At 44.1% G+C, this 72,089-nt stretch overlaps 1 pseudogene; it reads right to left on the reverse strand.

Annotated features, from left to right (window-relative positions):
• Nucleotides 1–20,573: 20,573 nt before the first annotated feature.
• Nucleotides 20,574–20,691, reverse strand: LOC126163226 (5S ribosomal RNA; annotated as a pseudogene).
• Between the last annotated feature and the right edge of the window lie 51,398 nt (nucleotides 20,692–72,089).

Raw genomic sequence — 72,089 nt, forward strand, 5'->3', positions numbered from 1 at the left:
CTCTGGGCGACAATGACCGCCGCATTTAACAAAATAAAAACAACGTGATAACCTAAATTTAAGGAGAGTCAGTATTCTAACACTCTCCCCTTTTCTTTCCCTTCACGATCACCATCCCTTCACGCTGTAGCTACATCGCTATCCATTGTTGTTCTGCTAACGAACCTGAAACGTGTGCAGTGTAGCCAGTGATTTTTCCCCAGTTTTCCTTATGGAGATAAGGACACACACACTTGATTTGCAGTCTCGTGGTGATATGAGTGAACCTTTGTGGTGTAAATAAGAAATTATTTTATGTCATTTATTTGTCCTAAATCGCCTAGCTCAAACTGACTGCTCTCAGTATTTCACTGAAGAACGTAAATGTGATTATATTTCCACACTTCTCTCTCCACACTTCTCAGTGAGACTTTTATGGGAAGGGGGGGTAGGCGGAGAGCTATGGCGTACCCGAAAGATGTCAGTTGTTTCCGATACAGTGGAAATGCATTTGAGTTAAAGGGGGCACCATGTGTCAATGCAAAAGTGACAAAACAGAGCCTGGATCTACACTGGAATACTCCGAACTTGCTAGACTATGCGTATCGGTGGCAAACAGCTCAGCTCCAAGGATTCAAGCACATCGTATCGAGAACTAAGATGGAATACTTCTTGTAAGTTGGAATAAAACTAGCAGTTGGACAAATGCGTCTGAGCTAGGTGTAGTGTTGCAAGAAAATTCCTCCCTAACCCACTGCAACTTGTCCAAAGACTAGGCATCATGGCAGTCGACTCAGATCATCCTTTTATAACACAGGAAGTTTTAGCCCACTGCTATTGCAGGATCAGAAACATGAGACTATGCTCCGAAACTTTACTATGTTATGAAGTTCATAATTCGTGACACGCAATACATTCACATTTCAGCATGAACATTTTAATTAATTTGACTAGTTACAAATATCCGTCATTATGTCACATAGGAATACGTAATACATTCATGAATGACACACGCTGCTTTGTTTAGGGTCCACATTTCTCATTGTCAACCCTGCGATAATAGTTAGGCAACGCACTCAATCGGTCGTGGAAATTATTGTTTATATAATGTCTTTCATGCTAAAAGCAGCCCTCAGTTTACTAAGGCATTATAGATCATTTGATCCTGAAGTGTAGTGCGCACTGATTTATTATCCAGACTCATTATCGCAATTCGTTATCCCTGGCTCAGTGACGCGGTATTATTGTAGCGGACTGTATGTGGAAAACTCTTTCTCGTTCTGCAACACAAAGGAACCGAAACGGAAACCGAATTTTCAGTCGTATGAATCATTGTTTTATACAAATGCGGCAAAGCTACATCCTTTTCTGAAATTAGTTTGCTCGGAAAACTTTTACTATTTGCGCAGAAAAATTAAAAAATATACTGTTTTTGGATTTGCGTGCGGCTTTTCTTTTCGCTAGGTAACGTTTCTCACGTGATTTCATAAAAAATATATATATTGCAGCTTGGCAGTGAAGTGGCTACCTTTTCGTTGTTAGTCATGGTTTTTACGATGTTTGTAAATGAAATACCATAACTCATTGAACGTAATTAGAAGAATATGCAGTGAAGAATGACCTCACTGGCTGTTTCACACTTTGTGCACTGTAGGTCATACACTACAGCGGACCTACTGAAGCTAGAGTACAGAAGTAATTTTTTTGTCGTGGTAGGAAGGCTGTATTTTTCCAGTGACGAGTAAATAAATAATATGTGTTGGTGATACGCCGCACATGGTAAGTTTCTGCACCTCACTGCACAGGAACAGTCGAAGATACTGAAACAAGGTTTTCAGCAAATAACAGTAAGCAAAAAAATGAGTAGTTCTCTGTACAATAAATACTGAGATGTTGTTATCTATCATGATGTGGAAATATTTTAATGCCATTTATTAGTTTATGAAAGGAAAAGTATGGTGCTACAATGCAAGTCAATGTTTACTATAAAACTTGTCGCAGAAACAGCAGTAAGTAAAAATACACAGTCGCTTCTGGCAAGAAGTTTCAATATACTGCGAGTACTACTTCATGCGTGCCTATTATACAGCCACTGGTACTCCACAACGTCACAAAAATCTATCAAGCAATTTTTTTGGAGGTAGTAGTAGCACTAAAAAATCTCAGCTCGTTTCTATTAGCGTTACCCATGACAGTGACCAGTCTCAGTCGGGTAGCAGTAATACTAGTCGAAGATATTTACAAGGAAGCACAAGCATTGATAGTTGTAAGCTAAATGTTTTACGGTCAATCATGACTGTTTCTTCCCTATGCTGGTGCTACTATACTATATGCTCACCATTAACATACTTTGCTCGTTGAAAGCTTTTGTTATGTTAGTGTGACGTCTGCGAGATGTTCCACGTTTTTATCCTTAACGATATCGGGTAGAGGCGATGGACATAAAAGTTGTGTCATAGGACTGTCGAAGAATGCAGTCACCCCATTCTCACATGAAAACACAATGGCCCTACTTCAGATACATCTGTTTTTGAAGCAAAATTTCACCCATCAGAAAAGCATAAATTTCCACGAAGGAATGGAAGATCTTGTAAATCGGAAAGGTTTTGTGGCTTATCCGTGGCTACATTACGAAGAAAGGAATAGAAGTGTTTTCTGCTATTACTGCATTCGGTCCATCCACTTAGTGAGCAACAGAAGACCACAGAAAGAGACGGCTTTTCTTACAGAAGGTTTCTGTAACTGGAAAAGAGCTATACGAAAAAGTTCAAGATACACGAGAAGAGGCTTTCTCATCGAGAGTCTCTCTCAATTATTCAGCAACTTGAAAATAGCACACCTGTGACTCCCCAAGTTGCGCGACATCTGCTGGGAGAAAGCTATAACCGCTTTACTAGTAATTATCAGTTCACTCAGGTTCCTGCGTCGAACAAGAAACGCACTGAGAGGCCATGAAACGGTCTCTGGGAACCTTATGACACTTCTTGGTTAGAGGAAGGATGAAGTGCCAGAGCTGAAGATATGGCTGAAACGCCGTGACACTGGTTGGCGCCAGCAATACATAACGAACTACTGGAAATTATGGCTCAGACGATCTAACCGAGCGAGGTGGCGCAGTGGTTAGCACACTGGACTCGCATTCGGGAGGACGACGGTTCAATCCCGTCTCCGGCCATCCTGATTTAGGTTTTCCGTGATTTCCCTAAATCGCTTCAGGCAAATGCCGGGATGGTTCCTTTGAAAGGGCACGGCCGATTTCCTTCCCCATCCTTCCCTCACCCGAGCTTGCGCTCCGTCTCTAATGACCTCGTTGTCGACGGGACGTTAAACACTAATCTCCTCCTCCTCCTCCTCAGATGATCTAGCGAGAAATTTTGCAGCAAATAAAAAATTTTCCATTTCACAGAATTATGGCCGATTCATAGATGCAAGTGGCTTGCCAGGAGTGTTACCAGCCAAACCCTAGGATAAACTAGTTTCGCCTAGATCAAACTCTTTCATCCTGTTACCGATAGGATAAAACAGTTTAGCCTAGGTAGAATCGGTTTATCCTAGTTAGAATTTACATACTTTAGGATAAACTGGTACATCCTAGTCTGAACTGATTTTGCATAGTCGGAACGCATGTCGCTGCTTGTACGAACGGGGAATCCCCGAATCATCTCCGGCTCGTCCCTCGCGCTTCTCAACCGCTCTTCGCTCGCACTGTTCTTTTGTTTTGAACGGTATTTTGCATCGATGAGTGCGCGTTTTAAGTTGCTCGTTGAGTTTAAAAGATTTTATTATAATTTGGAGATGACACTACAGGAAGTTTCAAGAAGCTGTGGTACATTGTGAAATGTACTGGTAACTGTTAAGGACGTCTCAAATATCGTTCTAGAATCCGTAAAATGGAAAAATGTGTATGCAGAGGATGTACTACCATCTGGTGTCGGTGAGACGATTCCAAACCCAGAAGCTCAACAATTGATTCCATTGTGTCCCACTCGATAGGCTGTGAGAGTAAAATCTTTGACCCGTTTCAGGGAGAACTTTGAGCGGTGACCGAAATATTGTGTTGTGTCTAGACAAGACAGCCTAGACACAATGAGAGGAAGCCGAAAGGCACGCGCTTAAACTCACGCAGGCTGGCGTGAGGTCTGAAACAGGATACGTAATGAATGCTACAAAGAAAAGTACGTAGCTTCTGGAATACTTGACTTTAATCCACATTTGTAGAACATCGCTCTTGATGATACATTAATAGAATCTCAATATCAATTGAATACGACGCCTTGCTAGGTCGTAGCAAATGTAGCTGAAGGCTATGCTAACTATCGTATCGGCAAATGAGAGCGTAATTCTCAGTGAACCATGGCTAGCAACGTCGGCTGTACAACTGGGGTGGATGCTAGGATCTGTCTCTAGACCTGCCGTGTGGCGGCGCTCGGTCTGCAATTACTGACAGTGGCGACACGCGGGTCCGACGTATACTAGCGGACCGCGGCCGATTTAAAAGCTACCACCTAGCAAGTGTGGTGTCTGGCGGTGACACCACATATTGAATGTACCGAGATCAGTTAGAGACGGAAGACAGTCCTGCGGGGCTATGCGAAGCGGCTCGAAAAGTTTGAAACTATTTTTTATATAACAGTAGCAACAGAAGTGTTTGAACTGTATGAGGAACCGGGTAGATCCCCACAGAATCCAAATTTTAATGCAGCCAGAGTGAAACATTCTGTAGAAGTTCTAAAAGCAGCTCTTGCAAATCTTAAGCCTACGGAAGCATTTGACACGCTGTTAGCTAAATCCAAAGATTATTCTAAAAACCTAAATATGAAAGACCCTAATATCTCACGGTCAAGAAAAATTCGAGCAACATTGCAAAACACAGAAATACTGTCTATTCCTAAAGAATTGTCTCATGAACGAAAATTTAGGAAAGATTTGTTTCAAATTCTTGATCTACTTCTGAATGAGATTGATCGAAGGTTCAACCAAGACTAAATCAACTACTCCATCTTGAAGAGATACTTATTACGTCCTCCTAAACACATCCTCCATCTACACGACGTTTGGAGTAATTGCTTGGAGTACATACAACAGACTAAACTGGACAGGCTTCATGCACAGCTCGAAATGCTGCAAACCATTACGACTGGTATACAACCATGTAATGCATCCTCCCTTGGAAGAAAACTTATTGCTGAACCTGGTAAGGTTAAAGAACTCTTTCAGGAGGTTATTCGTTTCATCATTCTGATTCTGGCAGTTCCAGCATCGTCAGCATCCTCTAAGAGTTCATTCAGCTTCTTTAGACGACTTGAAACTTGCCTCAGATCAACAATCACTCAGTCGAGACTCATCCATCGACTCCTCCTCCGTGTTCATCAAGACAGGGCTGGAAAAATTAATCTTGTGGCTGTCTGAAAGAATTTGTTTCCCGAACTCTCGAAAGGAAAACTACGTTTGGAAACACTGGTAATTTTTTTTAGTTTAAATAAAAACAAAATAAAAGCCTTCCCTGTTTTTGAAACAAAGTACGTTTTTCTTTTTTCCATTAAGACGTGATGCACAGTGTTTGTAAAATAGTAATAATAACAAAAGATTTCTCTCTGGCCGATTGATACTGCAGTAAATGGTCTCAAAACAAAGTAGGATCAATGCGATCCCAGATAAAAGATGTCTTTTTAAAAAGTAAAGCAACGAAACTGTTATCAAGAGCACGACCTATAAGATTATTAATGAGCAGTTTCTCTCTGTAGAACAACATAGCTCTGATTACGTAACACACGTTCCTACACTATCGGTATGCATATATTCTTAACTATTTTGCTGAAAGACGAAATCACGAGTAGGATTGCCAACCGCTCCGTGTGAGGCAGTACGTCCCGTTTGCACAGCTCAAATAATGCCTCCTGCGATGTGTGTCTGTGGGACGCTAATTGTCTCGCTTTACGGTAAACTTGGCCTAGATTAGAAAGAAACCCAATTCAAATGGAGAAAGGGGGGCGCATTGCGTACATGCAACGATGTTGAGAGCGGTGACAATGACAGCGGCTGCTAGCGCATGCGCCGCCCCTGGAAAGAGACGAATGAGTGTCGCACATGTTAGGTCGCTTGCTCACTCGATCCCCTCCCCCGCTGAGTACCGTACTCACTACTTGTTACAGTTTCGGTGCCTTTTATGCGATTCATTTTGCTATTGTTATTTTGAACAGTTTGCTTGGCTATGGGTCAAAGCGATAGCCGCGGAGTTGATAAAAGTTTACAATGGCGTAAACCATAACATGTACTAATTCTGCTGATTGCGATTCAAAGATGCCACCTGATATTGAATGGTTCCCAAATCGCATCAAAAATATCGCTCGGTAGATCTAAGTCGACCTCTTTAATTTACAGTATTCTGGCTCCAGCATCAATCCGCGTGGAGAAACTAAAAGGTCAGGAGTGTTTTACAGCACAGCCACAGATGTGTCAAATCAGGGACATTTAAAATTATTTCCAATAATCGTCAGATTTTACTCTCCAGAGAATGGAATCGGCACCTGTCTGCTCGATTTTTGTGAGGACCCGGATGAAAAAGATGGTTCAAAATGGTTCAAATGGCTCTGAGCACTATGGGACTTAACTTCTGAGGTCATCAGTTCCCTGGAACTTAGAACTACTTAAACCTAACTAACCTAAGGACATCACACACATCCATGCCCAATGGAGGATTCGAACCTACGACCATAGCGGTCGTGCAGTTCCAGACTGAGGCGCCTAGAACCGCTCGGCTATCTGCGGCCGGCTGATGAAAATAAGATCGATATTTATAATAATATAAAAAGACTCAAACCGCTGTATTTTGATTTCACAAATGTATTTGATTATTCAGCCGAAAACGCTATTTTAATTTTGGCGAAAATAATTCGGTTTACGAAGTACTTTCTCATGTTAATGCGAACATCTTGCCTGCGTGGAATTTAGCGCACATGGTACACAATGTCGTCCTTAATGCTATGGAGAAGTGCGAGTTTATCGTGGAGAATTTGGTACTTACAGTATATGTACACTTACCCTATTAAGCCCAGAGTGTCCAAATCTTAAAAGAACACTTTGCGAATGCTGGAATAGAATATCAAAATATTATAAGACACGTCAAAACAATGTGGCTGTCATGGCATCCTGTTATTTGGATAAATGTGCACGTGTTTCTAGCGGTGGAGTCATATTTAATAATTCTTTGAATAGCCGTCCAGTTGTACTAGGAAAATATTTTGATGAAGACCATGCTTTCTTGGATCTCCAAATGTTTCAAAAATATTTCCGAACGTCATCATGTTTTTGGATAAAGATAATGCTTTATCTTGTGAAACCTACAACATCCTCACAGATTTGCGCCTAGAAATAGAGGAAAGAATTAACGACAAATTCCTTGGATTTATTGCTCAAATGCCCTCACCAGTTTCACAATTGATGAAGAAGGGTCTGTCGAAATTGTGTTATTATATGGTTCAAAAATGCCTTGAAATACCTGGACGATCACTTCGATTTTTCGGAAGATAATAGTTTGGCAATAATGAGAATATTTACTTTGGAATTTACATTTGTTTACAAGGATCTGTCTATGTGGTGCGAAGAATTGTCACTCACAGATATGGGCAAACTTTGTAATGAGTTACGCTGTGTGAAGGAAATTGTAAATAAAATTACTGAGAAACGTAAGCAAACACCACTGTAAAATGAAAAAAAAAATCGATCTATGAAACTTGGCACGAACTATTTTAGCATTTGAACATTGAACATTCTACAGTGCATTGTGTCTGTTCCCTGTTCTAACACCGCTGTTGAGAGGTCATTTTCTGTTTCTGGAAACGCCTGGACTGATTCTAGAAACAGAATCAGTGCTGAACACGTAAAGGCGGAACTGCAAGTAAAAATTAACTTTCAGAATAATTGCAAAGGTTTTTATAATTACGTTTTGAAGGGCAAGAAAAGGCTCAAATGTGGCAAATAACAAGACACTTGCTTGATTGAGCAAAGAGGTTATTTACCTGGCCGGCAGCTGTGGCCGAGTGGTTCTAGGCGCTTCACTTCGGAACCACGCCGCTGCTACGGTCGCAGGTTCGAATCCTTCCTCGGGCATGGATGTGTGTGATGTCCTTAGGTTAGTTAGGTTTAAGTAGTTCTAAGTCTAGGGGACTGATGACCTCAGATTGTTAAGTCCCATAGTACTTAGAGCCATTTGAACCATCTGTATTTACTGATTTGTGTTCAAATTGTTTGTGATTAATATTTTGTAGTAGCGAACAGTTTATTTTGTTTCAAATTTTAAATACAACTGATAAAAAATAATTACAGTTGTTTTTCTCACGTTTCTGTACATTTGTAGGCAGGTTCCGCTTTTTTTTTGTCACGTCCCGCATATAAATTTCTGGTTCCCCGCATATCCATGTTGGCAACCCTAGCCACGATGCTTGTAATTCTTACGCACGTGTTTGTCGCTCTAAAGAGAGAGTGCCGGTGTTTACGATATCCGGGAATGCAAGTAAACAAGCGGAGAAGCCACTAGAAACAAGCTGTCTCCCTGTGAGAACTCGAATGTACAACTGGAGAATTCCCGTGCGAGAATTTACAACAGACGTGCGAGTGCACTTTCCGTACGTCACGGGGTGTGTTATTGGCGCGTATTCTAAGCAAGCATTACACCCTGCCCAAAGGTCAGCAGAAACGACCACTTTCCGTGCCACGACTCACACGACAAAAAGGTTAATTTGAGAAGCGGCGACCTGTACCGTTAGAAAACGTGTTTTGGCCTCTGCCATATCTGAAGGGAACAATGGCGTCTGCCGGCATTCGTAGTTAACCTTTGCATTAAACGACCTATTCTTAGCATTTTTGTCAGATGGACTCATCTCGTATATTATATTTCCTGAAACACGGCCACCGAAGGAATTTTGTTTTGATTTCGATGGTAGGCGAAGCGTGATATTCAGTGAAAGCGTTCCGTAAAAGTTGAGGATGGACTCACACCTACGATGCTCCCACGCATTGTAAACATTTCACAGCTGGAATTTAAGGTGAATCTGCATGCTATGGAATAACATGAGGAGTACTGAGCCTGACCGTGGTCGTCTGCGGAAATTTAACCAATGGGGTGGGGGAGGCGGAAGACTAAAAATTATCATTTTTTTCATAAAAATGAGTTTGGATATGTGTCATACCAAAGGGACTAAAAAAAGTTTATTATTTGGTAATGGACATGTTATTGTACACCATCATCCGTATTTCAGAAGTATTTATTTGACAGTATTTTACACGGGTGTGTATCACATCGTCAGTGCATCAGATACACAGGATAAAAAAAGGAATGTATTTATGTGGTTCTGTGCTTTTTACATCCACACCTTTTTTCCCATCATAAAGATTTTATACATGACAGTCACGTCGTTTGATGTTGACGAGCACAGTACATAGATAATCTTATGTTTCTACTTCAGTGTATACAGAATGTTCTTGTCTTATTGACGTGGCTACATTCGTTTGTTTTTCCTCTGTATAAAATGTCACTGGTGCTGGGCTTATGCCCGAATACCGGTCTGACAAATAAATACTTTTGAAGTGCAGCTCAAGGTGTCCACAGAGCAGTACCGAGAGCGTGCCGCGATAGAGCCCCGCCAAGGGTCCCGGCACAGATGGGCGCAAAAATAATCGTAAATAATAACAAAAGAAAGGTGGTTGAGGAATCAACCAGGAGATGTATATTGGCTCTCGTCCCCCTCGTATTCGTGTCTTCTGCCCTGGCCCACGGCTGTAAACGTACGCTGTTGTCACGGTGTCATTTCCAGAGTGTCACTTCGTCCAAGCAACGTCGTAAACGAACGAGTACTACCCAAAAGAACAACTACATGTAATAACAGTGCCCTCGCTTGAAAGAGCTGCCGCCTACATCGGCCGCTCATGTTCAACAGTGGACTTAACTGCTGCTACTTCGCTAAGCTGTCATACGATCTCAGCGGGTGCCGAAGTAAATACGCTGGTTGACCAAAGGCTTCCGAATTTCCTTGATTTCTGCCGACTGATGACAGCAGCGTCACACGACGGTAGGAGAACCAAGTAGAATTTGTGGTTGGTATAATTTCTGTAGTTTACTAGCACCTACAGCAAGCATGTTTGCTATGGGACTGGAGCTTCGCCCGGCGTATTGGCTGTTCATACAACTGAGGGAGCGCAATCGCATATCGCCCTCGCGAACCGCCGATATTTCGACAGGTGAACACGTCGTCATTATCGAGGCACAAATGAGACGAGAGGTCGCTGTACATGGCAACTGGTGCCAGTAGTATGTTTAAATAACTTTTCATTTTTATTAAACGTATTTACGAACTTATAAAATTTGCTAATCTGTAGGAAAAATAAATGTTCTATGAGTTAAATTGAGTGGAATGAATGAAGACATGAAATTTGTTATTTTTAGGGTTCCGTGCCTCAATCGATAAAAACGGGACCCTTATAGATCACTTTGTTGTCTTTCTGCCTGTCTGTCTGTCCGGCCAACTGTTCAGAACCCTTTCTTCTCATGAACTGGTATACGAGGCCAGATGAAATTTATGGCGCATACTAATGCCCTTGCTCCCTTTGTGTTATAATAAATGTTTGCTTCTAATAATGCAGTCAAAAGATACGCCCATTTATGTCACACGTTTTGATACTCGCAAACTCAGTCATCAAAATCTACAGTGTTATTCCCTTTGACCTAGAATCATGAAACTTGGTAAGAAGCAAGGTTTCACAGTATGACCAAAGGAAAAAAATCGGAAAACTGTTAATTTGTAATTGTATCACACGAAAAAAAAATTGTAATTTGTTATCCGACTGGTTGCCTGTCCGTCAATCTGTTAAAACCCCTTTTTCTCAGGAGCGCATAGATATATCACGTTGAACGCTATGTCACATAATGAGGTCTGTAGTCCTTTGGTGGTGTAAAAATATTAAGCTTATAAGTCAATGCAATCAAAAAATACGGCCATTTATGTCACATATTTTGATGTTCACAAACTCAATCATTAAAACCTATAGGGTACTTCCCATTGACGTAGCATCATGAGATTTGCGATAAGTAAGGTTCCACAGTACAAGTAAAGGAAAAGAATCAGAAAAATTTAATTTACAATAATATCTTAAAATAAAGTATTTCTTTTGTCATTTGTTATCTGACATCTAACTTGAAATTAAAACATTCACGAAAGTCTTGGAATCCTTTGGACCCATAACTTGCCAGTATCAATGTCGATATCAGACAAAAATCGTCGAGATACTCGATTCCCGGAATGAATGAACTGTGTACTACATACACAATTACGTTTTTATGGAACGTTCAGTGCGCGAGACCTACTGGCGCCCAGCCAATTTTTTTATTTTAATAATTCAAATTTTTAATTTAGTAAATTACATGTTGCTGTACTTCACTTTGTATCGGAAAAATGGGAGACAGAAATATAAAAAGAATCATCTGGTTTTATACTGACATGTTAAACGTAATACACTGTTTAACTGCGCAAGAAGAAATTCACCAGTAAGTAATCACATTTTAGAAAATTGCTCATGAAATTAGTCGATATTCGATTAACACTATGAAAATTTTTGCGCATGCAACTCAGACGAAAAACTCAAATTTATGTGTGATACGAAAGGAAATATTCTATTAATAAAGTCACATGTGGACCACCGTGGAATACTTCCTTTAACAGGTACGAGAGCACAGTAAATTGTAACTTGTATCGTGTTGAAGTAGTTTTGTATTTCTTATTGAGGTAGATCTTGACTGAAATTTGAGCCCTATTAGATGGGGACTACCTGGAAGCTTGCATTTCAAATGCATTGATGGTAGCTAGGACATTGCTTCACTCTGAAGTCAGTGGCAAGTCGTAACCACATATCCGGGTTTATTTAGCAAACGGCTCGTTTGCATATCCATATTTACTGGAACGTTTTTACTTCTATTATCGTTTTCGGTACTATCAACACCGTGTACACAAATTTTGCTCTTGGACACCTTGGCGACCCTTTCAGCTTGGCGCCTCAGTGACCGCTTGTGTTGTTTGCGCTTCAAAACAGCCCTGGAGAAAAGGGAGTGCACCTTTCGTAGTTCTGACAAGGGCGATGTATCACCTAGGTCCCGACCTGATAACAAGGATTCCTTTATCAAACATAGACAAGCTACGGATCACCCAACTGTAAAATCTTATTATATCCCAGAAAAAGGTACATAGGCGAGCACAAAAGATTCTTACTTCAGAACAATTACAAAATTTCGTTTTTGAAAACAATATTATCAAATTAAAGTTAGTTTGGTGACACAGAATATGTAAGTTTGGTGACACAGAATATGTAAGAAAGTGTTTATTACGATATTGTGACCTCAATTTTAATACAGGATCAGTCAGGAAGAAATGTGCATGCTTTGAGGGGTGATAGTATTGGTGATTCTGAATTAAAAACTTCAAATGAAACAGACATATGCCTTTTTTATCATATCCGGCTTACACCTGTTTGAAAATCGCGGGCGTCAGTTACATGTCATTCGCCGGCGCCGGCCAGTGTGGCCGAGTGGTTCTACGCGCTTCAGTCCGGAACCGCGCTGGTGCTACGGTCACAGGTTCCAATCCTGCCTCGGGCATGGATGTGTGTGATGTCCTTAGGTTAGTTAGGTTTAAGTAGTTAGATGTTAAGTCTCATAGTGCTCAGAGCCATTGAAGCATCTTCGCCGGCGCTCACATATGAATACAAGGAAGGCGACAGTAGGCTACGTAGTGTTGCCCTTATGGACCATTCCAATGTGCTTTTATTATTGATGAACAACTTATCGGTGAGTTGTTTCAGATAACTAACATAAGGGAGTACGGTATTTTTAAATTCTTCAGAATGTGTTAACAGAATACTTGCAGGCTATTCCTTTGGCAACACGATGTCGTATGTACATTCAGCATGACGAAGCCCCACACATTTCTTATGGCCAGTGACCACCGGTGTAGGACCGATGATTGAGGGGTCATTTCTTGGCCACCGAGGTCACCCCATCTTACTCCACTAATTTACTGTTAGCTTAAGAGCGAAGTCTACAAGCGTAGAGTGTACACAAAGTAGGAAGTTCGCGCTCGTATTTTACTCACATGTGCCCAAGTAAAGCACCACAGCCACAATGTATATCTACAAGAGCAGCAAAACACATTGCAGTTGACGGTGGCCTTTTTGAAAGTCTTTTGTGAGGAGACGCACAAAACTAAACACAATCTCAATCACAATGACTACATCACCTGGATTTGCCCTGTTTCCCGCTGTTTTCATTATTTTCCTTGGAAACTGTTAAGCACAGGACATACGATCATACTATGTTTTTTGGTCAGAATCACTAATACTACTAACCCTCAAGAGTATGTACCTTTCCTCCTGACTCACCGTGTATATGAAACACAGTGTCACAAATAAAGTTGTAATTTTCTTGAGTTTAAACAACGAACTTCAGTTTTAATGGACTTACAACATCGGTTCAGCTCAGTAATAGAAACACTGTGACACGTAATTACAGTACGTTCTTTGCATTTGTTGGCTGCCCGAGCATTTTATCTGTTTATGCATGTGAGCACGTGAAGAATTTTGGTTTTGGTTATCTTTCAGTTTCCGCAATCTTCGCCTGCTGGTTGTTACCTCCACAGCGTTCCATAGCTTGTAGAACATTATTTGGGAGGCGTATGTTATTGACCTGCTTCTCCTCATGAAGGCATCATTTCTTGCCCTTATTCCACGACGAGAATTCTTCTTTTATCAGATCGGGCTTTCTGTTAGTCGAGACGTTGCTGTGAAAATAAAGATAGGGCATTTGTGGCTGCTGCATCTAATTATTTATTCATTCTAAGACAAAATGTCTTCTTCTTGACTGTCTTTTCTATGTGTTTCTACGTGCCTTCTGGTTAACAGAATCAGCATCTGCTTTAACTTTATTAGAAAGTAAAACTATCTCTGGCTTCTTTTTCTGTCCATCTACTTAGGTGGTGGAGAGAGAAGAATGACACATTTGTTGTTTTGATCAGTTGTGGTCTACAGTCCTGAGACTGGTTTGATGCAGCTCTCCATGCTACTCTATCCTGCGCAAGCTTCTTCATCTTCCAGTAACTACTGCAACCTACATCCTTCTGAGTCTGCTTAGTGTATTCATCTCTTGGTCTCCCTCTACAATTTTTACCCTCCACGCTGCCCTCCAATACTAAATTGGTGATCCTCTGATACCTCAGAACACGTCCTACCAACCGGTCCCTTCTTCTTGTCAAGTTGTGCCACAAACTCCTCTTCCCCCCAATTCTATTCAATACCTCCTCCTTAGTTATGTGATCTACCCATCTAATCTTCAGCAGTCTTCTGTAGCAGCATATTTCAAAAGCTTCTATTCTCTTCTTGTCCAAACTATTTATAGTCTATGTTTCACTTCCATACATGGCTACACTCCATACAAATACTTTCAGAAACGACTTCCTGACACTTAAATCTATACTCGATTTTAACAAATTTCTCTTCTTCAGAAACGCTTTCCTTGCCATTGCCAGTCTACATTTTATATCCTCTCTACTTCGACCATCATCAGTTATCTTGCTCCACAAATAGCAAAACTCCTTTACTACATTAAGTGTCTCATTTCCTAATCTGATTCCCTCAGCATCCCCTGACTTAATTCGACTACATTCCATTATCCCCGTTTTGTTTTTGTTGGTCAGATAATTTATAATTGTCATAATATATAACAGTCTTTGAAAACAAATCACTACGGTAATATTTCTCTGGACTTGGATGCCTTCTTTTCTGGTGGAATTTCCTTTTTTTTGTCTCGAAGTTTCCACTGCTGTAATGTTTTATTGTAAAATATTTATCATTTGTTTTGTTTACTCTTTCAGTGGCCGAGTTTGCTGATAAAATAACTGGAAAAAAGGGAGATCCGCCTACTATGCAGATCACTGTTTTTTCATATAAACTCAAACATATTTCAACATCTGCCATCGTCAGTGGGTATTCTTTATTCAAGTGTGCGAAATGTGAACATGTTTTAAGGTTAATTATTCTACGAAAACCACGCCTAAAACAGTTTTTGCCTTTCTTGTCGTTACCTTAATCTTTATACATTAGTGAGGGCTATTCATTCGACTTTGACGGTGAAAAACAAATATTATATTTATTGGGTTGGGTTGAAGCTTCTGTACATTATCGGATGCAAGTAGCTTCTCATCTGCAATTAAATGCTTCTAGTGAAAGTTCTTCAAATAACGGGGCACTCAAGAAAAAAGTGTCCTTCGTAATAATTGTTTAGCCTTCTCTCAATGTCTGTACTTGCGTCTTCAGTGTAGTTTAAGCAACATTGGTTTCTTTTGTCTGATCAGAGACTTTGCCAGTCTACACTAAGTCATCTATGGCGTATGGCATTAAAGAAAATCAAAGAGCCAAAATACTTTGATTCTGTATTTCCCTAGTTTGTTGGCAATATACTAAATAAACTTGCAAACGGTCTCTGAATGGATAAGTTGTTCATCAGCTGTTAAACTTTCATCGGGAAGCATCTTTTGTCTGCTGGCTTGTATGAAAAGTTCGCATATGTAGCGAATTGGTACCATTTTGTCACTCTTGATCCTGGCCTTCATGATCCGGCTTTCATCGGGTCTCAAGGCCCTTCGTACATCTTAAAATCCGTTAACTGAAAATCTTGCCAAGCAAATAAGATTGGCGAAGTTATCGTGAAATACCTATCTGGTAGGCACACCCTAATTTCTACCTACACCTGCAATAATCAGGTGTCCAAAAGATGAATTCATTTCCTCAGGCGTAACGTTCTGCCAAATTTTCCTTGAATCTACCAAAGTACTACCTTCTAAATTCGTACAGTATATAGTAATATTCTTTGTGAGATAAAATAGTCACACGCGTTTTGGAATGACAGTTACGGTATCTCTTAGCGGACCAAGTGAAATTTTCACTTCTTTGATGTGTCTACTATGATTGTTTTCTGCTTTCTTCACTTGAGACTCCAGGAGATGTGGATTCATCCTGGGGACATCAGTTGGAAATTGTTGAATAAAAATTTTGCTCACCTGTGCTGACTCCAATGAGCTCTTTTGCTTCTGACTGGTAATACGGAATACATGCTGCAAGTAAAGTATAAAGGTATCCTGCATAATTATTCTGTTTATGAAACTGAACTTGAGCTCACCTGAAACAGTTGTCGTGTAAAGAATTCACTTATCTTTCAAAAGAATACCCGGTTGTAGCTTCCATGTTGCTTCAGATTTTTCAACAATAAGTGCAACTGTGCCGAACTGCTAATTGTTGTCAGTAATCTTGACAACGCAACTTGTCATTCAGACCAAAGATAAATGAACTGTTCGAAAGATGACTTGCTCGCTAAGAGACCTACAAAACTCGTATCATTGTAGGATTATAAAATTAATGAAAAAAATGAATTTGAGCTGCATCAAATAACGGAACTGTCAACTGTATTTCCAACGATTACACAGAATATAACCTAAAATAAATCATTTTTACGATATTTTATTGACAAAATGAAAGGCTGCCGGGTCTTAAAAAGTCCCTTTTAAGCATTCCAAGGGTTAAATATTTTTTGTAGATACATTAAAACGAATCTCATATCTAAAGAATGCATACGCAAGACCGACGAGAGGGGAAGAGTGGGGTGGGTGGACTGCAGAGGGACGTGACGTTCTACTCCGTAAGTTCGAAGTGCTCGAAAGGCCACGGACATCATACATTTATTAGACATTTTCTAATGTGTGAACAGAAGAGAGGCGAGTTTAATTCATAAAAGTTTCAATTTTTGGTGTGAAGAATAATTGTATTTTTCTGTCTTAGACTCGGTTATGGTGCGTACGTTTCGTTATGTAAGTGTTTTTGAGCTCACTGATGTATTGTACAACAAAGGAAGGCAGGAGAAAGCCGTTATTTTGTGGCACGCTGTCTTCCATTATTGTGTTCTTGGGCATACGATTCTGAAGTTGAGTGCGAGCGTAGCCCAACTTTTGGCGTAATAACAATTCCCGTACGGACGTTCATATATCATAGTGTGGATTGTAATATAGCCCTTACATGCTTTTATAAGGTGTGGATTGTTTGTTTGGTGTGCACGTGTTATAAGCTCACGCTAAGAAGATTCTCGGGGAGATGGCTGTTGGGAATACCTCAGTCGATAAAAGTCAAATGACATCGAGCAGTATTAACCGTTTTCTGGCCGCTGCTAACGTGAACTAGCAAACAAAACTGTTTTTGCGCTCTACATCTACAATAGCAGAAGTTGTGCATTGTGGTGACGATCACTGAAATGTTGTTGTGACTGATTTCTAGAATCACCAAAGATATGTTAAGTCCATTACACACAGTGCCTGCTGTTTAAAGTTGGTAGCGGTCGCAGAGGGGTCAGTACCGATCAGCGGGCTTCTATAACAATCTACACAGCTACTCCCATGTCACCTCGCTGAAAGTTTTCTTTTGTCGCACAAGCCATGGACAATGAGTCTTATACAAAAACCGTGTGTAGCAATGTCTCATGAATTATATCTCACATGCCAGGCGACTGATAATTTTGCACGTGGGAACGAAGGAGAAACAGACGAATAGTACTATATAACGTCCTGTCGACAGTGAAGTCATTAGAGACGAAGCATAAACTCGGAGCTTGGAAGGATATGGAAGGAAATCTGTCGTGCCCTTTCCGAAAAACCATCCCGGCATTTGCCTTACGCGATTTAGGGAAATCAAGGAAAACCTATATCGGGATGGCCCTAGGGGAATTTGAACCATAGTCCTCCCGAATGTGAGCCCAGTGCTAACCACTGCACCATCTCGGCCGGTGGGCCATTTGTGGTACAGTGAAACTGAATCAAATCGCTTGGGAATGAAATACTTTTACAAACTGGACAAGTTTCCGGATTACACAAAACTCACTGTGCTACGTAAAATTCGTGAGGTATCATGCACAAAAGTACAGTAAAAATTTCAATTATGCGTGTACTGAATTTCGTACCTTCACTTCTGTACAGCAGATGTTCACATACTGTATATTGGGCAATAGAATACTGCAATATTACATTAACTGATGACTAACACGGAATTTCTGTATTTTTACTCGTACTTTAAATTCGTTTATTGTTGTATGTATATACATATTATTGCCATCTTTATTTATTTCACATTTCACTTTTTTCGCCACATATCAAGGACAGAACGTTTTAATTTCCTGTTCGAAATTGGTTTCTCTAGGCAATTTTTTGCTCCAAACAATAGTTCCAACAAGTTGGGAGAATTTGTGTGTGCTACAAATTGCGTAACATCGTTTATGCATGCAATAGCTTCTTCAGGCGTATTTATTTTTCTAGGGACATCATTTTGCTCCACTTCTTCCTCCTTTGTTTCTTCTTCATCGTCGTCTGTGTTGCGAATTTCTATTAAATCTGTTGCTGAAGTGAAAGTGGGGTGATTTGACAGAAAGTCATCACTTCCACCGTAATCATCTGCTCTACATGAAATGTTTCGCACTTCCATTAATTCGGCAATTACTGCTGCATTTTCTTGCACTTCGATGACCACAGAAGCGTCATGTTCTTGACCCGCAAAACCCCGCTTTGTTGAAGCACTTGGTGACAGTTTCTGGTTTTATTTCCTTTACTGCCAAGCCAATCCAATTTACTGCATCCAGGACAGAAACTGACCGTGCAAGAGAAAACGCACATTCAGCTTCTTCAACACTAAGAATAAGAGATTGCATCAGTAATCGCCCTTAATGCGTAAATAACCCCCTGGTCCATGGGTTGTGTGAGGCTGGTTGAACCTGGAGGGAACCAAGCCAATTTCACGTTGGATAACGTTCCTTTCGGATGGCAGGTGGCATTGTCTAGGAAAAGGAGAACTTGGCCATTTCCTTTTTTCATTTTGGCATTGAAAGAGCCCAACCATTCGACCATAAGATCACTCACCATTCACGCCTTTTTATTGCTTCGTCATGTGACTGGAAGCTTACTGATGTATATGTTGTGAAACAATGTGGTTTCGCCGCCTTTCCGATCACCAGTGGTTTCTCCATTTCACCTAACATGTTTCCACATGGCAGTATAGTGAGTATTTCCTTGGACATGTTTCCACTGGTGCAGTTTCCACCTCGAATTGCTAGCGATTTTGAAGGCAGGATGCGTTAAAACAGTCCCGTTTCATCGGTATTGATCACATCTTTCGGGTCATGACTGACAATTAAATTGGACAGTATTTTCTTCCATTCTGTTGCTACACTTTTCCCATAATTAAGAATTAAGTTGGACAGTATTGTCTTCCATTCTGTTGCTACACTTTCCCGCACATCCTCAGCTTCCCCACACACTTCATTCCACACGATGTTGTGCCTAGCTTTGAAACCGCCCATCCATCCTGTAGATACCTTAAACTTTCACTCTACAACATGGGTCCATATGAAAGTAAGTTTTCCTCCCGCGCACTTACGAACCATTCCCACACTATTTCGTTAATTTCTTCATTTCCGGTCTTCGCCTTTCTTTTCATCTGCCTGTTTCCCTTCATCCAGTCGTCCCAAATCTTATCCTTGTTTCTTAAAGTCTCGTAAATTTATGTTTTACCGCAGTTGAAACGCAACGTACTTTCGCGCACAGAGAGTTTGTCTTTGTCACTCGCCTCTATTACATTAATGTTTTCATTAAGTGTTAACGACACATACCGTTTGTTCTACGTCATGTTCCTTCATCTTCTGAAGTGCTACTAGTCAACTGAAACTGGCTGAAAATAATGACCTTTCCGGCTAAATGCCGGCCGGTGTGGCCGTGCGGTTAAAGGCGCTTCAGTCTGGAACCGCGTGACCGCTACGGTCGCAGATTCGAATCCTGCCTCGGGCATGGATGTGTGTGATGTCCTTATGTTAGTTAGGTTTAATTAGTTCTAAGTTCTAGGCGACTGATGACCTCAGACGTTGAGTCGCATAGTGCTCAGAGCCATTTTCCGGTTAAATCCATTGTTTAACGGAACAATACCCACCTCTTTTCAATGCGCACATTGCAGCAGATTGTTGATAGATGCGCAGCAATGTTCCTGCATGCACCGGCGTGCGTCAGTAATGAGGAAAATGAGAAATCCGACAAATAGAGCACTGACGAACGAACCGTTTCCTTTGATATACTGTACCGACACTGAGCGTTAACTTCTTCGTTGTCGCACAGAGCGGCGCGGTTTTAGGTCCACCCAAGCAGCGCCGCGCTGCGAAGGACCTCTTTCCTTGGTTTTCCGCCCCTTAACAGAGGTGTTAAAAGTAACGTCCTCGTAGAGTCATGAATAACTAATGAACAGTACTGTATACACTCCTTGTAAACTAAACTCCGACCGAGCAGGCCTTGGAAGGCCCAGCGACACCGACCGACCGCCGTGTCATCCTCAGACCACAGGCTTCACTGTATGCGGGTAAGGAGGGGCATGTGGTCAGCACACCACTCTCCCGGCCGTATGTCAGTTTACGAGACCGGAGCCGCTACTTCTCAATCAAGTAGCTCCTCAGTTTGCCTCACAAGGGCTGAGTGCACCCCGCTTGCCAACAGCCCTCGGCAGACCCGATGGTCACCCATCCAAGTGCTATCTCAGCCCGACAGCGCTTAACTTCGGGGATCTGACGGGAACCGGTGTTACCGCTGCGGCAAGGCCGTTGGCTTTTCCGCGTTATACAATGCATTATTAAGTATGTTCTAAGTTTTGTTTTCAGTTTCTCCGTTACGCACGTTCCATTTTATACAAAAAATCAGCGTATAAAAGTGAACTGAATGAGTAGGGACTGAAATACTTGTACGGTTTGGGCAGATTTCCGAATTCTACACGTGCCGATTTGAGCAAGTTTTATTGTATTAACCTAAAGTACAGTATGTTTAAAAAAGAATCACTCGATTTACTGTACACGATTTAATAGAAACTGTGAATTGAATTTGAACTTAACACTCTGTTTTTGCTCAAAGACTGTACTGCGATTGAAACAAGCATACCTACTGTGTAACATGACCACGTTTTTTGGGGGCCAGTCCAATGATCCTCTGTGTAAAATCGAACAGTCTCCCCACCCCGGGTCTATCTATACCCCTATAGTAGCGGGTACGGGGAGTCGACAGAAAAAAAAAAGACGGTCAACTCGGTTTCAGCACCGCTGTGCAAACATTCGCATGCCTTTAGCTTAGATTGTGGCAACAACGCAGCTGTATATAAGTAAACTACTTAGTTTACCATTGAAACGTCCCCTTAGAAAAATTTATACAAGACTGTGCTTAAACTGACACACAATATTTTTAGCGCAACGCAATCTGACTTTCAATAATCCCTACAAAACGATGGCCCTGACTAACATTAACCTGTACCTTTCACAAATCACTTACCTCACAAAAATCTTCGTTACTCAAGATACTGCAATACAGCGAGCGCCACTACTGCCAGCTAAATAAAAGATTCAAACTACTGAAGGCACTAACTACTAATAGGCATAGTTTGCAAATGAAAGATTTTGATAGAGAACAAACAATGTATTTACCTTAATAGTCATAATATATATATCAGTTCATGACATCCATTCTGTACTCAAAAATCCGCCATCTCATTTCCCACATCCACCACTGCTGGCGGCTCACCTGCAACGCTATGCGCTGTTCACATCCAGCTGCCGCTGCCAAACACTACAATGGCAGACAACAATGCAAACTAGCCACAGACTGCACACAGCACAGCCAGTGATTTTCATACAGAGCGCTACGTAACGCTGCCAATAAGAAAACTAAACAGCCTACTTACACCATGAACATTGTGACAGCCAAACAAACATCGTTACATAGCGATTGCTAAAGAAATGATAATTTTCACTGTCATCGTCCACATTACAATAGAATTTTCTAAGCCTTCGGTTCAGTGGAATCATTTCCAAACGTCAATCATTTCTAATTATGCAAGTATCACACAAAACTGAGCTTAGAACAAGTTTGAAATGTGTAAACAGATATAGCGCAAGTAGCACCTGTGCAGTATAAGATTCCCCCGCGTAGAAATGAAGCATTATGGTTCATTAAGATGTCTAGGAAATGAATGCTATTCATCTTGCATAGATGGTCTCAGGGTTGCAAGGATTCGAAGAGGAGCACTGCAAGGTATCACATATATCCCTAACATGCCCTTGGAATTCAGGTTGCGGGTAAAGATGGCCGCTCCGAGCACTGAATTGCTCGTCACTGAAGACGTGCGCCCACGAGATGAGTACTTAGTTGTTGTTGACTTGCAGGATGGAATAATCATCTACTGCATCGGCGTAACGTCGTACATATGTGCTGAGAATCTACAGACTCATACAACCACGTGGAAAGATAGGTGTATCTGCATCAACTTAAATATTATTTATTTATTTTTCCTGAAAATCTGGCCTCTTGTGTTTCTAAAACAAACCGTAGAATATTTTCAGTATATCGAATATTCTCTGAATTTTGAATTTTTTAAAAAAATCTTAGCCCTTGTAATGGCTGGTTGGTTGAGGGAGGGGGAGGGGGTGGAGGGGACCTAACACCGGGGTCATCGATCTCATCGGATTAGGGAAGGTTGGGGAAGAAAGTCGGCCGTGTCATTTCAAAGGAACCATTCCGGAATTTGCCTGAAGCGATTTAGGGAAATGGCGGAAAACCTAAATCTGGATGGTCGGACGTGGGTTTTAACCGTCGTCCTCTTGAATGCCCTGAATGCGAGTCCAGTGTGCTAATCACTGCGCCACCTCGCTCGGTAGATGTTGTAATATAATACGTACAAAAGATATTAGTTTGCACAATTCAGTTTCAAAGTAAGTGCATAAAAAAGCAATTACACGTGAAATTGTGTTGTTGCCGTTTGTGACTTTTTGTATGAACAGCTACCTGGTTAGTGCGTAGCTCAATGAGACTTGATCCAACAGAATTCCTTACGGGTTTTACGCATTATGCTGTTTGCATTCTACTTATCTTTGTTATTATTCACATTAGGGTCTACTTCTAACTCTCTGGTTATTGTGCGACTAGGAAAAAACCAAATATCATAAAGCCTTGCAGAATAAACACACTGTACTATTACTGCCTATTAACGTATGTGTACTAAATTCCATGCTACTGTTGTGGAGGTGGTTTATGGAACACTTACTGATATAGTATTTCTTTGTTATTTGTTACACTTACCTTGTATATTCATGCACATATTTGTGGTTACCGTCACTAGCGTGTCGTATCACCCATACTCCCTCACGATGAACACTACTGCGGCTTACTCATACCTCCTGTGTCATTCACATCTACACTAACACACCTTCTCACTTCTAATAACATCTCTCAGATCCGTCTCTCTGGCACTGATGTTAATATCTCTTCTAAACTTACTTGATTTATTTTTAGACCAGTTGAGTACCCGGTATTGCTTGGTGTATATTTATCTCAATTCTATCAGCATCTCTTCCTTCCCCTCCCTCTGTCAGTCTTCGGTGCCCCCCTCTCTGTTCTTCTCTCACTTCCGTCTGTCCACCTCCCCCATCCCCCTCTCCAGTTTCTGTTCATCTCCTCCGGCTTTTCTCTCCGTCCATCTGCTACTTCCCCCCACCCCCCCTCTCTCTCTCTCTCTCTCATCTCCTCCTCGCACCCTCTCTGTCCATCTCCTCTTCTTCGAGGCACACCGTGGTAGCCACAAACGGCAACAACACAATTTCACATGTAATCTTCTCTTGCACCTCTCCCTATCCATTACCTCCTCTTCTTTTTCTCTCTCTGTCTCCTCCTCACCCCCTCTATATCCATCTCCTTCTTCTCACGTATCTCCTGAACAATGTGTCGTATGATGATATTATTTTGCAGGTGAATGTGAACAATGCAAAACGTGTCGCGGATACAATTATTAGTTAAAACAAGTAATAAATTAGACCGTCATACCTGATGCGAAAATGAACAGCGAACATGTAGTAAGCGATTAACTTTTTTCCTTTCATGATTATGTGGAGAGTGTCAGCGAGAAAAAGTTTCGTAATGGTTTGAAATTTTGTGTGAAGTTTTTTGCAAGCCACTAAGTGCTTTCGTTCTCGAATACTGGAGGAATAAAATCTGAGTATTCACGCGTCGTGGTATACGCTTCTTTTCCACTCTCAGCTCTACCCCTTCGATAGGTAGATGGTTCTTACCCTACAGCGATTCTTTCCAGACGTAAGTGATATGTGTACCAAGTTCGGTTGAAATCGGTCCAGTGGTTTCGGAGGAGATATGGAACATATAAGCAAAAATCTTTATAATATGTATGAATACCTTTCTTTCGTGATCCGATTTTAATGAAATATAGCCTATACGGTGCCCCTAGGTACTCTGAGGGTACCAGTGAAAATCCCGTAAAAATCCATCTAGTATTTTTGGAGATCAGCGTATTAAGACACACAGACGGAGAGAGAGAGACAAAAAAGTTTTAGTAAAACTTTAATTCACGATATATAGATCTAAAGTCTATACGGTGCCCCAAACTATGCTTAAGTTACCTCCGGAAACCCCATGAAAGTCCTTCCAGTAGGTTTGCAGATCAGCATGCTCAAAGCCTGACATGACTTTTACAGATTTGTTATTAATATAGATAATGGTGTTTGTTGTGAATGTTTCATTAACGTGAAAACCTCTACCCTTAATTAATAGCTGTAGGAATAGCCTGAAGGGATTCGTGCCCCCTAGCTTCCTCTACACATTCTGGTGTAAACATACATCAATAGCATTCAGCCAAGATAGCTACCCCAGCTATCTTTCTTCACTCTCACAGGAGCATCTACTGTCCCGTTTAGAAATACGAGGGTCGCTCAATAAATATTGCGCAGAAGTTTTTGTGAGATGGAATGTATTCTTTTAAAAGTCAGAAATTGGTGACTACATCAGTCAACATTCGTTTCCCGTGTAATATTTTTTTACAGTCTTCATTACATTCTACGATCTTATGTCAGCGTTGTGTAAGAGAAGGTATTACCTGTTGGTGAAAGCTCTTTTCCTGTTCTCGTAGTCATGTTTTAATGCGTCAGTTACGCTACATCATCTACAATGCGTGTCACACGTAGAGAATCCTTAAAGCGGCCCAAGCAAGTGCAAGTCCGAGGGAGCCAGCTCTGGTCTGTAGAGTGAATCAGGCAAAGATGTCCATCCAATTTCGGCGATTCTTGGGTTCTGAGCCTTGTGTCTGGGTATGAATTGCCGAACTGGAGCAATATTTCTTTTGGATTCTGGTCAGACCGGACACTTCGGACACGGTTCATGAATTTGGTCACAGACTTCTCGCAAGCCTCTGAATTAATGGTTGACCTTTTTGGAAACACGAGACTGACACCATCACTATCCTAAAGGACTGTCACTATGACTTTGCTAACTCAAGGAACTGCCCAGCTTTTTTTTTCTTTTCTGATGATTGTAGGTGGTATCACTCACGTGACTGCCTTTTTGTTTCCGGTTCATAGTGATACACACAGTTTTCGTCACCTGCAATGATCCTTGACGGAAGTCCACTCCATTGAGCTCAAACTGCTCCAACATTCAGACAGTGGATTTCCTTTTAATCTTTTAGCCTGTTGTGAGCATTCGTGGAACCATTCTTGGACATACCTCAGTCTTTGCGTGCGTAGTCCCAGCGTTCACGGGTAGCGTGATTCACCAAGTGTGGAGCAGTGACTGCGGAGCACATGCCGAACCAGGGACAGAGACTCTTGTGACATTATCCTGACTGCCTTGTCCGAGAATTACTTCGAGCAGATAGTTAGAGAACCAACTCGTGAAGCTAACGTTTTAGACCTCATAGCAACAAATAGACCGGAACTTTTCGACTCCGTGAATGTAGAAGAGGGTATCAGTGATCATAAGTCAGTGGTTGCATCAATGACTACAAGTGTAATAAGAAATGCCAAGAAAGGAAGGAAAATATATTTGCTTAACAAGAGTGATAGGGCACAAATCGCAGAATATCTGAGTGACCACCATCAAACGTTCATTTCTGAGGAAGAGGATGTGGAACAAAAATGGAAAAAATTCAGAAACATCGTCCAGTACGCCTTAGATAAGTTCGTACCGACTAAGGTCCAAAGCGAGGGGAAAGATCCACCGTGGTATAACAATCATGTACGAAAGGTACTACGGAAACAAAGAAAGCTTCATCATAGGTTTAAGAGTAGTCGAATCATAGCTGATAAGGAAAAGCTGAACGAAGCGAAAAAGAGCGTAAAGAGAGCAATGAGAGAAGCATTCAACGAATTCGAACATAAAACATTGGCAAACAATCTAAACAAGAACCCTAAAAAGTTTTGGTCATATGTAAAATCGGTAAGCGGATCTAAATCCCCTATTCAGTCACTCGTTGACCACGATGGCACCGAAACAGAGGACGACCGAAGAAAGGCAGAAATACTGAATTCAGTGTTCCGAAACTGTTTCACTGCGGAAAATCGTAACACGGTCCCTGACTTCAGCCGTCGCACGGACGCCAAAATGGAAAATATTGAAATAAACGATATCGGAACTGAAAAACAACTGCTATCACTTAGTAGCGGAAAAGCATCCGGACCAGACGAGATACCCTTAAGATTCTACAGTGATTATGCTAAAGAACTTGCCCCCTTTCTATCAGCAATTTATTGTAGATCGCTGGAAGAACGTAAAGTACCTAGCGACTGGAAGAAAGCGCAGGTCGTTCCCATTTTCAAGAAGGGTCATAAATCAGATGCGAATAATTATAGGCCTATTTCGCTTACGTCAATCTGTTGTAGAATAATGGAACATGTTTTGTGTTCTCGTATTATGACGTTCTTAGATAATACAAATCTCCTTCATCATAACCAACATGGATTCCGCAAACAGAGATCATGTGAAACTCAGCTCGCCCTATTTGCCCAAGAAATTCACAGTGCCGTAGACACTGGCGAGCAGATTGATGCCGTATTCCTGGACTTCAGGAAGGCATTTGATACGGTTCCGCACTTACGTTTAATGAAAAAAATACGAGCTTACGGAATATCGGACCAGGTTTGTGATTGGATTCAGGATTTCCTAGAAGAAAGAACTCAACATGTCATTCTTAACGGTTCAAAATCTGCAGATGTAGAGGTAATTTCGGGAGTACCGCAAGGAAGCGTGATAGGGCCTTTATTGTTTACAATATACATAAATGACTTAGTTGACAACATCGGTAGCTCCGTGAGGCTATTTGCAGATGACACGGTTGTCTACAAGAAAGTAGCAACATCAGAAGACTCGTACGTACTCCAGGAAGACCTGCAGAGGATTAATGCATGGTGCGACAGCTGGCAGCTTTCCCTAAACGTAGATAAATGTAATATAATGCGCATACATAGGGGCAGAAATCCATTCCAGTACGATTATGCCATAGGTGGTAAATCATTGGAAGCGGTAACGACCGTAAAATACTTAGGAGTTACTATCCGGAGCGATCTGAAGTGGAATGATCACATAAAACAAATAGTGGGAAAAGCAGGCGCCAGGTTGAGATTCATAGGAAGAATTCTAAGAAAATGTGACTCATCGACGAAAGAAGTAGCTTACAAAACGCTTGTTCGTCCGATTCTTGAGTATTGCTCATCAGTATGGGACCCTTACCAGGTTGGATTAATAGAAGAGATAGACATGATCCAGCGAAAAGCAGCGCGATTCGTCATGGGGACATTTAGTCAGCGCGAGAGCGTTACGGAGATGCTGAAAAAGCTCCAGTGGCGGACACTTCAAGAAAGGCGTTACGCAATACGGAGAGGTTTATTATCGAAATTACGAGAGAGCACATTCCGGGAAGAGATGGGCAACATATTACTACCGCCCACATATATCTCGCGTAATGATCACAACGAAAAGATCCGAGAAATTAGAGCAAATACGGAGACTTACAAGCAGTCGTTCTTCCCACGCACAATTCGTGAATGGAACAGGGAAGGGGGGATCAGATAGTGGTACAATAAGTACCCTCCGCCACACACCGTAAGGTGGCTCGCGGAGTATAGATGTAGATGTAGATGTAGATCATGGAGCTAAGTGCCCGCATTTCCTGACGCTTTAATTCTACTTACCATCCCAACAGCACTCCTACCAGCTAAATCATTACCATACAGTGCACCAAACTTTTATGGATATTCGCCACGATTTCCTTTTCGGCAACCAAGAATTGAATTACAACGCGTGTCTAGTAACCGGTTGTATTACGTAGACGCGATTTTGATAATTCACCTAAGTTCTGCCATCTATCAGAATTGTTCGATACTTCGCACCAGTACGATACTGGAGAAGCATCTTGACGGCTGTAAAAAAAAATTGGGACATTATTTATTGAACGACCCTTGTATGTAACGTAATATCACGAATATAAGTCGTACTGTTTCGCCAATCCGGCCACGAAAAACTAAGTTCGGCTTATCTGCGCAACCCAACTAATGGCGGTACATTTTCGCTTCGTAGAAACTAAAACTGTAGTGTTCCTTAGTTCGAAATAGAGCAACAATACCTCAGTACTTAGAAATTATTTATTGTATTTTCGATTGTTTACGTTTCATTTAGACAGTGTAAGCTATCGAGAACAGTTGCGTTATTTGAAATGACAACGACAGGTTTAGTTTTTCTCTAACTAAAAAGTAAAATTTACTTTTCACCGTGAGTGGTCCTGTCGGAATAAATCATCAACGAACCTCGAAATTCGGCGGAGTTACGGTACAAATTTCAAACTCACAATTGATGGTAATGCGAAGGCCACACCTGATAAAGAAGCTAGTATCAAATATGGTTTGTGCGAATCTAATGTGTGACGCGCGATAGCATTGTAGCATAAGCTGCAAGCTACCATTTGGTCAAGGAAATCCTAAAGAGGGAAAAAATCTTGATTTTAAAGCCAGGGTCATTTATATTGTACAAGATAAAATGAAAGATGAGATACTTATCTCTCTATAAATAATCCAGTTGAAGACTGCGAAACACTTAAAACATACCACAGACAAAATTCTATCAGAGTAATAGTAGGTGACGAAGACTTAGACGTAGAAGTGCCCTCTCTATCCGACAGTTTACTACACTAGTACAGATACTGCCTGAAGATGTCACCGAAAAACACATCAGCCTCCAGAGGCAGAATAAAAATGCGGTAGCGGCACTCTTACATTCGACATTAGGAGTGTACACACTTGCTAGTATAGCGGGCCGCATAGCCATCAAAGTGATTAGGTAAAGGCGAAGAAAAGAAAGAAACGTTCTAATGGGAAGGCTGATGAGGCTCACTCACGCAGGTTGATCAAAAGTACGGAAACACGATAAACACAACACATTACCGCGCCTAATACGGTGTGGGAAAAGAGTAGGCATTCAAAACAGCTTCCAGTCGTCTCTGAATGGATAAATACTGGTCAGTATGTATTGTATTGTATTGTATGTTAACCGGGGGCCTAGAAACGACGGAGAGGCTCCGTCCCCGCCGCAGCCGCAGTGGTCCACAACCCCACGACGACCACCGCAGTCCACTTCACCCCTCCGCCGCCCCACACTGAACCCAGGGTTGTTGCGCGGTTCGGCCCCCGGTAGACCCCCCAGGGAACGTCTCACACCAGACGAGTGTAACCCCATTCGCCGAGGCAGATGGAAAACCGCCTAATAATCATCCACAGACTGGCCGGTACATCGGACCTCGACGCAAATCCGCCGGACGGATTCGTGCCGGGGACCAGGCGCTCCTTCCCTCCCGGAAAGGCGTGTGTTAGACCGCACGGCCAACCGGGCGGGCGGTTCAGTATGGCTTTCTGGGGAATCTTATACCATTATTTCTGCAAAATAGTGTCAAGTAACGGCAAGGATGATCGAGGTTGAGGTTGATAGCGACCACGCTACATTCTCTTCAAAGCAAACCACAAAGGATCAATAATACAAAGAGGTGTGAATGTGATGTACAGGAGAGATGCGACAATTCATCCTCGTGCTCGCAAAACCAGTCATGGTCAATACGAGCCATGTGACTAGAGACGCCCTGTCGTCTTGGACCAACGTCACCATTATGGAACAAATATTTACCGCGGCATGGATCTGACCAGCCAACATGGTCACATTATCCTTGGCAGTAATGCGACCTTGCACAGTAACCATGGGGCCCATGGAATAGCACGATAAGGCTACCCAGATTAACACTGAACCCTCGCCATGTTTCTATCTTGGGACGTAAACTCGGCCAGAAGCTGGAAACAGTGTGAAACAAGACTCATCCGACCAATATCATTGTTCCATTGCTCTATAGTCCAGGGCTTATGGTTTCGTCACCATATTTTCCTGTTACGAGCAGTTGCATCACTGATGAGTAGTGTTATAAATCCAGCTCGCTCTGCAGTTCCCATCTTACAGACCTGCCTTCTGCTGTTTTGGTGCTGGAAGGCTGCGCAGATACTAAATTCAGTTCCGCAGTCACGACCACTCAACACACACTTTCGTCCGCGATGTGACTCAGCGGATGAAATTTTTCCGCTTTGCCTATGTACAGTATGAATCTTCAGTACGGCGCGTCTTGGAACACCAAGCATTTCTGCCAGCTTTGTTAGCAGCACCCGCAATACGAACACCAAGAATTTTCCCATGTTCTAATTCATTTCGCCGCTACGTAAGACACTCACAACTACGCAGAATACTCTTCTGACCACTACTGACACTTGCAACGTATTGAGGACACTGCACAGGTGCCGTTCATTGTGAAATACTGCAGGCTTGGCTAGTGTCTCCATTTATGTTCAAGGACGCATTCGCAGTTTTTCCATATTTTCGTCCACCCTCTGTACCTACTGCAGAATACACGAAACACTGACGACCATACAACGTCATTCCCTGCAGGCCCACGTACAGCTCTTGTTGTTGCTATTTCTTTTGAACTTTCACAGGAATGCAGTGTGTTGTGAGACAAGTAATTACTCCGATTTGAGATCCCCCTCGCCAAAGCCAGGCAGAGTGACAGACAAGTAATTATTCCGATTTGAGATCTCCTTCCCCAATGCCAGGCTGAGTGGCGTGGCTCAGAAGAACTAAATTCTACAAGACTCCACCGTCTCTTTTTTTGGTGGAAAAGAAAGATGAGTAAAAAATGGTACGAGAACGAACGTTGATGGTCGGACCGCCATCATATCAGTGGCGATCCGCGTGCGACCCGCAAGTCGGGATCTGGGCATTCCTGTCCTACAGGATTGGCTTATGTTCACTGTGGGCTGTTTTCGGACAAATACGACAGTTTTGCGCTAAGGTAAATTTGACGCAAACGGTTATAGCTCTGAATGGGATGGTTTTCTGCAGCTCACCGGTGGTGACAAAGTGTTCTACCTTCTATGGATTCCTTTATATTTTTTTGCGATTTCTTATTGCTTAGATTATTTTTTATATATATAATTCGTGGAGTACGTAAGTGATGACCTAACGAAAACGGTACTTTTTAAGTTATACAAAAGTCATGAATCATTTCATAGCCAGAGGTAAAGTGAGTTGCTACATATTTCGCACTACAGCTGGGAGCAGTGTGTGCTTTCTTCTATGGAATGTGTTGAGGTGGTAACAGGCTTAAGCGATTTCATCGCATCGCGCCAACACAATGCACACCCGTCCGCAGGTGACCTGTATAGGAAATCTTTGTATGCACTTCGTCTACGATTACACGTAGATTCTGTGCTAATGTTGCTAACAACCCTACATAACATCGCCGGTTAGTATGTGTTGCAACTATTGTCCGCACGCAGATTTATTGTCGACTTAATCCTACCTATTAACGTTCTTTATTTTCTGCTTATCTGTCATGTTACAATTCAGAGAACGTCTTATGCGCAGTTCTGATTTCGATCTTATATCGTTTCACACTTTGAGCCATATGCAAATTGCACAGCATTCAATTATCGCCCTCTTTGTGCGGTATGATTTGCCTAATTTGATACCCCCACTTGCAGTATGGACCAAACAGATGTTTGTCAGTTAATTGCTAGAACGTTTAATGATCTGATTTTATTTAGATTGTTATTACGCAATTGGCCCCTAAGTTTATTTTCTATTCACGTGATCACAATAATGTCACATACTCTATGTCGCAACAGAAAGGCAGCACACCGAGACCTTTTTTTCTAAATCCTCCATACATTTCTTTATTTTTACACGCAAACGTTGTAAAGACAGAAAAATGCGTGCGAATATATTGTACAAAGCATGCTGGTGTATTTGAAACAGAACCAGGAATTTAAAAAAGTATAGAGTGCTACCAAAAACGTGAACATATCTTCTAGCGTTATTGCGTGTATTTTGCTTCGATAATTTACTAGCGATATAGAGCGTAACAACATACTTCCGTCTGGTTTTCTTCTTTGGAGGAAAACACAAGTGAAACTGGTTCAAATTCTTTTCTTCGGTTACCTTCTTTTGTGTATAACAGAGGCTGCCAAAATGATGGCAACGGGCATTTGCATTTTCAGTTTCTAAAAATGCTTGATGTTTTACTAGAGAATGTCGAAGATTTACCTTTAATTTTATTTTAGAGCCGACGCCGTTTTCTAATTTTCTGATGTCACATCACAAAATACCAGTCCAATTATGCGATGCACTGACTGTTAGTAAATGATAAGAAAGAACCGACACATTTCATCCAGTTTCTATCTGACTATGAAAAGATTTTCCGTAAATGTTCTCCGGCAGCTGGAAACATTCATTCATTGTTTTCATGCAACCAAGCACTCACCTGAAAGAAATGTATATTGAACAAAATCAGAGCTATAGTTAGCATGCTCGATAACTTCTGCTTGGATGTCAGAATACTGCAGTACACTAGCATTAGACTTCTGGTCCAGCAGACAGTTTCAAGTTACTTCCTGTGTTCATCGCAGGACATACTCAGCCAAAGAGGCGTAAAATGTCATCTTGGGGATGCAATATTCATGAAAAATGATTTACGTATCTTCTTACTTTTAAATATCATGATCCATTAAAACGTTTTGTTGAAGATAATTGATACTATTAAAAATAAACGCACTTAGCAATTATATTTAGTCAGGACAGTCTTAAACCATGCAGGCTACACGCAGCATTGTTTGTGAAAATTGCAACATGTAAAGTAATCATTGTAAGTGAAGGAAATTTAGTCAGAATGGTATCTCTTGAATTAAAAGAACGGGGACAGGTGCCCCAGAATTTAGCACATTGGATTCGATAGAATGTTAGAATGATTTTTTGTAAAAGGACACGTCCGATTTTCTTCCCCATCCTTGCTGTACGAGGAGGTTGTGCTCCTTCTCTAATGACATCGTCGTCAACGGTTCACTGAAATCTAATCTTGTTTACTTTCTTCTAGTAATAGAAAACAACTACGGTGGAAACTGACTTTCAGAATATTCTTGGAGAGTTTCATTTTAGACTGCATCTGTCTAGTCTCAAACTTCAGCTATGTTAGCTACTGGACTGGATTTACAGGCAAGTCATAAGGTGTTGCCACAGGTTATTGTGGGATGTGTGGGCAGTCATTACATGCAGAAAGAACTGTCTAACTTTGTATACGAAGTTCATCTTGTTAGAGTTCAGCTCCAGGAGAGCACTGAAGGAAGAGTACGAATTTGGTTTCCGAAATATCCCAGTTGTATCAGCTGCTGTCTAGATTACCTGAGATTGTTCATGATGCCAAAAGGCGCCCTACACAATATAGTGGGCGTGCATTTGGAGTGAAATTGCATATTAGGGGATGGCGTTCTACCTCATAGCACCCAATGCTGATTCGACCAATACTATTTCCCACACAGAAGCAAGAAACAGAGAAGTGTCTTCAACGTTATTACAATGTGATATTTGATTTGTCTGCTTGTCGTCATTCAAGATGAGGTACACGTTTCTAATAAGGGGGATCTTCGAGCTCATTATTTCGAATGCTTGGTCATAGACTTCAAAAATGGTTCAAATGGCTCTGAGCACTATGGGACTCAACTTCTGAGGTCATTAGTCCCCTAGAACTTAGAACTAGTTACACCTAACTAACCTAAGGACATCACACACATCCATGCCCGAGGCAAGATTCGAACCTGCGACCGTAGCGGTCTCGCAGTTCCAGACTGCAGCGCCTAGAACCGCACGGCCACTTCGGCCGGCTATCATAGACTAATGCGAATATTATGCACTGCTCTGAGTTGGGCAAGATGACTTAATTCCTCGCACAATACTTCATTTCATTTTTTCCTTTTTTTTCCCCACTGATATTGCCCGTAAGGCACAGTGATATCAGTCAGCATCTACGCGAGTCTACCTTTTAGTAACAAACAACGTATTGAAGGATTCATGAACGGAAATTAATTGTGGTCTGGCGAATCCCCGAGAAACGTATGTTCCACACGTGAAGATATACTAAAGACCTTGTGGAACGTTTGACTTGTGGTACATATTTTCGGAACAGAGTTTTTTGGCTTGTGTCATTTATGTGCTTATCTGTCAGTGTAAAAATTGTAACGTATATTTCCTTTCGGTCAGGGATGAGTTTTCGGACATCGTGGGAGTCATTCTTAGAATCGGTGTTCTCCTGAGATAGTAATTTTATCTCCATTAATGACGGAGCGAGAAACAGACGTAGTCAACGAAACGAACACAAGAATCAACGAGACTTGGGAAGGTGGAAGAAATGTATTCACAGATGCGAATCTGATTAGAATTCTGGCGGACTATTAATTGGTGGACTCGAACCTGCGTTTCCAATTTTACGTGAGCCTCCCGGAGCAACCCAAATCCCCTGTGTCACCGTATGCCCACATGCAGCACTAGCACAGTTGTTGTTGTGATTTCCGTTTATTAATTATTGTCACGGGTTGTCTAGGTATGTAACGCTAGGTATTTTGCAGTGTCTGTATTTTACGGCGTGCTATGCAATGTTCCTTAAACTTGCCTGCGCATATGAAGGAACAGACACTGTTTCGATCTACAGCTGTATGAATAGTAGAAATATATTCACATATGAAAAAGAAGAACTGTATTCGCAACTGCGAATATTTTGGACTTAAATTGCACAATTTTTTGCTGACGTATGAGAATTTGGGCGGGACCAGTAAACTGTGCAGTTGAAGTCTAATCATATTCGCTATTGCGAATACATTTCTTTTGTTTTATGCAGCTGCATGTCTGAAGGACATTGCACAGTGTACCGTAAACACAGACAGTGCGAGTAGTATTTCGGAAGAAGTTGAACTGAGAGATAGTTGGTTTACTCCCTCTGTCGCTTTGTTGATAATATTAGGGGAATGAGATTAATATTCCCCAAAACCAAACTGCTCTGTAGTACTCACAAATATGTTCGAATCACAATGAATACTTTGCTGGAGTTTTGAGGCTGGCCCTAATATACTTGATATGACGTATAGTCTTGAGGACTACTCAATAGTTTGTAAAATCAGGTTACGAGTGGGTTCTACCAAAGTGTAAGCACCTAATGGAAGGTTGTTATTAGCCGTAGGGCCTGAGATTGTTCGCGGGCGAGAGCCAGTCGTTCTGTAGTCACAGCATTGATTGGCTAAAAGACGCAAATGTCCATCACAATCGCAGAAGGCGCAGCCTATTACAGCTGTATGTTGCAAGTCCGGTGGGCGTATTTTGGAATTTCTCTGGGAATAATCGGATCGCTACAAGCCACTTTTCAGCAGTGGTGACTATATAAAACATTGTCTCGCGGGGAAAAACGAGTGACGAGAGCCTCATAAAACTGTTTCACTTATGTATTAGTGCAGAGAATTGATCTGGATCCTATGATTAACAGTTTCTTCGTCTGCAGTGGAGCAGTCAGATCGCTTAGCGGATTGTGTGCGTCATAATGACCTGCGGCACGTGGTTTGCGACTCGGACGTGCTTTCCCAAATTCTAGCAGCTGAGAAAAAGAGAAGTGGTTTCTTAGGAGAGCATTTGTAGATACTTGGTACTATCAATGAACTTTTCCGGCTTTTTGTTTGATACCGTGATGGTTTCTCTGAAAAGACCAACGGCGATTTGCACACCCATCCTTGTTAAGTTCGACCTTTTCCTCCGTCTCTAGTGATTTCGTAGCCGATGTGATGTCAAACTACAGTCTTCCTTCCTTCTTTTCCTTTTTGAATAATATGACATTATTGACTTGCGAAAAACACGGTTTCCTCCCTTTTACTACTCCCAGGCTTGTTGCAGCTCTGTTATGCAATCACCTCTCAGTGGATCCTTCCTCCTTTTCCATTTTCCTAATCGTCATCATGCATGTACGCACGCAGTATATCCATGTCCACGACCCCGAACGCTTGTGGTGTAATCATACTATAGTACAGTACTGCATCATTGTTAAACCTCTATGTTTGAAGACATTAGGGAACAGATATTAACATCCTGGTAGTATGTATCTCTGCGTCCGCCTGTCAGTTTATAAGGCTCACTTAAAGATACACAGCAGCCCGTAATGTTTTGTATAGGGTTATTTATGTCAAGACGCCATACTGACCGATAGTGCAACCACATCGGCAGCATATTGGCGAGGCATTCGTCTTCATGGACGACAATTCACGCACCCATCGTGCACATCTTGTGAATGACTTCCTGCAGAATAACGACATCGCTCGACTAGAGTGGCCAGCATGTTCTCCAGACATGAACCCTATCGATGATGCCTGGGATAGATTGAAAAGGGCTGTTTATGGACGACGTGACCCACCAACCACTCTGAGGGATCTACGCCGAATCGCCGTTGAGAAGTGAGATAATCTGGACCAACAGTGTCTTGATGAACTTGTGCATAGTACGCCACGACAAATGCAGGCATGCATCAATGCAAGAGGACGTGCTACTGGGTGTTACAGATACCGGCGTGCACAGCAATCTGGACCACCACCTCTGAAGGTATCGCTGTATGGTGGTACAACATGCAATGTGTGGTTTTCATTAGCAATAAAAATGGCGGAAATGATGTTTATGTTGATCTCTATTCCAGCTTTCTGTAGAGGTTCTGGAACTCTCGGGACCGAGGTGATGCAAAACTTTTTTTGATGTGTGTGTATACTTGGTGAGGGCAAAGCGGTATCTTTTTGCCTTGGTCGAACCTCTTGTGTAAGCTGGCACAATGCGATAGCCCTGCTCTCTGGTCACTACCGTTGGAATGAAAAATCTAGTCGATAGTTTAGTTAATGTTTGAATTTGTGTAAGTTTTCAGTCTAACTGAAGCCCTAAAGCCTTTCGCCTTTCTCTCATAGCTTTATAGTTTATTGGTTTGCGTGATGAGTTTCATTTTAATATCGCGAGTCTTGAACACTTTAAAATTATGGTTATTTCGTAGGTTATTGTTTGATTCAACTATCTTGAATACGTCAAGGCGTGTTGAATGGGTAACGATTTAGTTCAGTCAGCTCCTCGTTTTTTAACAGCATGCGCGTGTGCATTATATGTTACCTCTGTGTTTGTCCACGTTCATAATTGCACGGCGTTAACTACAAAACCAGGGCTAAGAGTATTCAGGCCGCAGCCGCAACCTTACTTAACATTGCAACATCGTGTAACAAACGTAGCAACCTTTTACGAGGTTTCTCCCATCTTCAGTTGAGGTAATACATTTCTGCCTTCGTCAGTATGGCGATTTTGCAGACTGCATTTTGAACTCTATAATTGCCTATTGTCGTGAATTATGCAAAGCACGAATACTTTTCGGTTCACTGAACACTTATGCGACATGAAGATGAGTGAAAGCTGCCGATATGGTTGCACTATCGGTCAGAGGATGACATTCACATATCGTAGAATCGTTAGGCGTCTTACATGACCACCAGCGGCGTACGTAGGCCCCACCCCAAAACATCAGGGGACCTCCACCTTGCTGCACTCGCTGGACAGTGTGTCTAAGGTCTCCAAACCGGGTTGCCTCCAAACACGTCTCCGACGATTGTCTGGTTGAAGGCATATGCGACCTCATCGGTGAAGAGAATGTGAAGCCATTCCTGAGGGTTCGATTCGGCATGTTATTGGGCCTATCTGTACCGTTCTGCATGGTGTCGTGGTTGCAAAGATGGACCTTGCCCTGGACGTCGGAAGTGAAGTTGCTCATCATGCAGCCTATTGCGCACAGCTTCAGTCGTAACACGGCGTTCTGTGGCTGCACGAAAAGTATTATTCAACACCGTGGCGTTGCTGTCAGGGTTCTTCCTGTAGCGGTCATCCACTGCAGTAGTAGCCCTTGGGTGGCCTGAGCGAGGCATGTCTTCGATAGTTCCTGTCTCTCTGTATCTCCTCCATGTCCGAACAACGTCGCTTTGGTTCACTCCGAGACGCCTGGACACTTCCCTTGTTGAGACCCCTTCCTGACACAAAGTAGCAATGCGGACACGATCGCGGTATTGACCGTCTAGGCATGGTTGAACTACAGACAACACGAACCGTGTACCTCCTTCCTGGTGGAATGACTGGAACTGATCGGCTGTCGGACCCCCTCCGTCTAATAGGCGCTGTTCATCCATGGTTGTTTACATTTTTGGCGGGTTTAGTGACATCTCTTAACAGTCAAAGGGACTGTGATACAATATCCACAGTCAACGTCTATCTTCAGGAGTTCTGGGAACCGGAGTGAAGCAAAACTTTTTTGATGTGTGTATTAAAGTTGGCCATGCTGTCTCAGTAGTAGATTATGTTAACCCCCGCGGTTATGCACATAGAATCCATAACTGCACAGACACATTCATTCGTTTTTGTTATTCGATAAAGGAAAAGAAAGGACAACTTCAGTGGAATATGGTACTGAGGCATTGTCAACATAAGCAAGGGACTCAGAGGAGTTCAAAACTTAATGGAATTTCCACGAGCGCACCTGACTTATACAATTAGCAGACCAGTTTATAATAAAATATGAAAAATATGTGAACTGTGGCTGATATGAATGCATTCAGCTGCTTACTCTTTCCTATTGGAGGAAATTTACTGATTGTACTGTAAATTGTTGTGTTACAGATATTGTGATGGGGCTACTATGAATAAAATCTTATGAAAAGGCTCTTATAGACACTCTTCTTCCGAAATACATTTTGGCAAATAAAGCTATGAGAAAGTGACTGGTTGCTGTGTTTCATCACATAATTCCATTCGCACCATGGAATTCAGCCTACATCTACATCTCCATGAGATGATGATGTTTGGTTTGTGGGGCGCTCAACAGCGTTGTTATCAGCGCCCGTACAATTACCCAATCTTTGCTCAGTCCAAGTGCGCCACTTTCCTGGATGATGATGAAATGATGAGGACAACACAAACACCCAGTCATCTCGAGGCAGGTGAAAATCCCTGACCCCGCCGGGAATCGAACCCGGGACCCCGTGCTCGGGAAGCGAGAACGCTACCGCGAGACCACGAGCGGCGGACGTCTACATCTCCATGGCTACTCTGTAAATCACATTTAAGTGCCTGGTAGAGGGCTCATCGAACCACCTTCACAATTCTCTATTATTCCAATCTCTTATAGCGCGCGGAAAGAACGAACACCTAGAACTTCTGTACGAGCTCTGATTTCCCTTATTTTATCATGGTAATCGTTTCTCCCTATGTAGCTCGGTGTCATCAAAATATTTTCGCATTCGGAGGAGAAAGTTGGTGGTCGGAATTTCGTGAGAAGATTCCGCCGCAACGAAAAACGCCTTTGTTTTAGTGATGTCCACCCCAAATCCTGTATCATTTCAGTGACACCCTCTCTCCTATTTCGCGATAATACAAAACGTGCTGCTCTTTCTTTCAACTTTTACTCCCACGACAGCGTCATCTGCAATCAACCTAAGACGGCTACTCAGATTGTCTCCATAATCCTTTTATAGATAATGAACAGCAATGGTCTTATAACAGTACTTTGGGGAACAGAGTAGCCATGGAGATGTAGACGTCCGCCGCTCGTGGTCTCGCGGTAGCGTTCTCGCTTCCCGAGCACGGGGTCCCGGGTTCGATTCCCGGCGGAAACCCAGAAATAGGGAATCAATCTGAAATGCGAGTAAAGAGCTATGTGTGTTCCGCAAGACTGATGCTTTCTAAATCCATTTTGACCGTTTTCTTCGAGGTAATTCATAATGTTCGAAAACAATATATTTTCCAAAATCCTGCAGCATATCGACGTTAATGATATCGATCCAAGAGTCCTTCAAGTCTCACCCATTAAAATACCTGCACTCGATAGGACAAGGTCTTTTCTGAGTATGTTGTTCATTTCTGACAATAATACAGTAGTTTTTTTCTAGAGCTGAAGACGACTAAAAACCGGTAACCTCAATGATTAATTTGCAGTCTTGGCAAAATGTATGTTAACTTTCCATAAATTTGATTTCTATGACAATAGTATCCAAAATATTTCCCACTTGCAAATTAAAGTACGCACAAACTGTGTACTGCGCTATGCGTATGTGTACTAAACACTAGCAGCACATTCCGTTCAACGGTGAACGGTCTTCGTGTGTGATCTGTGATTATACTTTCGCTAACAGTTTTAAAATATGTTTGGGGTAGCTGGACGGGACTGAAGGGTCGCGCCGGAGAAAGTGTAAGCGCATCTCATCTGGCCACGGGCGCTGGCGCCGCGCCGGAGCGGACACTGACATAACGGCCCGCTGAAATGGAAAGTCCGCGCCGGCGGCGGTGTCGGCTTACCGCCAGGAGGATGCGTTTCCTGCTCCAGGAAGACCGCGTCCTGACCTTGGGCGGGAGAAAGTGATGACCTCGCCGCCGACGAACGCTGCCGGCGATCAGATGAGACCGATGGCTCGAGCGCGATACCGGGCCGGGGAAAACATTTACGTGAGCTTCCGCCCGGCTATCTTTGACCACAGCTTTCTTAGTTAGGGTATTCGACGTTCACTGGCCACACGGCGAGGACGCGGCTACTGGAAAAGCATCATTTCAACAAATTCAAATTAGCTAACAGACAGAGTGGGGCGTAAGTAGGGTGGGTTGCTACGATGGAAGCAAGATCAGTATTTTAACCAATAACCACATTCTTTGGGTAATGTATTATCCCACGCGTCATACTTTGTTTACAGTCCTGTTCCTGCTGCAACAATGCCACTCCGCTTCTATGTGATCTTAGAACCGGCTGTGCTTTTACATTGTGCGTGCGCGTGCTAACCGCGACCATTATTTCCGTAGTTGGAGTCGAAATCTACCCGATAAAGTTATAAAAATTACACTACTGGCCATTAAAATTGCTACACCAAGAAGAAATGCAGATGATAAACGGGTATTCATTGGACAAATATATTATAATAGAACAGACATGTGATTACATTTTCACGCAATTTGGGTGCATAGATCCTGAGAGATCAGTACCCAAAACAACCACCTCTGACCGTAATAACGGCCTTGATACACTTGGGCATTGAGTCAAACAGTGCTTGGATGGCGTGTACAGGTACAGCTGCCCATGCAGCTTCAACAGATACCACAGTTCCTCAATAGTGACTGGCGTATTGTGACGAACCAGTTGCTCGGCCACCATTGACCAGACGTTTTCAATTGGTGAGAGATCTGTAGAATGTTCTGGTCTGGGCAGCAGTCGAACATTTTCTGTATCCAGAAAGGCCCGTACAGGACCTGCAACATGCGATCGTGCATTATGCTGCTGAAATGTAAGGTTTCGCAGGGATCGAATGAAGTGTAGAGCCACGGGTCGTAACACATCTGAAATGTAACGTCCACTGTTCGAAGTGCCGTCAATGCGAACAAGAGGTGACCGTGACGTGTAAACAGTGGCACCCCATACCATCACGGCGGGTGATACGCGAGTATGGCGATGACGAATACACGCTTCCAATGTGCGTTCACTGCGATGTCGCCAAACACGGATGCGACCATCATGATGCTGTAAACAGAACCTGGGTTCATCCGAAAAAATGACGTTTTGCCATTCGTACACCTAGTTTCGTCGTTGAGTACACCATCGCAGGCGCTCCTGTCTGTGATGCAGCGTCAAGGGTAACTGCAGCCATGGTCTCCGAGCTGATAGTCCATGCTACTGCAAACGTCGTCGAACTGTTCGTGCTGATGGTTGTTGTCTTGCAAACGTACCCATCTGTCGACTCAGGGATCGAGACGTGGCTGCACGATCCGTTACAGCCATGTGGATAAGTTGCCTGTCATCTTGACTGCTAGTGATACGAGGCAGCAGGGCGTTCCGTATTACCCTCCTGAACCCACCGATTCCATACTCTGCTAACAGTCATTGGATCTCGACCAACGCGAGCAGCAATGTCGCGATACGATAAACCGCAATCGCGATAGGCTACAATCCGACCTTTATCAAAGTCGGAAAAGTGAAGGTACGCATTTCTCCTCCTTACTCGAGGCATCACAACAATGTTTCACCAGGCAACGCCGGTCAACTGCTGTTTGTGTGTGAGAAATCGGTTGGAAACTTTCCTCATCTCAGCACGTTGTAGGTGTCGCCACCGGCGCCAACCTTGTGTGAGTACTCTGAAAAGCTAATCATTTGCATATCACAGCATCTTCTTCCTGTCGATTAAATTTCGTGTCTGTAGCACGTCACCTTCGTGGTGTAGCAAATTTAATGGCCTTGATGTGCTATCGTTGCAACATTCCACCTCTTGCGCCACTCTTCTTTTATGTTTAACTTCTTACCGTCCCTTCCATTATGCCACTATAGATTTTAGGTGGTGTGGGGGAGGGTTGTTTAAGACTGTATGAATTGGGAGGTCTTGTGGGTAGTCGGGATGGTGTAGTTTCCTCCATTCTCTATTGTTTGCTTCTTGGCTTCGTAAATCAGGTGGTGGGAGTTGCTGAAAGTGTGCAGCCAGGGGATTGGGGTGGATTTTAATGTGTCCTTAATAATCCTCATTGACTCGTTCAGGTGTACGTCCAGCTATGTTGCCACACTGGAGCACAGTATTCGGTAACTGGGTACACCAGTGTAAGTACTGTAGTACGTAGAGTCGATACGTCGGGACCCCATGTTGTACCAGCTAGTTTCTTTACGATGTTATTTTGGGTCTTTAGTTTTTGGCTTGTTCTTTCTAAGTGTTTTTTATACGTCAGAGACCGATCTAGTGTGACACCAAGGTATTTAGGCTGGAAATTATGTGTAACCGTTTGTTGGCGAAAGCTCACATTCAGTTGCTGGTTTGCGGTTCTATTGTTTAGATGGAATGCGCATGGCATTTCATTTGTAGCAGGTTTTATTTGGTTGTCATCCGCGGAACCTTGGCAGCACAGCTCTACGTCGACGATATTCTACGCCCCGTTTTGTTGTCCTTCATGGCAAACTATCCTGGGCTTACATTTCAACAAGATAGCGCCCGCCTGCACAGGGCGAGGGTTTCTACTGCTTGTCTTCGTGTTTGCCAAACCCTGCCTCGGCCAGCATTGTCGCTGGATCTCTCCCAAATTGAGAACGTTTGGAGCATTAAGGGAAGGGCCTTCCAATCATCTCGAGATTTTGAAGATCTAAGCGCCAATTGGACAGAATTGGGCACGATATTCCTCAGGAGGACCTGCAACATCTCTGTCAATCAATGCCAAGCCGAATAACTACTTGCATGAGGGTCAGAGATGGACCAACGCATTACTGACGTACTCCATTTCTGAAGCTCTTTCTCTTGAATAAATCATCCAAATTTTTTGAAATTGTAATCATTTGTCTCTACATGTATATCTACGTATTCCCGTCCCAACCTTTATAATTCCTTCCTGGTGCATCTTCTTTTTTGTGTGTCTTACAGTGTATATATCATTACGAAATAGGATGGTTTTTTGAAAAGAAAATCGTATAGTCCTACGCGTAAACAAGAATTTATCCTAAGTTCCTATATTCATGCATTTAGGGGACAGTTTTTCGAAATCGGATGAGCGATTTGGAAACAGCCCGTGTTGCTGCAACACTGATGGTATTGAAATAAGTTCGATACGTGATAATGCTCATTGTACAGTCAGAGCTCGTAATTTTTTTCTCCTGCAACATTTTCGAGCAACTACACACTATTTTATTTTATTTTCTAGAGGATTAAAGGTATAAGACGCTTGTTATGGTTTAAACTGAAATTTTCACGAATCTGGCGAAATACTACAAGATATGAAGACCAAGACTGCTGGCGCAGTACAGACTCACCTGCTTTTTCGCTCAAATACCACGTGAAGAGCAGGAATGTGCGCTTTTTTATTTCAGTAGTCTTGGCTGTTTACTACATTTGCCTTATTTTTTCTTGCGAAACGTTGCACTGTAGACGATAAAAAACTGTTACTGTACCCTTCAATTAGAGGGCTTTCAAATTTCATTAAAATTACATTGCTTCCCTGAAAGAACAAAATTTTGATGGTCTCAGGGTATAAAATGTGAAGATTTATTATAGAGTAAAATATTTATCCGTTCGGTAATACAAGCATTGCCGATTGTCAATTAACATCCTATATGACTCACCCTTTTATTACTAGTAAAACCGAATAGTTAATCGGACCTACTACACCTACAACTGATTCACTATGGAGCATCTAAATCAAAGTAGACTCTTGAAAATGAAACTTTTTAACCGAACGCACAAAGGTTCCAATTAATTGACCTTACAGATGCTAGACACCATTGTACCATGGGAGTTATTGGCGTGTTAGAAGTATAATATCATCTTACCAAGATTCAATAACAAAGACCGAAATTTACTACTTCTCCAACAAACGCATTTAGTTAAACAAGAATGGAACCTGCGTGGATGTAATAATGTCAAACGCGAAACTAAAAATACAACTGAAGCGGCTCGGTGGAGAAGAGGTCACTGTATCTAATGAAAGGTGGAACAGATGTCCGTTGTTATAGCAACCGTTTGTTGTAGATCCTCGGAACGGTGGAGCTTCTTAAGTGATGGAATAGTATGGTCTTGTAAAAAGGGTTTGAGCGCAGCCACGGACAACCTGTTTTTGTTCATCTCCATGCATAAGGCTTTGTCTGTTATGCCAACTAATACGAATCATTTTAAATTATTCCATTTGGTTTTGGTTCTTCAAACGCTTCTTCGCCGTGACAACAACTAGTTGTAGGAGTGAATGAACAATATTCCTTCATAGACAAATTCCGGAAGCACCGATCGTGAAAAATCCTGATTGCTGTGTTCGTTTACGAGATCCAGAGAGTTGTACATAAGTATCTGATTTTGCATTTATTGACTTACAGAAATCCTTAGACAAAATTCCTTACCGTCAAGTAAACAAAATATATACGTAAAATATAATTTTCATAGGATGTAATTGTACATTATTCATAGCATTACACGCAGATAGATGTGTGGACTCACACACAATCAGCCAATAACCCATAACCATGCTCAAGACGGGGCTCTAACTGGCAACGTCCGATTTTCGAAGAAGCAATCTTAAGACGACGGAGGCCGACATTCGAACATGTATGTGATTTTTGTCAAACAAAACACAACGCATTTCAAATGGAACTGATCTTCAAGTGAGAAAATAGCACTCGGCATCCCTCAGGATAGAATGACGGGGAAGATAGTGTGCGAAAACTCTCTTAGGCTGTTCTCAAACGAGACAGTTCTTGGCAGGGAGGTTACTTCGTTAGGAAGTAGTTACGAAATGCTTTAACTCCTGCTGATGATCAACTTTTGGTGGAAAGACTGGTAGCTGAAGCTGAAGATAAATCTCTGTAGTGGAATACGCGTACATAGAAGAAACAACCCGATTTATTGTCAATATACGATCAGGCACTGGAAATACAGTATTCTCAGCCAACAAGTATTTAGATGTATTTACTCGGAGTGATGTAGCCGTTGGGAAGATGAATTACAGATTGATATTCGTCGAGAGAATCCTAAGAAGGTGTAACTGGCCCATTAAAGATGTAGGTTACAAAATCCACATTCAACCAGTACAAATATACACTCCTGGAAATGGAAAAAAGAACACATTGACACCGGTGTGTCAGACCCACCATACTTGCTCCGGACACTGCGAGAGGGCTGTACAAGCAATGATCACACGCACGGCACAGCGGACACACCAGGAACCGCGGTGTTGGCCGTCGAATGGCGCTAGCTGCGCAGCATTTGTGCACCACCGCCGTCAGTGTCAGCCAGTTTGCGGTGGCATACGGAGCTCCATCGCAGTCTTTAACACTGGTAGCATGCCACGACAGCGTGGACGTGAACCGTATGTGCAGTTGACGGACTTTGAGCGAGGGCGTATAGTGGGCATGCGGGAGGCCGCGTGGACGTACCGCCGAATTGCTCAACACGTGGGGCGTGAGGTCCCCACAGTACATCGATGTTGTCGCCAGTGGTCGGCGGAAGGTGCACGTGCCCGTCGACCTGGGACCGGACCGCAGCGACGCACGGATGCACGCCAAGACCGTAGGATCCTACACAGTGCCGTAGGGGACCACACCGCCACTTCCCAGCAAATTAGGGACACTGTTGCTCCTGGGGTATCGGCGAGGACCATTCGCAACCGTCTCCATGAAGCTGGGCTACGGTCCCGCACACCGTTAGGCCGTCTTCCGCTCACGCCCCAACATCGTGCAGCCCGCCTCCAGTGGTGTCGCGACAGGCGTGAATGGAGGGACGAATGGAGACGTGTCGTCTTCAGCGATGAGAGTCGCTTCTGCCTTGGTGCCAATGATGGTCGTATGCGTGTTTGGCGCCGTGCAGGTGAGCGCCACAATCAGGACTGCATACGACCGAGGCACACAGGGCCAACACCCGGCATCATGGTGTGGGGAGCGATCTCCTACACTGGCCGTACACCACTGGTGATCGTCGAGGGGACACTGAATAGTGCACGGTACATCCAAACCGTCATCGAACCCATCGTTCTACCATTCCTTGGCCCTCAAGGGAATTTGCTGTTCCAACAGGACAATGCACGTCCGCATGTATCCCGTGCCACCCAACGTGCTCTAGAAGGTGTAAGTCAACTACCCTGGGCAGCAAGATCTCCGGATCTGTCCCCCATTGAGCATGTTTGGGACTGGCTGAAGCGTCGTCTCACGCGGTCTGCACGTCCAGCACGAACGCTGGTCCAACTGAGGCGCCAGGTGGAAATGGCATGGCAAGCCGTTCCACAGGACTACATCCAGCATCTCTACGATCGTCTCCATGGGAGAATAGCAGCCTGCATTGCTGCGAAAGGTGGATATACACTGTACTAGTGCCGACATTGTGCATGCTCTGTTGCCTGTGTCTATGTGCCTGTGGTTCTGTCAGTGTGATCATGTGATGTATCTGACCCCAGGAATGTGTCAATAAAGTTTCCCCTTCCTGGGACAATGAATTCACGGTGTTCTTATTTCAATTTCCAGGAGTGTATATGCATATGTCGTCGGTCTGGGACCATTTTCCAATTGAATTAACAACCGCGAATGGTGTAGCTACTTACTCTCGGCTACACACCATTCGAACACATGTGAAATATAAATACAAAAGTAGGTGGAAACGTTCAGACTGTTGATGGATTTCTAATAACAGCGTATCGTAAAATTGCAACTGTGGCATCGTGAAAGTTCTCTCGAATTCAAGAAAAACTACCAGTCTTCATGAATTCATAGAGGAGAAGACGCTTTCCACTCAGTTCAAACATTTATATTCGGTGTGTTTCAAAAATTACTTAGTTTTTATCTTTATTAGACCTGACAATACTGGCAGTACCACATTTTCATCCTGTTAGACGACGTTTGTACCTCAGTGACATTATCCGTGGATGGACTGTGGCACTTTTAGTTAACTGGAGCGAGAAGTACAGGTAATGTCTTCTTTGGAGCTGAGTGTCAATAAAAGCAGATGTAGCGCAACTCGAATAAACAGATAAAAAATTATTGTATTGTTGCACTAGACCTTTAACGATGTCACTAGTCACTCAAATATTTTGTAAATCCTGATTGTGAAGGCCACCTCGGCTGCAATGTTCACCTTTGTTGTTCTTTGTTCGTGGGCTAAAATAACTTGTTTTGAGCAGCATACCTGTTATCAAGTGTCTTTGCCGGAATGTAAGCAATGTATGTACGTATGATTCAATTTCAGTAGGACATGACTGTGTGGACCGACCGCATTTTATAGGATCGTAGGCTAAAGGCACATTTCATAACGTCAGTTACAAGAACTAAATAGAAGGATTACGGTTCAGAAATGGAAAGACTGCGTGAGTCTAGTTTTCGCAGATACAAGGCAAATATGTATTAGACAAAATATCATAAATATCACTCATGCATGAAGAAGTCCCGTCGTGAAACATTCTTCAGAACTGTAGAAATGCTAGAAAAGAGAGAGGAGGCGCAAATAAGATCGGCGTGATTCGTTCGAGACCGCTTAGTGACACCGAGAGTGCTAAATAAATCTCAGTGGAAAACTCTAAAAGAGACTTGTAAATAGATCCCAGTGCAAGGCACTTGAACAGAGTGCTAAACAAATTCCAATGAGAGGCGTTAAAACAACATGGAGGAGAAATCATGGCACTCGTACTCCTCATCCGCCACTTTGCGTACAGTGGCTCGCGGAATACCAATGTAGTGGTCCTTAGATGTAGAGGGCACCGCTGGGAATGTGCATTACGTCGCTTAGGAACATTCCTGTGACCGTACTTCCTTGCAAGAACGTGAACCGGATTTCCGTAGCGAGTAAAGGAACATATTGAAGGTTGCTCTGGTGGATGAATTTACAAATACTTAACTTATCGATCAAGCATTCTATCACCGTCAAGTTCTCCCAGATGGTAATGTAAAACTAAGATGATTACCTCCCACGCCCCACTGAAAATGCTGCAGTTATATAACAAATTCATTGTCAAATATCACAGGTATGTTGTTATAGACCGAGTGAAAACTCATAATTTTTCTTTCATTCGATTTATGTGTCAAATTGAGAAATTGTTGACTCTATAAAGCCTGTAAGAATAACCCCTGCATTTACCACCTATGATTTGGAAAAACAAAAGTCACTATAACTGGATCACTCATTACACTAAATTTTATCTCCGCTTTTCGAATATCCTCTAATTCAAATTACCATCTGTAAGAACTGCATTTATTTAATCTTGAAGCAAAACTACTTTCTCCTACAGCTGGAAAGTATTAAGAAGACCAGTGCATATACAGAAAAGAAGTTTCTTTAGTTGCAGTACTAACATCAGACGCTAAATCTTTTCCTGTTACGCTCTGGTGTAAAACAGTCTTCTGCGCCCTGTTGGCCACATAAAACTGATTCCACAATGCCGTGGTAAATTAGAAACAATCCGTAGTCTACACTCCAAGAGTCTCCATTAAGTCACATAAGATGTCTATGAGTGTTCCTTTTATTAATACCTCCCACTGAATCTAGCAAGGAAGAACTGTGGTTTTTCAGTGAAATGTGGTTCAGAGAAAGAGGTAAAGGCTACTCTGTACATGTGTACATGGCCTTTTTCCAAATTTTCCGTACACTCACGCAGCAGCTACAGTCAGTAATTATCAGCATCACTTTTTTCTACGTCAACACCGAATATTGGTTCAAATGGCTCTGAGCACTGTGGGACTTAACATCAGTGGTCATCAGTCCCCTAGAACTCAGAACTACTTAAACCTAACTAACCTAAGGACATCACAAACATCCATGCGCGAGGCAGGATTCGAACCTGCGACCGTAGCAGTCGCGCCGAATATTGAAGTCTCTCTGGGGAGATACTATCTGAAATGTTATGCTACTTAAACAGCTAAGTATACTGTTAAGTTTGGTGCACAGACCTTCACTACCTATTTGATATCTGATTCTAATCACGTGAATCCATACATTTCGGTCTGCTAACAATTACCTTAGTTTCGTAGCTGTTTGCCTTTAGTATCTCCATTAACCTTCTAAGTGCACCACAATTTGGGTTTTTAAGTAGTGGAAGTACAGATTCAGCTATAATACCATTTAAAAAAGTGGTACTTAGAAGCTCTTGATAAAGATGAGTGGTTCACAGGCACATCATTAGCTCTATCTACGGCTTGCGGCACTGTTCACCGTTATGAGCCCACAGAATTAGCAAGAATCATTACATTTAAGAGGGGTACCCAGCAACTGTTTCCGACAATTCCTAGCAGACAGGATACCCGCAACAGACGTAACAGGCTAAACGTTTTGTGAAACGCTTATCAGAACCAAAATATATTTATATCCTCAGGGCGGTTTACAATCAATATCATTCATGATACTTTTCTTACAGCATTACTCATGGGGGAAAAATTCTCTTTATTGAAGATAAAAATATTGTACTTACTGAGAAAAAGAAGGAAAAAAGCAGGAGAACTAGTTGCAGAGAAACAAATCTAACTTCAAAGAGGTTTACAAATGGTCGGTATGCAACAAAGTTTCATCAAACATAGCTAAAACTAATTCCGTGAATTTGAGACTGAAAAGGGAAAATGACATTTTTGCATTATGTGTAGAAGGTACCTGTATGTAGTGTTGTCTTTTGTAAACAAACCAAACAGGATAAGATACGTAGTGAACTCTGAGTAGTTACGTCTTGAAGTCACAGTTTACGATCAAATGTCTGTATTAGTGATAGAAGACTGATAGTGCACAACAAGGGCAGACAACATTAAAAGTGGGAAGAGGAATGTACGATACATAAAAACATGCTTATGTTTCGTAAATGGAGCAGTAGTGCAACCTCCAGCATGTGACCAAATGAGAGGAAAAGCATATACCAACTAAAAACACAAAGGACTATCCCACTGACGATGCATTAAAGTGAGAAAAGGCGAAACGCGTCTGGGAGCATAAGTACACTGCAACAAGTGAAGTTGTTTTTTATTTACAAAACAAATATCTACAGGATGGCCAAGCAAACAAACTCGTTATTTACCACTCAGGTTACGTACGTAAAAAAAACTTTGATAAATACTGTACAAACAGCTCTTTCTGTGACCATAGAACATGATGTAGACTGAATATACTTATATCTACAAGGGATAAGCATAAAACTCAGAACGTTACATTCTACAAATGCACAAAATTGTACAGTAAACTCTATGAAGGGTTACTTGGGTTTTACAAAGCAGGGGTTTGACAAAAAACTGTAACGTAAGTAAATAGTAATGGAACGTCTCTGTCAGTTGACTGCACATTTTCCAGCTATAACGCTTTTCGTTCTCTTCTGGAAAACCTTACTCCAATCCTCTGCAACGGATAACCCTAAAACCTGGTTCTCTTTCTTAGCTCGGCATCTCACTCATTAAGGAGGGAAGCTGACTCAGATTTTCAGGCAAGCAAGTGGGAAGTTGCGGTGCACAAAATGGCTTCCAAACATCATTGTCAAGGTCCTGATGACGAGACAAATTTTGTAATGTGCACTGATCAGCCAGGAATTATGATCACCTACATAATAGCCGGTAGGTCCACCATTGGCGAGGATAACAGCGGCGACGCGTCGTGGCATGGAAGCAATGAGGCGTGGTAGGTCGCTGGAGAGAATGGCCACCACGTCTGCACACACAAGTCACCTAATCCCCGTAAATTCCGGGGAGGGGGGCGATGAACTCTGACGCAACGTTCAATCACCTCCCAGATGTGTTCGATCGGGTTCACTCCTGGCTATTTGGGGTACCAGCACACAAATTGAAACCCGCCACTGTTTTCCTCGAACCACTCCATTACACTCCTCGCCTTGAGACATGGCGCGTTATCTTGTTGAAAACTGCCACTGCTATGGGGAAATATGATCGTCATGTTGTGTACGTGGTATCAACCAGTGTACGATACTCCTTGGCCGTCATGGTGCCTTGCACGAGAACCACTGGACCCATGGATACTCATGTGTATGTTCCCTAGAGCATAATGGAGCGGCCGCACGCTTGTCTCCATCCCGCAGTACAGGTGCCAAGAAGCTGTTCCCCAGGAAGACGTCGTATTCGCACCCTCTCATCGGTGTGATGAAGAAGGTACCGGTTTTCATCAGACCATGCAGTGCTCTGCCACTGCGCTAACGTCCAGTGCTGATAATCACGTGCCCATTTCAGTCGCAGTTGCCGATGTCGTGGTTTTAACATTGGCACATGCACGATCGTCAGCTGCGGAGGCCCATCCTTAGGAGTGTTTGGTGCACCGTGTTTTCAGACGCACTTGTACACTGACCAGCGCTGATGTACACTCCTGGAAATTGAAATAAGAACACCGTGAATTCATTGTCCCAGGAAGGGGAAACTTTATTGACACATTCCTGGGGTCAGATACATCACATGATCACATTGACAGAACCACAGGCACATAGACACAGGCAACAGAGCATGCACAATGTCGGCACTAGTACAGTGTATATCCACCTTTCGCAGCAATGCAGGCTGCTATTCTCCCATGGAGACGATCGTAGAGATGCTGGATGTAGTCCTGTGGAACGGCTTGCCATGCCGTTTCCACCTAGCGCCTCAGTTGGACCAGCGTTCGTGCTGGACGTGCAGACCGCGTGAGACGACGCTCCATCCAGTCCCAAACATGCTCAATGGGGGACAGATCCGGAGATCTTGCTGGCCAGGGTAGTTGACTTACACCTTCTAGAGCACGTTGGGTGGCACGGGATACATGCGGACGTGCATTGTCCTGTTGGAACAGCAAGTTCCCTTGCCGGTCTAGGAATGGTAGAACGATGGGTTCAATGACGGTTTGGATGTACCGTGCACTATTCAGTGTCCCCTCGACGATCACCAGTGGTGTACGGCCAGTGTAGGAGATCGCTGCCCACACCATGATGTCGGTTGTTGGTCCTGTGTGCCTCGGTCGTATGCAGTCCTGATTGTGGCGCTCACCTGCACGGCGCCAAACACGCATACGACCATCATTGGCACCAAGGCAGAAGCGACTCTCATCGCTGAAGACGACACGTCTCCATTCGTCCCTCCATTCACGCCTGTCGCGACACCACTGGAGGCGGGCTGCACGATGTTGGGGCGTGAGCGGAAGACGGCCTAACGGTGTGCGGGACCGTAGCCCAGCTTCATGGAGACGGTTGCGAATGGTCCTCGCCGATACCCCAGGAGCAACAGTGTCCCTAATTTGCTGGGAAGTGGCGGTGCGGTCCCCTACGGCACTGCGTAGGATCCTACGGTCTTGGCGTGCATCCGTGCGTCGCTGCGGTCCGGTCCCAGGTCGACGGGCACGTGCACCTTCCGCCGACCACTGGCGACAACATCGATGTACTGTGGAGACCTCACGCCCCACGTGTTGAGCAATTCGGCGGTACGTCCACCCGGCCTTCCGCATGCCCACTACACGCCCTCGCTCAAAGTCCGTCAACTGCACATACGGTTCACGTCCACGCTGTCGCGGCATGCTACCAGTGTTAAAGACTGCGATGGAGCTCCGTATGCCACGGCAAACTGGCTGACACTGACGGCGGCGGTGCACAAATGCTGCGCAGCTAGCGCCATTCGACGGCCAACACCGCGGTTCCTGGTGTGTCCGCTGTGCCGTGCGTGTGATCATTGCTTGTACAGGCCTCTCGCAGTGTCCGGAGCAAGTATGGTGGGTCTGACACACCGGTGTCAATGTGTTCTTTTTTCCATTTCCAGGAGTGTATATTCCGCCACAGTTCGCCACCTGTCCTGTTTTACCAGTCTGCTCAGCCTACGATGGCCGACATCTGCAATGACGGGTGGCAGCCCAATCCCACGACGTGGTTTTACCTTGGTTTCGCCAAGTGTTGAAGACACTCTTCGAACACCTGACAAGTCGTGTAGTTTCCAAAATGCTCGTGCCGAGCCCCCGAGCCATCACACTCTGCTCTAGGTCAAACTCAGAAAAATCACGCCCTTTACCCATTCTACATAAGGACGGCATGCTCACTGATACTGCATGTCTACTCCGTGTGTCTGACTAGCAGTCATTCCTCACCACGTGACGTTGCTATCAGCTGGACTGACCTATATCGATAGTATGTCGGTGGTCAAAGCATTCTGGGTGATCTGCGTTTGTAGTGGCTGTGGCTGTGGCCGATCGGAACCGCGCTGCTGCTATGGTCTCAGGTTCGAATCCTGCCTCGGGCATGGATGTGTGTGATGTCCTTAGTTTAGGTAGGTTTAATAAGTCTACGGGGCTGATGACCCAAGATATTAAGATCCATTGTACTTAGAGCCATTTGAACCACTTTTGTTGTTAAGAAATGAATGAACAGTGTAGACTAGCTTTTTACATAATTAAACAACCTATTTGCGAGAAAGTATAAAGAAAACAGTATAATACAGGGGAGGAATCTCTAATCTCCATCCGGCCATCTTGATTTAGGTTTTCTATGGGTTTCCTAGATTACTTCTGACGAATGCTGCGATTCACCTTATTATAAGGCTATGGTCAACTAATTGCCTCATTCTTGTCAAACTGTACCTGTAAGTATGTAAAAGCAAGTATATTTGAATTAATTTGTTTTTGCTTTTAAACAATAATACTACGACTTGCCAAGCGGCCTTGTAAAAGCGATCATTTGTGAATAAAACTACTATTACTACTACTGCTACGAGTACTACTAATCTTCTTCTCTCAAAAATAATTTTGTTACTATCGCAGGCTGTAGAAAAACCATCTGATAATAAGGTTGGAACAGACGGTGAGGGATGCCGAATCGACCACAATTTTACAAATAACCATAGGTCGGAAAATCACTGATGAAGACCAATCAGTGACGAGTGCGCGGATATTTGTGCAGTTAAACTACCTTGCACTAGATAAAATTAGTTATGCTAAAAATGGCTCTAAGCACTTTGGGACTTAACATCTGAGGTCATTATTCCCCTAGACTTAGAACTACTTAAACCTAACTAACCAAAGGACATCAGACACACCCATGCCCGAGGCAGGACTCGAACCTGCGACCGTAGTAGCAGCGCGGTTCCGGACTGAAGCGCCTAGAACCGCTAGGTCACTACGGCCGGCTAGTTATGCTAAAGAGCGCATTTACGACTTAAATTAGCTGAAGAGAGTTGTTCTAAAGTATTTGATAGGCGAACATCAGCAACTGAGGAACATAGCGATACAATAAATAATCCAATATGCCCTTGGCCGGCCGTTGTGATCGAGCGATTCTAGGCGCTTCAGCCCTGAACCGCGCTGCTGCTGCGGTCGCAGGTTCGAATCCAGCCTCGGGCATGGATGTGTGTGATGTCCTTAGGTTAGTTAGGTTTAAGTAGTTCTAAGTCTAGGGGGCTGATGACCACAGATGTTCAGTCCCATAGTGCTTAGAGGCATTTGAACCATTTGAATATGCGCTTGTCATTATCAAATTATGGGGTGATCTTCGTTAACGTTGAAACATAGATTCAACTTCAAAACAGCCACGATCGATACTATACAGCGTTTACTGTGACGACCGGTTTCACTAAACTACATTGGTACCATCACTTCTGTAAAGCATCAGCATATTCAAGAACACTGGGTTCAGATGTAAAGGGCTGTTAGATACAATAAACAAGGACTATACAATGGAATATACCATACCTCCTGCAGTACATTTCACTGAATCTTGATCAGATACATATTATATAGTGTCATATCATAGAACGATACTTCATGAACGTTAGGAGAATAACATATCAGCAAGTCAAGCATAAAATAACTATTATATAAAACAACGTATATATTGCACTAATTATACATGGTCCTGTTCGCTCATTAGCAGAATGGAGACTGAGATTCTCAATTAATCATCATAGACACCGTGTACGTTTCAACCAGCCAACATGTGGCACTGTGGCTGTAGTTATAGTTTTAAACAAAAATACGTCGTATCGTATAAGGTACAGTGGCAAACCAACGATCCAGCAACGTTACACTGCAGACCTAAACGTCGAGTTACATGTTAATAGCGTCAATATTGTCATTTGTGTAAAGCAAGCTGAGTGATTTCATTATATCGTTGAAGTGCTTGTAATGATGTGTTTGTTGTAGTTATGAGTGGGGCACTTGATGTTCGCTATGTAGTCTCTTCATGCTTGGCGGGGTCGCCGCGCGGTTGGGGCTCCACCCGTCGGAAGTTCCAGTCCTCCCTCGGGCATGGCATGGGTGTGTGTGTTGTCCTTAGCATAAGTTAGTCTAAGTTAGATTAAGTAGTGTGTAAGCGCAGGGACCGATGACCTCAGCAGTCTGGTCCCATAGGAATTTACCATAAATTTCCAATTTTTTTTTCGTTCATCTTTGCTTAAATACACCGAGGTACCGAACAACAGTGTATGGTTGCCAAGGTTTTATGCTGTTTGCATATTGTGACATGTTTATTTTTATTGTATTTGTTTTTATAATAGGAACGTACTATATCAATGGCTTGACTACTGGTGTGTTACATGATATATTGATGGTACAGTGCTTCCTGTTATGTTTTAAAGTGATTTTAAATTTTATACAAATTAGTTTAAAATTATTATAACAAGTAAGTGTGACGTACTTTGATTTGTATTATTTAATGTATGTCTGCAGTGAAAAATTCTTGGATCGTTGGTTTGCCTTTATACTGCATACTACACGACTTTTTTTTTTTTTAGGAACTACTACCACATTGTTACCTGGTGGCTCGTTGCAACGTCCAAGGGAGTCTATGATGTATACTTGAGAAGCTCAGTCTTAGTTCTGCAAATGAGTGAGCAGGACTGTGTATAATCAGTGCAATGTATACGTTGTTTTATATAATAGTTATTTTATGCTTCACTTGGTAATATATTATTCTTCTCGTGTTCATGAAGTATCCTTCTGTGATATCACATTGTATAATTTGCATTTGATCAGGGTTCAGGGAAATGTATTGCAGAAAGTATGTCATATTCCATGGTGGTAAAATTGTATTACACCCCTTTACATCTGATCGCAGTGTGCTTGAATATGTAGATCTATGCTTTACAGATCTGGTGATGGCAACGTAGTTTGCTGTAACCGGTCATCACAATAAATGCTATACAATAGCGATCGTGGCTGTTTGAGGTTGTACTTCTGTTTCTACAATAAAAAATCCGCTTCAGTTGTCAGTATTTATTTATTGCAGGACCGGTTTCGAAGTGTAAAGCTCATCTTCTGGTACCACCAAATAATTATGGAGATATGAAATGTGTGGCCGTCGGACAGCCAGTCGTGGTGAGGGGTGGGCGGGGGGTGGTCACATCTACGTCAAACAAACACAATGGAATGTAGGACCACGAACCGTGGCGCCTGCTCCGAGAGCGCGACACCAGTTTAGAGGCACCTGAAAATGAAGCTTTTGGCTTTCAGATTGGTTATGTAATAAATACCAAATAACTGGCAGCTGAAACGGATTTTGTATTCTGTCAATAATGGTCCTAGGTGAACAGTCAAATTCGTAACCTTGGCTGGTTATGTTCACCACGAATTTCCTATTATGCTTGCGGGATACAGCTTGACTATTAAATCAACCACGCTGTAAGTATCGTAATTAATTTGTAAAAATAATAAGCTGTAATGAAGAAAGAGCACTGCGTCGACATATACACTCCTGGAAATTGAAATAAGAACACCGTGAATTCATTGTCCCAGGAAGGGGAAACTTTATTGACACATTCCTGGGGTCAGATACATCACATGATCACATTGACAGAACCACAGGCACATAGACACAGACAACAGAGCATGCACAATGTCGGCACTAGTACAGTGTATATCCACCTTTCGCAGCAATGCAGCTGCTATTCTCCCATGGAGACGATCGTAGAGATGCTGGATGTAGTCCTGTGGAACGGCTTGCCATGCCGTTTCCACCTGGCGCCTCAGCTGGACCAGCGTTCGTGCTGGACGTGCAGACCGCGTGAGACGACGCTCCATCCAGTCCCAAACATGCTCAATGGGGGACAGATCCGGAGATCTTGCTGGCCAGGGTAGTTGACTTACACCTTCTAGAGCACGTTGGGTGGCACGGGATACATGCGGACGTGCATTGTCCTGTTGGAACAGCAAGTTCCCTTGCCGGTCTAGGAATGGTAGAACGATGGGTTCAATGACGGTTTGGATGTACCGTGCACTATTCAGTGTCCCCTCAACGATCACCAGTGGTGTACGGCCAGTGTAGGAGATCGCTGCCCACACCATGATGTCGGTTGTTGGTCCTGTGTGCCTCGGTCGTATGCAGTCCTGATTGTGGCGCTCACCTGCACGGCGCCAAACACGCATACGACCATCATTGGCACCAAGGCAGAAGCGACTCTCATCGCTGAAGACGACACGTCTCCATTCGTCCCTCCATTCACGCCTGTCGCGACACCACTGGAGGCGGGCTGCACGATGTTGGGGCGTGAGCGGAAGACGGCCTAACGGTGTGCGGGACCGTAGCCCAGCTTCATGGAGACGGTTGCGAATGGTCCTCGCCGATACCCCAGGAGCAACAGTGTCCCTAATTTGCTGGGAAGTGGCGGTGCGGTCCCCTACGGCACTGCGTAGGATCCTACGGTCTTGGCGTGCATCCGTGCGTCGCTGCGGTCCGGTCCCAGGTCGACGGGCACGTGCACCTTCCGCCGACCACTGGCGACAACATCGATGTACTGTGGAGACCTCACGCCCCACGTGTTGAGCAATTCGGCGGTACGTCCACCCGGCCTCCCGCATGCCCACTATACGCCCTCGCTCAAAGTCCGTCAACTGCACATACGGTACACGTCCACGCTGTCGCGGCATGCTACCAGTGTTAAAGACTGCGATGGAGCTCCGTATGCCACGGCAAACCGGCTGACACTGACGGCGGCGGTACACAAATGCTGCGCAGCTAGCGCCATTCGACAACCAACACCGCGGTTCCTGGTGTGTCCGCTGTGCCGTGCGTGTGATCATTGCTTGTACAGCCCTCTCGCAGTGTCCGGAGCAAGTATGGTGGGTCTGACACACCGGTGTCAATGTGTTCTTTTTTCCATTTCCAGGAGTGTATTACTGTGAGTTACGATGTTGTTCACAATGAAATTTGATGGTCGTATGTTTTAAGTTTGAAGAGAGAATGAATGAATCTGTATTCTGAGTGCAGCAGCGACTTAATCGGACACAGCTGCCCTGCTAGTCACACCCAGACATGCTACCTTGCCGCGAAAACGTCAGCGCGCTCGTCTCTGATTGGCTGCCGTTTTATAGCCGTTGTTCACAATGGTGCAACTCCGATCCACGGCTAACTGGAAAAAATTTCTCCATATGACGCCCCCTAGTCCCTCTGTGACCTTGTTAGCGAGTTGTTGTTATCCAGCACGGTATTATACACTACTGGCCAATAAAATTTCTACACCACGAAGATGACGTGCTACAGACGCGAAATTAAACCGACAGGAAGAAGATGCTGTGATATGCAAATGATTAGCTTTCCAGAGCGTTCTTACAAGGTTGGCGCCGGTGGCGACACCTACAACGTGCTGACATGAGGAAAGCTTCCAACCGATTTCTCATACACAAACAGCAGTTGACCGGCGTTGCCTGGTGAAACGTTGTTGTGACGCCTCGTGTAAGGAGGAGAAATGCGTACCATCACGTTTCCGACTTTGATAAAGGTCGGATTGTAGCCTATCGCGATTGCGGTTTACCGTATCCCGACATTGCTGCTCGCGAAGGTCGAGATCCAATGACTGTTAGCAGAATATGGAATCGGTGGACTCTGGACGGTAATACGGAACGCCGTTCTTGATCCCAACGGCCTCATATCACTAGCAGTCGAGATGACAGGCATCTTATCCGCATGCCTGTAACGGATGGTGCAGCCACGTCTCGATCCCTGAGTCAACAGATGGGGACGTTGTAACATCCCCTTAGAAAATTTTATGAATGACTGTGATGGTAAACCTCTACGTTATTTGATTTTCAAACAGCTGAGCAGAACTGAACGTACTCAGACATTTCTCTCTTGACTTATTCTGATAAACACTAAACTGACACACAATATTTTTAGCACAACGCAATCTGACTTTCAAAAATCCCTACAAAAGAATGGCCCTGACTAACAATAACCTATACCTTTCATGAAACACTTACCTCACAAAAATCTTCGTTACTCGAACGACTGCAATACAGCGAGCGCCACTACTGCCAGCTAAATAAAAGATTCTAACTACTGAAAGCACTAACTACTGACAGGCATAGTTAGCAAATGAAACATTTTGATAGACAATAAACAATGTATTTACCTTAATAATGTTCTAAAGTCATAATATATATATATATATATATATATATATATCAGTTCATGATATCCAGTATTAGAAATTTACTGTTTCTGGCGGACACACGTCCAGATCGTCCGCTTTTAAAATTGTGCCATCTCTCTCCACACATCCACCACTGCTGGCGGCTAACCTCCAACTGCGCAACGCTACGCGCTGTTCACATCCAACTGCCCAACACTACAATAGCGAATATTCCCACAATGGAAACCAGCCACAGACTTCACACAGCACAGTCAGTGATTTTCATATAGGGCGCTACGTGGCGTTACCAACATAAAAGCCTAAACAGCCTACTTACAACGTTTGCAAGACAAGAACCATCTGCACGAACAGTTCGATGACGTTCGCAGCAGCAGCGACTATCAGTTGGGAGACCATGGCTGCGGTTACCCTTGTCGGTGCATCACAGACCGGAGGTCCTGCGATTGTGTACTCAACGACGAACCTGGGTGCACGAATGACAAAACGTCATTTTTTCGGACGAATCCAGGTTCTGTTTACAGCATCATGATGGTCGCATCCGTGTTTGGCGACATCGCGGTAAACGCACATTGGAAGCGTGTATACGTCATCGCCATACTGGCGTATCACCCGGCTTGATGGCATGGTGTGCCATTGGTTACTCGTCTCGGTCACACCTCGTTCGCTTTGACGGCACTTCGAACAGTGGGCGTTGCATTTCAGATGTGTTACGATCCGTGGCTCTACCCTTCATTCGATCCCTGCGAAACCCTACATTTCAGCAGGATAATGCACGACCGCATGATGCAGGTCCTGTACGGGCCTTTCTGTATACAGAAAATGTTCGGCTGCTGCCCTGGCCAGCACATTCTCCAGATCTCTCACCGACTGAAAACGTCTTATCAATGGTGGCCGAGCAACTGGCTCGTCACAATACGCCAGTCATTACTCTTGATGAACCGTGGTATCGTGTTGAAGCTGCATGGGCAGTTGTACCTGTACACGCCATCCAAGCTCTGTTTGACTCAATGCCCAGGTGTATCAAAGCCGTTCTTACGGCCAGAGGTGATTGTGCTGGGTACTGATTTATCAGGATCTATGCACCCAAATTGCGTGAAAATGTAATCACATGTCAGTCCTAGTGCAATACGTTTGTCCAATGAATACCCGTTTATCATCTGCATTTCTTCTTGGTGTAGCAAATTTAATGGCCAGTAGTGTATATTTTCCGTTATAAGTACGAAATTGATCTGAGAAACATCTTCAGAAGAATCCTTGTTATTACAAATGGACATCCGGCAGTGTGGGTTGCTTTGCATGTGGACGGTTGACTGGTGGCGAGGAGGCGGCGGAGTGGCAGGTGCGGTGCGTCGGCCGCTCACACTTTCTCGCGACACAGACGCAGCCCCGTCGCGGCCGCAGCCCAGCATCCCCGCTTTCTCCCTCCGCGCTGGAAACAGGACCCGCGCGCGCCACTTCCTAGTCCACGTCCTTCCTGCATAGGTCACCGAAGGCCAGCGCCGACTCGTCTGCCGCGGCGGCTCACTTTTTTTTTTTTAACACGAAGTCTCAAATTGCCATTGTATAGGTACCAAGTGTCGATCACGATAACGTCAATATTTCCTCGCGTCAACACAATGTACACGTGGACAGAGGGATCCGTACAAAGGAAGAAAGGAAGGAAAGAAAAGGATAATTTCAGTTTGCATTTACGACGAAATCATTAAGGTACGGTTACACTAGTCATACTTTTACGGTAGGGTGTGGCCGCAGTAGTGTTCTGCAATGTTGACACACTACATGGATACGTTTCTGTACGACCTGACAATATTGCTGACTGAGCAGGCTGTGGTAGGTAGTTGTCGAGGTGTTTCCGACGTGTTTCCGGTGTTGGATAGTGTCCGGTAAGATTGGGGCAATATCTGCCTCCCTCCTTACGGCAAATGATTCGCTCTTAGTCACTCTTGCTTCCTCTTCCTTAACGAGAGTTTACACACGTGCACCTTGTGCCTAGTTGCTATGCTGTTGTGCTTGCCCCCCGAGGCAAACGTGTAGGTGCATGCCTTTCGCACAACATCTGCGCAAGAGTGATTCCATTCACGCCTTTGTTCCCACTGGGTGCCTCTAGCTGTGTGTGGTGCTAGCACAACCCTAAGGGGAATGGCGGAAAGGCGCACGGGTGTAAATTCATTTTCACGCTGCCGGCGTTGGCGCTCATATCTAGGGGAGTTCGATTTATTTCTTTTTTCATACGTGGTCCAGCGAGGTTAATGTGTCCACCGCCTGTGTTCGATATCAAAGTAAAGTGCAATAACCACTCACAGACAGTAGGTTGCAGCACTAGCCACTAGCAGTGTAGAGTATATAAAGTGTTTTCCGGGTGGCGGTAGGGGGGGGGGGGAGGACGCGGAAAAGAGTGCAGTTATTGTCGTACAGCGGAAACGGAGCGATTTGTCTGTAGTGCAGAAGGATATGATCATTTTAATGCTTGGTTGTTTGGGGGGAGGGGACCAAACAGCGAAGTCATCGGTCCCATCGGTTCAGCGAAGGTGATCGGCTGTGCCCTTTCAAAGGAACCATCCCGGCATTTGCCTGAAACCATTTATGGAAATCACGGAAGACCTAAATCAGAATTGTCGGACGCGGGTTTGAACCGTCGTCCTCCCGAATGTGAGTCCACTGTGCTAACCAATGTGTCACCTCATCTGGTCATGATGGTTTGATTCGGAGTCAAGCATTTCAAGACAGCTAATTTTGCAAACTCTTCGCGTGCCGCTGTGGTTAAAAGTACCACGCACGACAAAATGGCAGCGATCCAAACCCGGCGCCGAGACAACGATGTTTCGCCACGGGCCATAGATGACAGGGGTGAACGACGGCTGTGCAGAAGTGTACGGGTGTATAGACGTGCAACTATTGAGCAGCTCACCACCCAGATGAACCAAAAGGCTACGAACAGTATCTTCTCAATGGTCGTTCAGCGAGTGATCATGCGCTCGTTCTGACTGCTGTCGAAATTTGCACGCCAGTACTGCAACTATGGCGGTTGGCGTGTAGGACGTGAAAATACATAGCAAGAATCGTCGGAACGCTTTAGTCCGGGAAATGTTTTCGTAGCATTCCCGGGATGATTTCATTATTCTGGAAGGCGCAGTGGATCGAAACAAGTATGCATCTATCCTTGGGGACCATGTCCACCCCTACAAAGAGTTTGTTTTTCTCGGCCAATGGCGTCTACCATCAGGACAGTGCAACGTGTCAGACAACGTGCAGTGTATGTGCTTGTTTCGAAGAGCAGCAGGACGAGTTTACCGTCCTCCCCTGGCGGCAAAACTCACTGGATTCAAACAATCGAGAATCGATCTGGCTGTTCGCACCATGGTGCCTGAACAGAGAAACCTAGCGGAGCTGGCCACGCCATTGGAGTCAGCATGGCTCCACATCCCAGAACGTCGTTGACTCTCTTCCTGCCCGTTTCGCAGCAGTTCGTGTTGCAAAACGTGGTTATTCAAGCTTTTGACAGGTGGTCACATTAATATGTGACTGGAAAATGCAGAAACGAAGAAGTGGCCAAACTAGAGTATCATGAATTTCAGAAACGTACACTACTGCCCATTAAAATTGCTACGCCACAAAGATGACTTGCTACAGACGCGATATTTAACCGACAGGAAGAAGATGCTGTGATATGCAAATGATTAGCTTTTCAGAGCATTCAGACAAGGTTGGCGCCGGTGGCGACACCTACAACGTGCCGAGATGAGGAAAGTTTCCAACCGATTTATCATACACAGACAGCAGTTGACCGGCGTTGCCTGGTGAAACGTTGTTGTGATGCCTCGTGTGAGGAGGAGAAATACGTACCATCACGTTTCAGACTTTGATAAAGGTCGGATTGTAGCCTATCGCGATTGCGAACCTGGGTGCACGAATGGCAAAACGTCATTTTTTCGGATGAATCCAGGTCATGTTTACAGCATCACGATGGTCGCATCCGTGTTTGGCGACATCGCGGTGAGCGCACATTGGAAGCGTGTATTCGTCATCGCCATAGTGGCGTATCACTCGGCGTGATGGTATGGGGTGCCATTGGTTACACGTCTCGGTCACCTCTTGTTCGCATAGACGGGCAATTTGAACAGTGGATGTTACATTTCAGATGTGTTACGACCCGTGGCTCTACCTTTCATTCGATCCCTGCCAAACCCTATATTTCAGCAGTATAATGCACGACCGCATGTTGCAGGTCCTGTACGGGCCTTTCTGGATACAGAAAATGTTCGACTGCTGCCCTGGCCAGCACGTTCTCCAGATCTCTCACCAATTGAAAACGTCTGGTCAATGGTAGCCGAGCAACTGGCTCGTCACAATACGCCAGTCATTACTCTTGATGAACCGTCGTATCGTGTTGAAGCTGCATGGGCAGCTGTACCTGTACACGCCATCCAAGCTCTGTTTGACTCAATGCCCAGGCGTATCAAGGCCGTTATTAGGGCCAGAGGTGGTTGTTCTGGGTACTGATTTCTCAGGATCTATGCACCCAAATTGCGTGAAAATGTAATCACATGTCTGTTCTAGTATAATATTTTTGTCCAATGAATACCAGTTTATCGTCTGTATTTCTTCTTGGTGTAGCAATTTTAATGGCGAGTACTGTAATATATGTACGACCATAGCACTGGGACATGGAATGGAGATTTCACAAAGAACGCAATCTTAAAAATAGCAGATTGTTGATGTTGGGAACAGAATCGCTCACAATGAAGCTTGCAATAAATTTCGTAGTCTTCGAACCTACGCAAAATGGGAGGCAAAAAAACAGCATTCTCGCTAATACCATATTGGAAGAAAATCTACGGCAGTGAATCATAATTCTATTCTACAAAAGTTCAAAGTCTTCTAATCTCTTTGAAGCTTAATGGCGTGTGTATCCTGATCACTCGCAGCAACTTGGCAAACGACCTTATTTTGATTACGGTGTTTTTAACTTGGGTTTCAACGTCTCATTTGGGTTTCAACGTCTCATAACTCTTCTTGTGGACGTATAGAATTTGTGATATTGATAGTTAACTCACTGTACTTGTGAATCAGTAGAATATTAACTTCAAAATCTGATTAATGTTCCAAATAAATTCAATTACTCTACCGGAAAAAAAATTAGTGCATCTGAAAAGACGACGTCGATTTTGATCCAATGACGGCCTATATCACCTGGGGGATAGTTGATGGACTGATAATGGCTCCAACGTCGTCCGCCAACGTATAGAATAGTGGCGTAGCTACCAGAATGCCATCTGTATCTAACCTTTAATAAAGAGTGCTGACAGTCAGAAGGATCAGTGTTGTGGAAACGTGTGAAGCAAGCAGGCAACCTTGCCACAGAGGCGTACTCGTGCTTCCTAGAGGCAGCTGAGCGAGTTTGAAAGGGGTCAGATTGTGGCCTTCCGAGTGGATGGGTTGATGGTCTTCTCGGAGAATTGCCACTCAAGTTGCACTTGCTGCATCCGCTGTGCAACAATGCTGGTGTCAGTGGCCACATGAATATTTCCAACATAGGCTATGAAACGTCTCCTTTGAAAAATTATGAATTACTGCGCTGGTAAACTTCTACGATATTTGATTTTCAAACAGCTGAGCAAAACTGAACATACTCAGACATTTCTCTCTTTACTTATTCTGATCATCACTAAACTGACACACAATATTTTTAGCGAAACGCAGTCTGACTTTCAATAATCCCTACAAAAGAATGGCCCTGACTAACAATAGCCTATACCTTTCATGAATCACTTACCTCACAAAAATCTGCGTTACTCGAACTATTGAAATGCAGCAAGCGCCAATACCGCCAGATAAATAAAAGATTCTAACTACTGAATGCACTAACTACTGATAAGCATAGTTAGCAAATGTTAGATTTTAATAGAGAACAAACAATGTATTTACCATATATATATATATATATATATATATATATATATGACCTCCATCTTTGCTGTGGTGTCACCGCCAGACACCACACTTGCTAGGTGGTAGCCTTTAAATCGGCCGCGGTCCGGTAGTATACGTCGGACCCGCGTGCCGCCACTATCAGTGATTGCAGACCGAGCTCCGCCACACAGCAGGTCTAGAGAGACTTCCTAGCACTTGCCCCACTTGTACAACCCACTTTGCTAGCTATGGTTCACTGACAAAATACGCTCTCATTTGCCGAGACGATAGTTTAGCATAGCCTTCAGCTACGTCATTTGCTACAACCTAGCAAGGTGCCATTATCAGTTACTGTTGATATTGTGAATCATGTACCGTCCAGACCGACGTTCACCATTAATGGATTAAAGTTAAGTAGTCCACCAGCTACGTCCGTTTTTCTAAATTCTAATTTCCTTGTCCTGTTCCAGACCTCATGCCAGCCTGCGTGAGCTAAAACGCGTGCCTTTCGGCCTCCTCTAGTAACACGGTGTTGGCTCTCCTGCCAACCAAAACATTGGCGACGAGGCAAAACCGCGTTCTTATCGATATTGCCCTGATTTACTTGTGTAATGGCTTCGCCACAATCTCCAGATGTACTGTCCGAATTTTATCGCTTACAGTATCAGCAGACGCAGGCCTTACTGGATGCCCTTGGACAGCTCGTCGAGGGTCAAGGGGCAATGCAAAACGATGCGGCAGCCGCCGCTCCACCGCTAACGCAGCCACAACACGCAGTTGCACCAACTTTTCAACCTTCTGATGCTGCACTGGAAAGCTGGTTGGAGTGGTCACGCCAATTTGGATTCCATCTCGCCACCTACAGAATTCAAGGTAACGAGCGGCAGCCTTTTTTGCTATCATCAGTCGGGGTGGACACGTACCGTGTGATAGTCAAATTATTTCCCCGACGCGACGTAGCAACTCTGTCCTACGACGAAATTTTGTCTGCATTAGATGCATATTTCAAAGAATCAGTCAATGTAGTTGCAAAAAGGTGTACTTTCTTTTGTACAAAATGTACGGCAGGTCAGACTAATCGGGAGTGGGTTGCAACCTTGCAAGGCCTTACTAGGGATTGTGCTTTTGAGTGTCACTGTGGACTCCCATATTCAGATACTATGGTATGTGATGCAATTGCACAGAACGTTTCTGATGTTCATATACGGGAACAGATTTTGAAACTAGTCAAGTCAACTCCCTTCAACAAGTGATGGACATATTGGATCGGCAGGACACACTTGACTTTGCTCAGGAATCATTTGAAACTTCACCAGCCATGTAACAGCCCTCGCGCCCGGCTGCGCCGCTGTCGCCAGGCTCTCAGCCACGTGTGTCGCGCAGGCAAGCCAATGCAGTGCTAAAATCATGCCCGCGGTGCGCTACTAGACATTCACGTGAGAATTGCCCGTCAGTCCAGGCTATTTGCTTTTTCTGTGATAAAAAAGGACATGTTCAGAATGTTTGCCAGAAAAAGCTCAGATCGGAAACTCACAACCATTCCAGGCCCTTTGCTTCGCGCCGAATTCGAACCAAGCATACTCAGGCTCGTGAAACTTCGCCCATGGAAATTCATGTAGTTCATTCCACTCCGCCCAGTGCTACTCTCTCTAACAGTGACTGTGTTCGTCCCACAAATAGTGTGCGTCGACATCGCAGGAAATCCCGTCAAGTCGCAAGTGATTATGTGCCAGTGTCAGTTCACGTTGCACGAGACAGTCACTCTTGTCGTCGGCAGGACAATAAACTTTTTGTAGACTTGGACATTAACGGCAAAGTGATACCATTCCAGCCCGATACCGGAGCTGCAGTTTCACTGATCAATCAAGACACGTACAAACAGCTGGGCACACCTCCGTTGCGTGCCGCAAATGTTAAGTTAACTAGTTATTCAGGTCAAGATATCCCTGTGTTAGGACAGTGCAGCCTTCTTGCAACTTACAAAGGACATACAAAACTTGTGTCATTTTACATCTTTCGTTCTTCTTCTGCAGTGAACTTGTTTGGTTTCGATTTATTTCAGTTGTTTAACTTGTCTATAGTAAGGTCCTATCAGTGAACCAGACTGTGCCTTCAGACAGTGTTTCTCGTGTATGTGAAGAATTTGCAGACATTTTTGCACCAGGCCTTGGTTGCGCTAAGAACTATAAAGCAGATTTGGAACTGAAAGTAAACGCGCAACCGAAATTTTTCAGAGCGCGCAATGTTCCCCACGCATTGCGTGATGAGGTCGCAAAAACATTACACGATTTGGAATCACAAGGTGTAATTGAACGTGTGCAGGCTTCTCTCTGGGCATCACCCTTAGTAATTTTGCCAAAACCTTCCGGAAAATTGAGACTTTGTGTGGACTTCAAGGTAACAGTGAATCTACAACTAGTGATTGCAACTTTTTCTTCACCCCGCCCGGAAGATCTTTTTGACAAACTGTGCCTGGGTAAATATTTTTCGAAGTTGGACCTAGCAGATGCGTACTTGCAAATACCGGTGGACGAAGAATTCCAGCGCGTTTTGGTGGTTAACACGCATCTTGGTTTGTATCAATTCAAACGACTGCCATTCGCGTGTGCATCCGCCCTTGCATTGCTTCAGCAATATCTACAAACTGTTTGTGCGTCGGTCCCTACTGCAGCAATCTATCTGGACGATATTGTGATCTCCGGAAAGACGGAAGAGAAACATTTAGCCAATCTAAGAACATTATTTCAGGTCTTGCGACAAAATGGTCTTCGCTTGCGGAAGGACAAATGTGTGTTTTTTGCTCGTGACTTGCCCTACCTAGGACATGTACTCAATGCCCAATGTATACATCCCAGTCCCGAGCACCTCCGTGCAATACAAGACTTGCCTTCGCCGCAGAATTTGAAGCAGCTACAGAGTGTTCTGGGAAAAACTAACTATTATCACAGATATGTTCCACATGCCTCTTCCATTACAGCTCCACTTCATCGCTTACGCCGTAAGGGTGTTCCGTTCGTCTGGACGACGGAATGCGAACGCGCCTTTCGCCAGTTGAAATCGGCGTTGCTTTCCAATACTTGCCTTACGCCATTCGATCCCCAGACGCCTCTTTTGTTGATGGTGGATGCATCGGATTTCGGGATCGGTGCTGTGCTTGCGCACAAAGATGGATCGCACGATCGCTCTATTGCCTTTGCGTCCAGATTGCTCTCGTCTGCGCAAAGAAATTATTCACAGATCGAGAAAGAAGCATTGGCTCTCGTATTTAGCGTTACAAAGTTTCATGATTTCTTGTATGGTCGTCACTTTACCATCATCACAGACCACAAACCTTTGACATCGCTTTTTCATCCGAAAAAGCCTGTACCTCCACGTACAGCGCCGAAATTCATTCGCTGGTCTATTTTCCTCTTGCAGTACCGCTACGATATCTTGTATCGGTCCACTGCTAAGCATGGAAACGACGATGCGTTGTCCCGTTTGCCTGTTGCTGAGGATAGAGCATTCGATTCCTCCGAACTTGCTTGCATGTTCATTGATTCGGAAACCGATGACGTGGTCGAATCGTTTCCGATTGATTTTCGTCGTGTAGCTACAGCCACAGCTGCCGACCCTGTCCTTGCAACCGTTCTGCGTTTTGTTGCAACGCAATGGCCCTTGCCAAAGTCACGGATCCGGGACCCGTTGGTTCGCCGATTTTTTGCTCACCAGGAGAGACTTTTTGTTCGACGTGGTGTTTTGCTGTTGCGTTCTGATAATGATCAGTCCAGGGTCGTGGTCCCACGTTCGTTACAGTCCCCTGTCTTACAGCTTCTCCACCAAGGACATTGGGGTATAGTGAGAATGAAACAACTTGCTCGTCAGCACTGTACTTGGTTCGGAATCGATGCCGCGATTACGAATATGTGTTCTTCTTGCATGGTGTGTGCCGAACAACCATCAGCACCACCGCGGAAATTCTTCGCATGGCCAAAAGCCACTTCCCCTTGGCAACGCTTACACATCGATTTTGCTGGTCCATTCTGGAATGCTCGATGGTTGGTTGTGGTAGATTCATTCAGTAATTTTCCTTTTGTTGTCCGGATGTCTTCCACGACGTCATCTGCCACCATCCAAGCGTTATCTGCTATCTTTTGCATTGAAGGTCTTCCACAGACTATTGTTTCCGACAATGGCCCACAATTCATGTCCGCAGAATTTCAGTCATTCTGCAAGGCCAATGGTATTCAACATCTGACATCCGCGCCGTTTTCGCCACAGTCAAACGGTGCCGCTGAACGATTGGTCAGGACTTTCAAGTTACAGATGTTGAAGTTAAAAGAGTCGCATTCTCGGGAGGACGCGTTATTGCTCTTTTTGTCCTCGTATCGCTCTCCGGCCCGAGATGGTCGCTCGCCGGCTGAGTTGCTCTACGGTCGTCATCATCGAACTTTGCACGTCTTTGCTACATCCGCCGCATCGGGTTCCTGTGCAGCGGCAGACACCTGCTTTTGCTCCAGGCGACGTTGTCTACTATCGTCACTACCGAGGTTCACGGCGTTGGCTCGAAGGGCGCATTCTTCGCTGCCTCGGACGCGGTATGTATCTGGTTTTGGGGGCCTCTGGTGAGGTGCGCCGGCATCTCAACCAGCTGCGCCTCTGTCGTCGCATGGGATCTGCCGCTCGCCGTCTGCTTTCAGCGACGGTGCCGTCCGGTCAGCGCCCTGGCGACCCATCTACTGGCTCGCCTCAGCCCCAGGTGTTACCGACGCTGCCTTCCATTTTGCCCCATGGCGACGCGCCGCCGCCACCGCCGCCGCCGCCTGTTCTCCCGCCGGCGACGCCCGCAGTGGACGCGTCGCTGCAACCGCCGGGCGCCTCCCTGGGTCACGCGCTGCCGATCGCTTCCCGTGACCAGTTGCCCTCCGACATGGAACTCTTGCCCGCTCCGGACCATATGTCGTCTTCGCCCGTCGGGTGCCCCGGCCCGATGGAGGTCGACCCTTCGGCCCCTCCTGTCTCTCTGCGGGCGCATACACCGCATGTTGGCGTGAACCGTGGAGCAGGTTTTCAGGCGTTTCCTAGCTCCCCGCGGTCCGAATGGCAGGGTGCGGGTGGCACAGCCTGGCCTGTTGTTAGGCTCCCCACCTCGTCGCATACGTCAACATGGGGTCCTCTCCACGGCGGGCGGAAGCCTTATGCCACAACCGTACGCCGATTTGCGGGGGAGGAATGTGGTGTCACCGCCAGACACCACACTTGCTAGGTGGTAGCCTTTAAATCGGCCGCGGTCCGTTAGTATACGTCGGACCCGCGTGTCGCCACTATCAGTGATTGCAGACCGAGCGCCGCCACACGGCAGGTCTAGGGAGACTTCCTAGCACTCGCCCCAGTTGTACAACCGACTTTGCTAGCAATGGTTCACTGACAAAATACGCTCTCATTTGCCGAGACGATAGTTTTGCATTCCCTTCAGCTACGTCACTTGCTACGACCTAGCAAGGCGCCATTACCAGTTACTATTGATACTGTGAATCATGTACTGTCCACACCGACGTTCACCATTAATGGATTGAAGTTAAGTATTCCACCAGCTACGTCCATTTTTCTAAATTCTAATTTCCTTGTCCTGTTCCAGACCTCACGCCAGCCTGCGTGAGCTAAAACGCGTGCCTTTCGGCCACGGTGTTGGCTCTCCTGCCAACCAAAACATTTACAAATTTCCTTTTTCTGGCGCACACACGTCCAGGTCGTCCGCTTATAGCAACCTCTCAAAACTCTGGCATCTCTCTCCCCGCATCCACCACTGCTAGCGGCTCACCTCCAACTGCGCAACGCTACGAGCTGTTCACACCCAACTGCCCAACACTGCAATAGCGAATATTCCAACAATGCCAACCAGCCACAGACTGCACACAGCACAGTCAGTGATTTTCATACAGAGCGCTACGTGGCGTCACCAACATAAAAACCTAAACAGCCTACAAACAGCCTACTTACAGCTAGACTGTGGACGTTCGCGCAGCACAGACGCCTGCCGGAATCGTCGGGTTGCAAGGGAAGTAGTGGCAGATCAT

The sequence above is a fragment of the Schistocerca cancellata genome, chromosome 2 (genome assembly GCF_023864275.1).
Source record: "Schistocerca cancellata isolate TAMUIC-IGC-003103 chromosome 2, iqSchCanc2.1, whole genome shotgun sequence".
Classification (NCBI taxonomy): domain Eukaryota; kingdom Metazoa; phylum Arthropoda; class Insecta; order Orthoptera; family Acrididae; genus Schistocerca; species Schistocerca cancellata.